Genomic DNA, 72,089 nt, shown 5'->3' on the forward strand with positions numbered 1-72,089 from the left:
ACCAGATTCGGTTGTGGTAAAAGAACTTGATGATGATGCCTTGGTAGCAGTGGGACAAGTCAATGACAACTCAAGGCTTTACTCATTTTCCCACTTTGTGCCATGTTCACCTTCTAGGGCCTTGCTTACTCATTCAAATTCAGAAAGTAAGCTATGGCATGAGCGGTTTGGTCACCTCAACTACCGCTATCTACAGCAGCTCAGTACTAAAGACATGGTCACAGGTCTTCCTCGAATCAGCTTTTCAGAGGGTGTATGTTCAGGATGTTCCATGGGCAAGCATCCCGAAGAGAAATTTGATAAAGAGAAAACTTGGAGAGCTTTGGAAGTTCTTCAACTTGTTCACAGTGATGTAGCGGGTCCATTTCCAGCACCTTCATTTAGTAAGGCCCGCTATGTTCTTACCTTCATTGATGACTACTCCCGCTTCACTTGGGTCTACTTTCTCATTCATAAGAGTGAAGTATTTGACAGATTTCAGGACTTCAAGGCTCGTGTGGAAAAGCAATCAGGGAAAGTGATCAAGATTCTTCGTACAGATAATGGCAGGGAATATGTGAACAAGAGACTTGAGGACTTTTGTACATTTGAGGGGATTGATCTTCAGCATTCTGTTGCATACACTCCACAGCAGAATGGGGTTGCAGAACGCAAGAATCGAACTCTCAAAGAAATGGCTAGCTGTATGATTCATGCACGTTCTCTTGATCCCGCCTTTTGGGCAGAGGCTATCAGTTGTGCCACACACATCCAGAATCGGGTTCCTCACAAAGCTTTACAAGGTATTACTCCTTTTGAAGCTTGGGTTGGTAGAAAACCGATTGTGAGACATTTCAGAGTCTTTGGGTGTCCAGCATGGGCTCGCATTCCGCCACAGAAACGCAAGGCATTGGAACCACAGAGTCGGCCTTGCATATTTGTTGGATATCCTGAGGGTGTTAAGGCATACAGATTGATGGATCCAGAGACACATGAGGTATTCATTGAGAGGAGTGTTCACTTTGAGGAAAGCTCTCCTAGCTTAGCCTCTCTTCCTCCTCCACCTTCCTCCATTGTGGATGGAGATGTTAGTGATTCAGATGATGAGACTCCCTCAACTCCGACTCGCAGGGTTACACCTCCGCAGGGTCCATTTGTAGTTGAGGTGCCTCATTCTCCACCTCCACCTAGACCTCGTTGGGCTCGACAGACACTTGAGTCCGCGGGTTCTCTTGTTGGGGATCCTTTGGATACACGGAGAACACGATCACAACATCAGGAACATCCACATGCATTTATTGCTACCGCTTCCGATCCACAGACATTCAGGGAAGCATCAGGGGTTCCTGAGTGGGACCAAGCTATGGAGGAAGAGTATAGTTCCTTGATGAGGAACAACACATGGGATCTAGTACATCTCCCTAAGGGGAGAAAGATGGTTCGATGTAAGTGGATCTATCGAACTAAGTTTGCAGCGGATGGTAGTGTGGATAAGTATAAGGCACGGCTTGTTGCCAAAGGTTTCTCGCAGGTTGCAGGTGTTGACTATACTGAGACCTTTGCACCCGTAGCTAAGATGAACTCCATTCGTTTGACACTTGCTATAGCTGCAGCTCATGGTTGGGCTGTACATCAGATGGATGTGAAGAGTGCCTTTCTTCATGGTGATCTAGATGAGGAGATTTATATGGAGCAGCCACAGGGTTTCATCCAGGATACTTCTTTGGTTTGCAGATTGAGGAAATCTATCTATGGCCTTAAGCAGGCCCCCAGGGCTTGGTATGCCAAGATGGACTCCTTTCTACTCTCTGCAGGTTTCACCAGGTGTCATTCCGATCCGAATGTCTACATTTTGCGACAGGATGACTCTCACTTGATACTAGTACTCTATGTTGATGACTTGATCATTACAGGGAGTACTGCATCCATCATTAGCAGGGTCAAATCTGCTTTGCATGACAGATTTTCTATGACTGACTTGGGTCTTTTGCACTACTTTCTCGGGATTGAGATTTCACAGTCATCTTCCGGGATTACTCTATCGCAGCCCAAGTATGCTCTTGATCTACTTGCACGCTTTCATATGGCTGATTGTAAGCCTGCCCCGACTCCCTTTCTTTCAGGAGTCAAGCTTGAGGCTCAGTGTTCTTCTCCACTAGTTGATGCCACTTTGTATCGTCAGCTTGTGGGTAGTCTCATCTACTTGACTCATACACGCCCTGATATTTCATTTGCAGTTGGCATGGTTTCCCGCTTCATGCAGGAACCACATGAGCTTCATTGGAAAGCCGCCAAACGCATTCTACATTACATCCAGGGTACACATCACTATGGGATTCACTATGCAGCAGGCATAGGACTTCGCTTGGTTGGTTACACAGACTCCGATTGGGCTGGCGATCTAGTTGATCGTAAGTCTACTTCTGGTTACAGTTTTCACCTTGGTTCAGGCCCCATTTGTTGGCAGAGCAAGAAGCAACATGCTATTGCTCTCTCTTCGACTGAGGCTGAGTATCGAGGCGCTGTTAACGCAGCGACTGAGACCATTTGGCTCCAGCAGATTCTCACAGAGTTTGGGTTTACTACTCCACGGCCGACAGTCCTATATTGCGACAATCAGAGTGCCATTGCCATCTCGAAGAACCCGGTCCAGCACCAGCGGACCAAACACATCGAGATTCATATGCACTATATCCGAGAGCTCATCCAGGAGCAGGTCATTGATTTGCAGTATTGTTCTACAGCAGAGCAGGTTGCTGACATATTCACCAAACCTTTCACCGAGAGTAAGTTCCAGCAGTTGCGAGCTCTCTTGGGGGTGCGGGATGTGTCATTAGGGGGGGTCAGCTGACCTCTCCTTCCTATCTTCTGGGGGGGACTTTTTCCTCTTTGAGGTTTTGTCCTTCCTCCTTGAGATTCTTTTGTACATTCATCTCTCTTTTGGGGGGGAGTTTTTTCCCACTGGGTTTTCTCCTTTTCTCCGGTTGTGAGAGATTGCATTGCATTGTTTTGCTTGCATTTGCATGTTGTACATGGGTACCTATCATGGCCTTGTAGCCGGGACCCATCCTGCTTAGTTGCATTGTAGACTTAAGTGCATTCCCCTAAGTTGCACTTAAGGGGGGGTGTTGGTGTAAATAATTATTCATCATGGATATTATTACACTTACTTAAGTTTACTTAGGATAATGCATTTCATAGTAGTTTGGATATGAGACACTTGGGTGTTTGTGCCTCATTGGGATAGTGTGTGTAGGAGAAATTCCACCTCTTATGGTGTTGATCTTGTTATTACACTATCATATCCACTTATTGTGGAGTGATAATTCCACCTTCGGTGGGTGATCCACCTCATGTGGAATATTATATTATTTCTCCTACCTACCCACACCTATTTCCTACCTACCCTTGTTTCTCATTGAGCCACTTGTCATATTTGTGTGCTCATACATCCACATGGCCTTGCCTATATAAGCAGGCCTCTATTCATTGTATTGGTTAATCCAGTTGATCATTTTTATATTGATGAGAATACAGTTTGTTCTTGTCATTCTATTGTCTCTTTTATGCTTTTCATTGTGCCCTTGATCTTGGCAAAATCCAACAGTTAACACTATTGATGTTGATGCATTAGATGTTGAAGATGTCACTCCAGATGTAGAGAAGGAAAAGGTTGATAAGGAAAAAGTAGAGAAAGAGAAATGGGAAAAGGAAAAAGCAGAAAATGAGAAATTGGACAAGGAAAAGGCTGATAAGGAGAAAGTAGAGAAAGAGGAAGGGAAAAAGAAAGAGGAGAAAAAGAAAGTGAAAGATAAGAGGAAACAAGAAAAAGAGAAGAGAAAAGAAGGGGAGAAGAGGAAAGAAGAAGAGAAGAGGAAAGAAGAGGAGAAGAGAAAAGAAGAGGAGAAGAGGAAGAAAAGAAGAGAAAAGAAGAGGAGAAGAGGAAAGAAGATGAGAAAAAGGAGGAAGAAGATAAGAAGAAGGAAGAACTGAAGAAGAAGCAAGAAGAGGAATAAAAGAAGAAAGAAGAAGAAAAGAAAAGAGTAGCAGAGGAGAAGGAAGCAGAAAGAACCAAACAAGCAGAAACTCCCAAGGCAATCGGCGGTCAAGCCAAACTGGTTGACATCACCAGTCCTATTGATCTCCAATCTGCAGATGAATTAGAGATGCTCCAAAGCATAAAGCTTGCACAAGAATGATTGGAAGCATTAAGGAGGAAAAATGAACAAGATGTTATTCAAACTACAGTTGATACTCTTACCAGCTTGATTCCCCGTACTAACCTCCCCAGTACCAATTCCTCTATGTCAAAGCTTAAACTTCTATGTACCATTGTAGAGGACCAGGTCCAATGCGTGGAAGAAGTTGTTGAAGCAAATGCAAAGAAGAAGCATGAAAAGGAACTCAACACTGCCTTGGTCAAGAAACTAAATGAGCTCCGGTCTCAACTTCAGAAACAACAAAAGGATGTAAGTGTTGCTATGGATGAGGGCAAACTCCTATTGAGCAAAATCAGCCAACCCGATCCATTTTGTGATGATGTTCTCACACAAAAAGAGAAAATCCAATCATATTTGTAGGCATACATAAGCAACTTCAAGATGCCATATGATTCCTTCACTACATACGAGCAAACAGTTAACCATTTTTAGCTTCAGTCTGCTAGGATAGAGTTAGAGATTAGCAGTCAGTCAAGAGATTTACAGGAGCTCCAACTAGTCTTATTACCCAAACTGCAAATTTTTCAAAAGTGCTTTCTCAATCTGGAAGCCTTAACAGTAACTCAAGAGATGAGTACCATTGATGCCATGGAAGAACAAGTATCTCAGATGTAGACTGAAAGTGAGGTTACTACCTCATTACTTGAGTCATGGTCATTAGCCATGAAGACTTTTTTGTAGGATTTTAAATCTGTAATTTGACAAGTTTCATTCCTTATTGTCATAAACATTTACTCCATTTTAATGATAATGAGAAATAGGGGTTATTTTGTAGTACTTTGTCATTGTTGGCAAAGGGGGAGTAGTATTTAAAATTTTGGTGAATGTTACCATTTTATGTATACTTTCATGTTACCTCTTTAAGGGAGTAGTATACATTGTAATTTCTACAAAAGGGATAGTGGATATGCTTAGGGGGAGTAATTTTTCATATGGAAAATTTTTGTTGTAAAAACACTTAGATGTCAAAAATTTTGTAAGTGTTTCCATCAATGCCAAAGGGGGAGATTGTTGGCATTTTGATGATGTTGTGATTGTCATTGATGGACACACACTTGCTTTGTGTGGACTTTCTTGGTGTATGAGTTATGCTCAATTGACATTCGTTCCAACCGGTATTATGTATTATAGTCTTTAGACTATCAGTGTTTTGCAGAAGATGTTTACCAGTCCCAAATTGACTGAAGAACTCAAGTGGTATGAAGAACTCAAGCAGTTCGAGGATCTCAAATAGTATGAAAGAACAAAGCAATAGTTAACATTCTTCCAGTCTTCATTTTTGACATCCGGTAATCGGTAAAATTGTATGAACTGGTATTAGTCTATGATGAGTTACCAACTAGTATTTCTATGATGAGTTATCATCCACCGACACTTTGGCAGTGACTTTGTATCATGTTACCAAATGTGTCTAGATGCACTGAATGTAGGAACTTGTAATTTAATCCTATTGGACTGACATGAAATCGGACTCCTTTATAAAGACATCATGTCTAGGGTTTTAAATGATGATGAGGTTTTTGTATGTGCGATCATAGAGGAGAAGATTAGGTCTATGTGAAGAATAGGAGTGTGGAGATATTGAAGACTGAAGTAATGCTAAAATGCATTGACAGTGAGCTATCAAGGATCTAACCAATCATACTGTGCTAGTATCTAGATCACTCACTTGTTAATTACTCACATCTTCGACAAGTCTGAAACCCTTAACTGGGTAGGTTGAGAAAAGCCTTTGTAAATCCTCTAACAAAGTGGTTCACAACTGTGAATCTAAAATCCTCTCACAAGGTAGTCTTTAACAATACTTATCTCCTAACAAAGATCTAGATTCCTAACATGATCTATTCTAGTAAAGAACATTGTATGACCTTAACCGGTTTGGTTTCTATTCTGCAGATAGTTACTTGTGAGTTTCTACTCATTGTGGTTTTTCCTATTTGGGTTTCCACGTCAAAACATATTGTGTTATGGTGATTGTGCTTATGTGGGTGAATGCTTTGTTTTCTATTTGGTTTGCATTTATCTTAACCTGTTTATTAGTAAATCTGTTATACTAGTTATCTTCTAAACTATTTAGAAGTTTGAGTTCAGTTTTTTTTGGTATACTAATTGACCCCCCATCTTAGTATTCATCAGTGTTGTGCTCCTTTGTCCTAAAACTCACTTTAGTTTGCTTACCTTTTACAGATTCATCATAAAATCTTTTTATCGGATTGATGATGGGTGGAATATTCCTCACACACCCCTTCTTGCTTACTGCAACTAAGTTATCAAAATTTATATGGCCTAATATTTTGTGCCATAGCCAACTTTCATCAATTTGTCCTAACATACATTGGGAATCATAGCATTCCTTCAGATTATAAATGTTTCCATCTATTCTCTTTTCTTTTGCAACAACTTTATTGGTATTGTCTTTCTTTATCTAGCAATCCATTGAGTCAAAGGTGAATTTGTAACCTTTGTCACACATTTCTGACTCACACTCAGTAGATTATGCTTTAGGCCTTCCACATAATATACATCACATGCCTTCAGTTTTCCATCAATGCTTGGAGTTCCTTTCCCATTTATTTTTATGGAGGAATTATCTCCAAATCTTACTAATCCACTATTCCAATCTTCAAGTTTAATGAATTTCTTTTTGTCATCAGTCATATGGTTTGAACAACCACTATCTACCACCCATAGACTTTTCCTTTTAGCATGCAAGGCAGTTTGTACTATGAGACTTGATTCTGCCTTTTCTTTTTCTTTCTCAACCCAAACAGGTTTGATTTCCTTCTTCTTGTCAGCTGTTATATTGAGCTCAGGTTTAGTTACTAGCTCTTGATCCGGATTTACCTTCATCTACTTGATCTTCCTGTTTGTGTGAAAAAGTGAAAGGAAGTTTGATAAATTTAGCCACATCACTTCAATTAAGTCATTAGATGCATGGTTAGACAGATATAAGCATGAATAATAAAACCATAACAAAGCGACTAATTGCCTTCTAAAAGATGCAAGTATAAGATTGCTCTGAAATTTTTATAAGCAATACCAGTGACTAGACTACACCAAGACGAATGATTTAATCTATATGAGCATGAGATTAATCTATATGGATGCAATATGGATGAATAATTCAAGCAATAACAAATTCAAGCAATAATGAATAAACTAAATATGCAAAAAGCTAAACTAAGATGCAATAAATCTCCAAAAAGCAAGCACAATATCTTCAATGAATCCAGAGCAAAATCAACATAATAATAATAATCTCCAAGGTGTTTCTCAAGTATCTCTAGGGTGATTTGAATGAGAGTTGAAAGCTGAATTTATAAAAATTCACAAGAGGGATCAAGAAAAAGAACAACTTAGAATTAATTGAAATAATTGAGAAATCAGGTTTCGTTAACCTTGAGATAGATTCCAATTATAGTTTAACTGAAATGCATTCATATAAGAAGTTCAAGTTGCATTAGAAATAAGAATTAATTAATTCCATGCACTTTGTGATAAAAATAGGTAATTCCATGATTTATTCAAGAAAAGAGTCTTTTCAATGCAACTGAACTTCTTTTCTCAAAAGCTTTGAGTTCTAATTTTAGAGAATGATTAATAATTCAATTAATTGTTTTTCTGATTTCAAGTTAATCTTAATTTAGAAGAAGAAATAACATCTCAAGTTTGGTTTCTCTCTCAATTTAATTCTTTTATTTTATTTTCAATTTAACTCTTGCTTTGTGATTAATTCCACTTTTGTAATAAATTAATTCCTTTTTTTTCAGGGTTAAATGACAAATTTATTAATTAATTAAATATGCTAGGATATTTAATAAATTAAACAGGATAATTGATCAAAATTATATTCTTGGAATGATTCAATTAATTAAATAAATATTTAATTAATATAAAATAATTCACTTGCCATGTGACATTTGATGATTAAAGAATAGATTAATGTGCTTAAGATTGATTTAATTGCCTTTGGTTAGGACCTTGGTGATGTTGTTGAGATTAGGGGCCCATGGTTTAGATGACCAATTTTGGGGTATTACATTTGCCCCTCTTTGAATTAATGTGTGAGCAATGCGTTGGATCAAAGAATAGTTGATGTCTAGGAGATGCCAGTTCTGAACTTGATTGATCACGAACCAGATGAAGAACAAGGTGTTTAGCTTGATTTGAAGCGATGAAGCTGAACAAAGTTGATTAAAGTGATACTGATCCTGAACTTGATTGAACTAGGAATGATAGAGAGAAAAGATACCAAACTTGAACTTGATTGATCAAGAAGCGAATCTTACTGGTCTAGAACTTGATTGAACTAGACACAATGGGCGAAGATAAAATCGATCTTCAACTTGATAGATAAAGATACGATGAGCGAAGATAAACTATCCAGCTTGATTTGATGCGATAAAACTGAACACCTTCTTAGATTGAGCATGTGAGAAAATAAACTCTTTAAACTTTTGATTGAGTTTAAACGAATAATCATCTCGATGAAAAGCGATGAAACTAATTAACGTTAAGAGACTGATTCAGATGAAAATAATATTAGCTTGATTTGAAGCAATGAAACTAATATACCCCTAGTAATTGATTCGATTTGGATGATCGAGAGATCTCATCTTGATGTGAAGCGAAGAAGCTAAGATGCCCTTAGCAATAAGAATTTAATTTTCTTTAGTTGAAAAAGATTTTTTGCTCGACTTTGAAAATTTTCTCGACTTTGAAGATGTGAGGTCATGAGGTCATGAGTATGCCCCCTCAGGAGCAAAATTGAAAGATAGCAACGGTATATGATGATTGAGAAATTGTTTATCAATGATAATTATTTGACCACAAATTGATTCAAATGAATTTTTGAAAATTCAGCGTTGATTGATGAGGGCAAATTGAAGCGAGAATGAGCATCTAATGAAAAAGTGCTAAGTGGTCCAAATTGTGAAACTGAATAGGAAAATGATCTCATATTTCAATTTCAATCTTGAAAATGGAATCAGAATGGGAAAATTAGTTAAGGGTACAATTTTCATGTCCATCAGAGCAAGTTAAAAAATTAGGGTTTTGGCTATATATGGGGTAAAAGTGTCATTTTCAAATCATTTTAACCCTCCCAAGTTTGAAAATTCAAAAAGCCTTCTGTGAAGAAAATGGTGGTTCCCATCTAGGATCATCGATTCAAGTGCTAAAGATGACATAATCAACCTTGAAACTATGAGCCATCGGTAAGTGATCGATCTTAAGCCTGTTAATCATTTCAATTTTGAATTTTTTTGTTGAATTTTTTAATTTTTGGCACGTTGAAGTCAAACATTTTCATTTTGTCGTGCGAGATAGGATCTTGTCTCATATGACAAAATGATTAAGTTTGTTTTATCATTTAAGTCCACTAGTTTTGTCATACTATGCCTACCCTTATGTCCTACGAGAACCTTCAAAATAGCCCATTTTGTCATCCTAGAGCTAATCTTGTGTCGTATCAGAGTCTTTTGTCATATTAAGCCTATTCCTGACTCGTACGAGTTTCTTTTTACTCTGTGTTATGTCGTTTGAAAAATAATGAGCATTTTTAAAGGTGTAAACTTGAAATTTTGATTGTGCAGTTGGATTTGCGTGATGTTTTGCTTCTTTTATAGGCTAATTTGAAATGTTTCCTGATGGTCATTTGTTTGATTTTTTTGCAAGTTCAATTGCCCCATGTGTTATTCTGATGTGTAAATCCACTGACCATGACATTAGTTCAAGAGTTATCTGATATTGACCGGGCACATATTGATTTGTGTGGATTGAATCACCTTTTACAATTGCTTAATATCCGTGTGAATAATCGTATGCTCACGACATTAGTTGAGAGGTTTCATTCAGAGCATAACATGTTCCATTTTCCAGTTGGGGAGATGATGATCACTCCCGAGGATGTATACAGGATTCTTCATATCCCTTTTGCTAGAGGGAAGGTTGATTATGATGCATTGCATCTTCCTGGGTTACTAGCTATTAGACAGGTTTTTAGGGATCCTGATATTCTGACACATTCTATCAGTTGGGACATGATGATGACCAGGTATAGTGAGGACTTTCTGCTAGCTTGCGTCTTGATAGGTTTCATTGGCTACTTTTTGATGGCAGACAGGGGACAACATGGGTTTTTGTGTGGATGGGGCAAGATGTTGGACAAACTTATTGAGCACCCCCAGAGATTAGGATGGGGTTCATGTATTTTGGTACACATGTATCATGAGATGCATGAGATTGTATATTGAGAGGGGAAGAGTATGGTTGCAGGAGTTTTGATTTTATAGGTATGGGCTTGGGAGCATCTCCCAGTTTGTAGGCCAACTGTCGATGAGGGTAGGGATCCACAACAGCCCATTATTTATAGATATTCAAGTTATGTTACTCAGCCCCATCTAGGCAAGACAAATTATTGGAGACGATAGCTAGATGACTTGATAGTCATGATATGGAGACCTTATAGGGGTCTGGAGCCTTGGGATGATTGGAGAGTTGTACGCAAATACCTCTTCATTACACGGCCTCTCATAGGAAGATCACAGCTAGTTGTCAAACAGTTTGTTGTTACTCGAGTGATGAGGCAGTATGGTAGACCTCAGGGGATCTCATAGGAGTTTACTACATATGCGCATTATGCAAATGAAGAGAGGCAGGGATGGGGGCCTAGGCTATCATACACCTTATGCATGCAGGAGCTGACTAGGTTACAACAACTCAGATGAGACTATATGGATGATGTTGTTGATGTGGGGGTATTGCCCCAGTACAAGGATTGGTTTAAGTAGCATCCATTCCCAAGATTTACAGATCCAGCAGAGAAGACACCTTGCATAGAGGAGGTTGAGAATGATGCCCCTGTGCAGGGACAGGGATAGGGATAGAGACAAGGACAAAAAGCTGAGGATATGAGGTAGGTAGGTGGTGATCCTAGTGCTAGTAGTAGGAGGGTGCCAGTTGGTGGTAGGCAGCAGCAGAGAGGAGAGGGTGGATCCCTAGTGGCTATTGACATTAGACTAAGTGGAGCTCAGGTACCTGAGGGTGGAGGTGAGGAGGAGCGAGTAGCTCTGAGACAGGTTAGGTAGAGATGGGAGGAGTGGGGTGGAGTTGGGGGTGGAGATGGAAGTGAAGATCCTATGAGAGATGAGGGGGCCGACATAGCATGGTCGATGAGAGCACGCCTAGAGAGTTTATAGTCATAGCTAATAGTGGCACAGACATAGCTAGTGGAGTGAGACTGACAACTAGAAGAGCTTAGAGCAGAGAGAGATCGTCAGGTCTCAAAGATGAGAGTAGAGAAGAGGGCAAAGATAGACACTTTGCGACAGGAGGTACTTCATCAGACAAGTTAGGTAGCCTATCACATTGTGGTTTACAGTGTAGCAGTTCTAGTAGCGCAATAGGTTGTACCTTATTCTCAGTATATGGCTCGATCTAAGGAAGCTCAGGCACCTCATCAAGATCCAGGCCAGCAAGCTCCACCTCCTCCACCAGGCAATGAGGGAGAGGCCGAGAGCTAGATATTCTTTTTGTAGCTTTGAGATTTTTTGTAGACATGCCCATTTTTTGTAGCCCTTATGATTCTTTCTCCGACGGGAGTTTGTACATGTCAGCTGACATTATTTGTACCCTGAGACATTAATGATTTATATATAAGAGATCTGATTGGACTTCATAGTACTTGTGTCGATCGATTATGAGATTTCTTCTATATGATTTATTCTATATGTATGCATTTTTTTTTCAGTATGGATGTATGTAAATGCAAATGAATATGAATGTTTGTTTTTGTTTCTTTCATGTGCAAATAAATGATGAAAATGAGTAATGAGTAATGCAATTTTTTATATTTTCTTTTTTCTATGCAATAAGATGAATGCAAATGAGTGATAATGAAATGTATGAATCTATATAAGATACTTATGTATGCAGCTAACATCTCAATACACAAGTACTCTATCAGAGAAATGATGAAAAAGATGTTGGGAAAAATGGTGTCTCAACCTTGCATTTATGTGAGGTTACTATTTATAGTAAGTTTTCATTTGAGCACGAAATGGTGCGAAACTCTCCCTGAAGCTTCTGGTTGGCTAGATAAGCATTCCGGTAAAGTTTCGTCGCAAGATCACAGCTAGTTTTGAAGATATTAAAGTTTTCATCTTGGAGGGGTGCAATAAAATGTTTAAACTTAATTTTGGGGACTTTAGAGGCTCCGAAATGCCCTGAAAAGTGGCCGTAACCGGCGAAGCGGGTTACGAGGTGATAGAGCACTTTGCGAGCTTTCCGGCGCTTCAAACGGTTCGTCAATCGGACACCCGGTTCTCAAGTTATGGCCTCCGGAAGTTTGTACTCCTGAAATAGGAAAAATAATTTGTATCGAATACATAAATGAGCTGTAAAAGGGAGCGACACGTGTTGATGTGTGCTTTAACATGTCATAGAAGGGAGATAAGGTCGGCTACACCTTATTGGGTGGTTTTAGCCCATGGTTTTGTAATACCGTTTGACGGTTTCTTGTATTGTATCTCCTATTTATGAGGTGTGTGAGATAGAGGTTGTGTGTAAGAGTCTTATGGCTATTGAGTTGCCTCTGAATCTCTGATTAGTGCTACTCCTGCGAAGAGCTTGCTCTGCAAGTATTTTGTAATCTGTTTTGATTGCTGAATAAAATATTGAGCTGCTTTTGGAGGGTGGGGTTTTTCTCCCGAAAGGGTTTTCCCCACGTAAATCATTGTGTTGTGGTATGAATGCTATTATATCTATTTCTATTTTCTGTAACTGTTGTAATGATCTGAAAAAGTTTTGCATTACCCTCCTCTCAAGGTTAGTGTAGGAAGTTGTTTCCGCTACTTAACTTCCTTACAAGTGGTATCAGAGCCTGATCACCTTTGGTTTCAATTGTGGGCAGTTGGGTTTTCTGAACTAATCCAGATTTGAGTGGGAGCTTGTGCAGAAGACACTTTTTGATCCTGTTGCAGGAATATTCAGATGGCGAGTTCGTCAGGGAGAATAGAGGTGGAGAAATTTAATGGAAGTAATTTTGAGATGTGGAAGCTGAAGATGGAAGATCTGCTAATAGATCGAGATCTTTGGGATGCTGTTGATGCGAATGTCCAAAGGCCCTCAGATCCTACTGCGGCAGCTCAGTATGATGTTATGGACCGAAAAGCCAAGGGTCTAATCAGACTGTGCCTGGCAGACTCTGTTCTAATCAATGTCCATGAAGAGAACTCTGCAAAGAAGCTATGGACTAAGCTTGGTGAGATGTATCAAGTGAAATCTTTATTAAATCAAATTTTCTTAAGAAAGAAATTGTATTCCTTGAAGATGGAAGAGGGTGGACGAATTGCAGACCACCTAGAAGCATTCAATATGATTGTGGCTCAATTAGTATCCGTCGGTGTTAAGATGGACGAGGAGGAGAAATGTCAGATCTTGCTTTGTTCTTTGCCTGATTCGTGGGATTCTCTTGTTATGGCTATCGGTAGTACTTCTGTTGTTTTGAAATCTGAAGACGTGGTGGGTGCCCTACTCGGTGAAGAAATGCGAAGGAAGGTATCCATCAGTTCAAAGGAAGCCCTAACCGTTCGTGGAAGACCTAAGGAGAAAGGCAAGAAGAATGAGAAGCGCGGCAAGTCCAAATCCAAAGGGAGATCGAAATCTCCTGGAAAGTCCAAAGTCATTTGCTGGAATTGCGGTAAACCGGGTCACATCCCTAAGGACTGCAAAGAAGAAAAGAAGAAGAAAAAGAAAAAGTTCGATTCTGATTCTGAGTCCGACAAGGAAGATGGCGATGCATTTATTGCGGCTTTGGCGACTCATGCAGGTAATGATGCCTGGCTAATTGACTCAGGTGCATCTTTTCATATGACTTCCAATAGAGATTGGTTTTCTGAATATGAAGGATTTAATGGAGGTAAGGTGTACTTGGGTGATGATTCACAACTAGACATTGTTGGTCGAGGTAAAGTTAGAATCAGGTTTTCTGATGGTAGAATAAAAAGGATTAATGGTGTGCTGCATATCCCTGGATTAAAACGAAACCTGTTATCTGTGAGCAAACTGATAGATGCAGGTGTGCAGGTAGTCTTTTCTGAAGCAGGATGTAAGATGATTAAGGGTGCTATGGTAGTTGCTAGAGGTGTCAGGTTTGGCACTTTGTATAAGCTTGAAGCATACACTGTTGAGTGTAATAGCACTTCTGTAAAAAGTAAATCTGCGGATACTTCACTGGAAGATTTGAAGGTTTCACCTTCAGCAGATGGAAATGGTTTTTGGGTACCTAAGGGTGCACTTTCATCTGAAGCAAAGTTACCTGCAGAGAAGACTATGTTATGGCACCAGAGACTTGGCCACATTGGAGAAAAGGGTCTAAGGACCTTGAGAAATAAAAACCTTGTTGAAGGTTTGAATGATTGTAATCTTGACTTTGATTTCTGTGAGCATTGCATTTATGGAAAACAAAACCGCGTTCAGTTTTACTCGAGTTCTCATAAAACTTGTGGTGTTTTGGACCTTATCCATTCTGATGTGTTTGGTCCAGTAGATGTCTCTTCGATTGGAAAATCCACATATTATGTTTCATTTATTGATGATTTTAGTAGAAGGACATGGGTATATTTTCTAAAGAGTAAATCTGAAGTTTTTAGTCGTTTTAAAGAATTTAAAGCAATGGTTGAGTTGCAGACTGGAAAGAAAATAAAATGTTTGAGAACTGATAATGGCGGTGAGTTTTGCTCTAATGATTTTGATAGATTCTGTAAAGACTGTGGAATTAACAGGCAGAAGACAATTCCGTATTCTCCACAGCAGAATGGAGTTGCAGAAAGAATGAACAGGACACTGATGGAAAAGGCTAGGAGTATGTTGAGTGGTGCTGGTCTTGAACAAAAGTTTTGGGCTGAAGCTGTTGCCACTGCTTGCTACCTGATTAACAGGTCTCCTACATCAGCTCTTGTTGATAAAACGCCTATGGAAGCATGGTCAGGTCACAAGCCTTCATTGAGACATCTTAGAGTTTTTGGTTGCGAGGCATATGCACATGTGCCAAAGGAGAAGCGAACAAAGTTGGAGAACAAGGCTGTGAAATGTATCTTCATCGGGTATAGTTATGGTGTGAAAGGATACAAGCTTTGGGACCCTGTTGCACAAAAGGTAATTCACAGTAGAAGTGTTATTTTTAGAGAAATTAAGTCTCCTTTTGTTACATTGCAGCCAGAACAGACTAAAAAAGAAGATGTGATTCAACTTCCTTCTACACCTGAAAGAGTTGAATCGAGACCCCTAGATAGGCAAGAATTTGAGGAGAGCTCGTCTAGCTCTGAATCTTCAGAAGAAGAGGAAGAACCTCCAACTCATCTTGTTCGAAGGTCTACAAGACATAGACAACCACCTGAAAGGTATTCACCTGATGATTGGAGATGTATTTTTTGCTTTGAATACTAGTGTGGATGAACCGAAATCTGTAGAAGAGGCATTAGGTATGAATGATGCAGAATCCTGGAAGATTGCTATGGAGGAAGAAATGGCAGCTTTGAAAAAGAATGATACATGGGATCTTGTACCATTGCCTGAAGGACGAAAACCTGTTGGTTGTAAATGGGTGTTCAAGAAAAAGATTGGTTCAGATGGAAGCATTGAGAAGTATAAAGCAAGGTTGGTTGCAAAAGGCTACTCTCAGGTTGAGGGTGTTGATTACGGTGAGATATTTTCTCCTGTTGCAAAAATGACGTCCATTAGATTTTTGCTTTCTATTGCTACTGCTTATGATTTAGAGGTTGAGCAAATGGATGTGAAAACTGCTTTCCTTCATGGTGATTTGGAGGAAGATATTTATATGACACAGCCAGAGCATTATGTGGTGAAAGGCAAAAGTAATTCGGTCTGTAAATTGAAGAAATCTTTGTATGGCCTCAAACAAAGTCCTAGGATGTGGTACCAGAAATTTGATACATATGTGTTGAGTTTGGGATTTGAATGTTCTAAATCAGATCACTGTGTTTATTATAAATCTTATGGTGATCATTTCTTATTCATTGCATTGTATGTTGATGATATGTTATTCATTGGTAAAGGGAAAGGTATGATTTCAGAACTGAAGTCTCAGCTCGCTGCTAAATTTGAAATGAAAGATCTTGGTGCAGCAAAGCACATTCTTGGGATGGAAATTAGAAGAGATAGGGTGAACAGAAAGCTATGGCTAGGCCAGAGTAAGTATGTGAATTCAGTGTTACAGAGGTTCAACATGCAGAATTGTAGACCATTGAGTGTTCCTTTTACAGTTGGAATGAGACTATCTATTTCAGATTGTCCTACATCCCCATTGGAGATGGAAGACATGAGCAGAGTGCCTTACCAGAGTGCGGTTGGAAGCTTGATGTATGCTATGGTCTGTACTAGACCAGACATTGCCCAAGCAGTGGGAGTACTTTCTAGATATATGTCTAATCCTGGTAGAGTTCATTGGGATGCAGTCAAAAGAGTCTTCAGATATTTGAAGGGTACTTCAGAATATTCTTTGTGTTATCATGGTAATTCAGTTGGAGACATGACTTCCCTTGATATCCATGGTTATGTGGATTCAGATTGGGCAGGTGATATTGATAGCAGAAGATCCACCAGTGCTTATGTGTTTACTTTGTTTGGTGGTGCAATTAGTTGGATGAGTAAGCGACAGGCTGTGGTTGCTTTATCCATTACTGAAGCAGAGTATATGGCAGCTACTCATGCTTGTAAAGAGGCCATTTGGCTTAAGAGACTGTGTTCAGATATTGGAATAAAACAAGGTACAGTTACAATTTACTGTGACAGTCAGAGTGCAATTAGCCTAGCTAAGAACCCGACATTTCATGCCCGGACCAAACATATTGATATTCAGTATCATTTTGTTAGAGATATGGTCGAAGATGGTAGGGTGAAGCTGGTTAAGGTGGAAACTTTGATGAATGTTGCAGATGCTTTAACTAAGGCTGTGAGCACAGAGAAGTTCAGATGGTGTTCAGAGTCTATGGGCCTTATGGCCCCTAGCAATTGATTCATTGTGTTGACATTCCCTTCCGCTCATGCAAGGTGTTCGAAAAGTGGGAGATTTGTTGGGAAAAATGGTGTCTCAACCTTGCATTTATGTGAGGTTACTATTTATAGTAAGTTTTCATTTGAGCACGAAATGGTGCGAAACTCTCCCTGAAGCTTCTGGTTGGCTAGATAAGCATTCCGGTAAAGTTTCGTCGCAAGATCACAGCTAGTTTTGAAGATATTAAAGTTTTCGTCTTGGAGGGGTGCAATAAAATGTTTAAACTTAATTTTGGGGACTTTAGAGGCTCCGAAATGCCCTGAAAAGTGGCCGTAACCGGCGAAGCGGGTTACGAGGTGATAGAGCACTTCGCGAGCTTTCCGGCGCTTCAAACGGTTCGTCAATCGGACACCCGGTTCTCAAGTTATGGCCTCCGGAAGTTTGTACTCCTGAAATAGGAAAAATAATTTGTATCGAATACATAAATGAGCTGTAAAAGGGAGCGACACGTGTTGATGTGTGCTTTAACATGTCATAGAAGGGAGATAAGGTCGGCTACACCTTATTGGGTGGTTTTAGCCCATGGTTTTGTAATACCGTTTGACGGTTTCTTGTATTGTATCTCCTATTTATGAGGTGTGTGAGATAGAGGTTGTGTGTAAGAGTCTTATGGCTATTGAGTTGCCTCTGAATCTCTGATTAGTGCTACTCCTGCGAAGAGCTTGCTCTGCAAGTATTTTGTAATCTATTTTGATTGTTGAATAAAATATTGAGCTGCTTTTGGAGGGTGGGGTTTTTCTCCCGAAAGGGTTTTCCCCACGTAAATCATTGTGTTGTGGTATGAATGCTATTATATCTATTTCTATTTTCTGTAACTGTTGTAATGATCTGAAAAAGTTTTGCATTACCCTCCTCTCAAGGTTAGTGTAGGAAGTTGTTTCCGCTACTTAACTTCCTTACAAAAGAGACCACTTAGCTAAGAAATGATGATGCATCCAACTTTCATTCATAAGATAAAGAGATTATTACCATACCAAAATCACTCTAAATTCACAAAATACACAATGAAATGCAAAATGAGATGCAACCTAAACCTAGTCACTAGATTTAAAATGCTTAAGTTTCATCACCGAGCATAACAAACATAGCAGGCAAATTAGAGTTCTTTTCTTTTCATGTGCAATATTAATTATCTTGTCTGCAATGACCCTTTTTTTGTTCATATCCTTGGGCAGATTACGCAGGGACCTAGATTGCATGATAAAAAAATTCCCTCAAAACAGACAAAGAAATGGTGGGAACCTCCTTGTAGCATACAAATAAGCAGATTCAAGGTATGTGTGGCTATTTCACCTTAATGCAAAGGCTCTTATCATAGACACCCAGCTTATTAGATGTTTCCAAATCATCGAAATCATTCCTACAAGTAGAAAACAAAGAAAATATGATGCCCCCAATCTTTGCTTCTCTTAGTCAAGATAGACTTCCTCGAGTTACTCAGAGGGATAATAATACCAAACTAGTCAAGAATACCAATGGACTTGGTTATTCCAGTCATGAGGAAGGTGAGACCTCTGGTACAAATGCTAGAAATAAAAAAAACAACTGGCATCAAAGGATAAAGGTAAGAAAAAGTTTAAACCTATTTTCTTTAACTGTCTTAAAGAAGAACATACTGCAAATGTGTGTAGGAGTAAGGCTTACAACAATTTTCCTTATTTCCTAAATGATAAGCCTAGATCCTATAGATTTGATGGTAACTGTTATGTATGCAACAAGTATGGGCATAGAGCATCTGAATGTAGGTCTATTATGAATAACACTAGAAGATATCCTCAGAGGACCCAAGGAGCTGGTCCTGAACCTTTTGTGAATCGGAATCACAACCGGTTTAATGCCTTCAATCATCAGCAAAGAAGTGGTGGCTGTCAAGCGGCAACCGGATGGAGAGAAAACTATATGGTATGTCATGGTCATGGTCACACTGCTGCAACATGCAGAAGGAAGAATGGAAACATGAACAATGGACCTTGGAGAGCACCTAGATTGGTCTGCTATCACTGCAACAAACTGGGTCACATTGCCAGATTTTGTAGATCAAGAAAGGACATATCTAATGATATACCGGTCACTCTAGAAGGAAAAATTGATGTTGACACTGTTTAAGTAGACATGAACAAAACCTGGAAGAAGAAACCAGCAGTGTTACGAGAGGAACCAGTTTCTGCACCTAGTGTGGAAATCATGGAACCGACAAACTAAGCTTTAGAAAAGCTTAGGGGAAGCAAATGATGAAATGTTTCGAACCCCTGGTTTACACTGGTAAAAGACCTTAACCGGTATGTGATACCTGTCATTTGGCAGAAGACTAGAAATGGTAAAAAAGCAAATTAGGGTTTACACCCTAATGGAGGAGCATTAATGATGGTAGGTGAGAAACATACTTAAAAGGATTTTTCAAATCATTTCTCACTATCAGTTTTCAAGCAAAGAAAAGTTTTTCAAAGAGAAGAGCAACGAAAAGGCAATTTGAGCTGAGATTTTGAGAAATTAAGAAACCGCGAAGGAGATTCAAATTCAAACTGCAAATGGTCAAGTCGAGAACACAAAGCGGTGATTTAGCAACTGACGGAGTGTGAAGTGAAGGAGATTCTGCGAGCCCTAAATTCACATGTTTCAAAAGGTATTTCTTGAGTTCTTGAAATTTATATCATGGCTTTTGCATCTCATACCAGTTCTAGTGCATCTATCAAGTCTGCAAGTTTTATTCAACAAAAGTCTAAGTATAATGCCCTATCACAAGTCCCAGTTGGTGTGATAGTAGAAGAGGGAATTTCTGACTACATAGATTGCAAGATTGAAGACCTAGGGTCTCTAGCCATCCACACCCAATTAGGTTTATTTTGTGGAAAGGATAAGAAGATCAAACTAGAGTTTGATATTTTGGAGAAGAAGAAGCTCCATAATACTGTTTACTTCCTAGAGGACTTCATAGAGGATCATATAAGGATCATTCTGAGCAGATTCCATGGTGACAAGATGTACCTAGAGAGAACACATGATATCACGCCACAGGAAATTCATGCAGTCACCAGATTATACAACATAGGGGAAGTGCAAGCCCTAAGGATGGTAAGCAAAACTGAAATGTCCAAGCTAACCGGTTTAGTGAGCGACTCATGAGGCATGACAGTCAGTTCTATCAAGGATGATCTAGTGAAGTATGCATGTATGGTGATTGGATACTAGACATTCTCAGCCAGTAGAATTAACTCTGTATCTGCTGTAGTGGTAATTGTCACTTACCAGATGATAAAGGAGAATGCATCATTTGATCTGTGCACTGGTATGCAAAGACAACTCCTGCTGAATCTGAAGTCGATCAAATAGGATAATGCACTAAGGTTCAAGTTTGGGCAACTACTAGTTAGGTTGTTCTTCTATTTCCAAGGTTGTTTTCTAGGAGTAGGAGATGTCCAATGGTATGCTTACCAACTGGTGACCAAGCAAATCAAGGAAAGCATTGAAGCAATTGGAACTGGTTACCTTGATGTTCTAAACAAGTATTTTGATGAGTTCAGATGGAAAATGAGCCAAAGAATGAGAATATCTGGTGACATTGCCAAGAAATACGAGGACGATATCTGTTTCACCATCAAGGTGGATCAATGCATAATGGAGGCTGTTGAGCCTAGACAGAAAGAAGTGGAGCCAATGGGCTATTAGGTGATGTATGATATGATGGAAGGGTATGCCTCTACCCTTATTGCCTCACCTCTTGATCCTAAGGCAAAGAGGACCATAACCTATCTGGAAAGGGTTACACCGGTTGAGGAACCCTCTGCAAAGAAAGGAAAAGAACCTGCAGTGAAGAAGGCAAAGGCAGTGCCTGCAGCATCAGCACCGGTTACTACTGCAACTCCAAAAGTGACCAAGCGGTCACTAGCCAAGAAGAAACTAGAAGCAGCATCAGCTAAAGTATTTGAGAGAAAGAGGAAGACAAGGAATACCTCTCTAGACTTAGAAGAAACTGTGTCTGAGGAAAAGCCAAAGAAAACACGTCAAGCAAAGAGAAAGACAAAGAATGAATCAGCATCATCTGCACTGGTAAATATAGATATCTCTTCCTATAAACCTTTGACACATTGTCAAAGAACAATAAAGAATATTAGGAGAAAAGTGCTACATGACTTAATTGAGTGTTTTGATGACTTTAATGATGATGAAAAGGAAGCGGTTGAAAAGGAAATAATTCAGTATTTATGTGTTAATGATCGGTCGCCCTTAGAGATTAAATCTTAGACACCATATTCTTTATATATGTCATTAGATAATAGATGGTGCATTGCCATAGAAAAGGAACAGGGAATTAGGGAGAAAGTGTTTGCACAATACTGTCCTGACCTGTCAAATTCTAAATTATTCGATGTTATTGACCAAAATAAAGGACTCTTCTTCACTAGAAGAAGAAGACTCTGGCTATTAGAAGATAGAGTTGATGATGTCGAAAAAGACACTCATCACTATATGACAACTATTGTCGAGTCTCACAAAGAGCGTCTAGCCAACCGACAAGCTAAAAAAGAACCATTTATATCCAAACCGGATGAAGTATTTGATGATGAAGGAAATTTGGTTGTTGAACCGATTGACACCATTGATGTCGATGCTCTGGACGTAGAGGATGTTATTCAAGAAATACCATCTGAGGTAATAGGATAGGAGCAATAGGCTAAATAGGTTGATAAGCAAGCCAAGGATAGATAGGAAGTGGCAAAGGAAGAGGCCAAGCAGAGGAAAAAGGATGAAGAAGAGAAGCGGAAAATGGAAGAAGAAGAGAAGAAGAAAAAGCATGAAGAAGAGAAGAAGAAAAAAGATGAAGAGGAAAAGAAGAAGAAAGATGAAGAGGAGAAGAAGAAGAAGGATGGAGAAGAGAAAAAGAAGCAAGAAGAAGAAAAGAAGAAGAAGGAAGAGGAAGATAAGAAATAAGAGAAGAAGAAGGAAGTAGAGAGGAAGAAGAAGGAAGAGGAAGATAAGGAACAGGAGAAAAAGAAGGAAGCAGAGAGGAAGAAGAAAGAAGAGGAAGATAAGGAATAGGAGAAGAAGAAGGAAGAAGAAAAGAAAAAGGCTAAGGATGACAAGGAAGTAGAGAAGCGGAGAATAAGAAAGCAGAAGAGGACAAGGCAAGAGAAGCAAAGAAGAGCACCCAGATGGAAACTTCAAAGGCAACTGAGAGTCAAGCCAAACTAGTTGATCTCACTAGTCCTATCGATCTCTAGTCTGCAAGTGAAATGGAGCTAAGCAGAGCATCAAGGTTGCTCAAGAGCACCTTGAAATTATTCAAAGGAAGAAGGAGCAGGATGTAATTGAAGCGGCTGTAGACACTCTTACTGGTTTGATACCTAGTACAAATCTTCCCAACACCGATTCATCACTAGCTAAACTTAAGCTCCTATGCACAGTAGTGGATGATTAGGTGTAGAGCCTAGAAGAGGCAAATGTCAAAAAGGAGCATCAAAAAGTTCTCAATATAGCTCTGGTAAAGAAGTTGAATGAGCTATGATCTATACTAAAGAAAGAAAAAAAGGATATAAGGTACGCTCGAGATGAGGGGAGTCTGCTACTTAGCAAGATCTACCAACCCCATCTGTTCTATGATGATGTGCTAGCTCAGAAGCAAAAGCTTCAAACAGATTTGCAATCCTACATGAGAACATTCAAGCCACCTTATGATTCCTTTACAACTTATGGGAAAACCGTTCACCAGTTTCACATCTAGTCAACAAAAATGAAGCAAGAAATCAACACCTGATCTAGAGATTTGCAGGAGCTACAACTGGTTCTAATCCCAAAATTGCAAATTCTTTAGAAGTGCTATCTGAACCTAGATGCCTTAATAGTTACACAGGAGATGAGCACAATTGATGCCATGGAAGAACATGTCTCCTAGATGCAAACAAAAAAAGAAGTAGCCACCTCCCTACTTGAGTCCTGGTCTTTATCGATGAAACAATTCTTCCAGGATTTTAAATCTGTTTTTGACAAGTATTATTCCTTATTGTCATAAACTTTTATTATTTTGAAAATAGGATTGTTCAGCTGTACTTTGTCATTGTTGGCAAAGGGGGAGAAGAATTCTATTTAAGAAAAGTATCTGGTTATCAAAATTTTGATATATGCTCTGAATATCTCAATGTTTATGCTCTATATGTAGCAGTGTTATACATTGTATTGTTAAAGGGATAGTGTATATGCTTAGGGGGAGCAATTTTGCTAATGGCATGATTTTGTTGTAAAACACTTAGATGTCACAATTTTATTTTCGTAAGTGTTGCCATCAATGCCAAAGGGGGAGATTCTTGGCATTTTTTATGTTTATGTTGTGATTGTCATTGATGGACACACACTAGCATTGAGATCTCCTTTATATGTATGAGTTTGAGCACAACTGGTATTTATTCCAACCGGTATGTTGTATTATAGTCTTTAGACTACTGGTGTTTTGCAGAATGTGTTTCCTAGTCTGAAGCGGCATGTTGACCCCAAGCAGTTCATGGATACAAAGCGGTACAAGGGTTTAAAGCAGCATAACACATTTTTACCAGTCTTCATTTTTCTCAAACCGACAACCGACATTTTGTATGAACCGGTAATACTCTATGATAAGTTACCATCCACCAATTGTTTGATGGTTCCAACACATAAATGGTGCCTTTTTGTGTCATGGTACCAAGTATGTCTAGGTTCATTGAACCTAGGAAATTGTAATGTAATCCTATTGGACCAACATGAAATCAGATTCCTTTATAAGGACATCATGTCTAGGGTTTTAGGTTGTTAATGTGGAAATAGTGAAAGTTTATGTTGTTGCTAGGGTTTAAGGTGATTGAGGAGTTGGAGGGAATATGAATGTGTAGAAGATTGAAGTAATTCTAGAGTGCATTAGGAATGAGCTACCAAGGATCTAACCAAGCAGTCTATGCTACTAGCTAGATCAAACACTTGTTGATTACTCACATCTTTGACAAGTCTATAGCCCTTAACTGGGTAGGCCCAAAAGCCTTTTGTAAATCCTCTAACAAGGTGGTTCACATTTGTGCATCTAAAATATTCTAGCAAGGTAGTCTTTAATCGGACTTATCTCGTAACAGAGATTGAGATTCTTAATAGGATCTATTCTAGTAAACAACATTGTAAGACCTTAATCGGTCTGGTTCCTATTCTGCAGATAGTTACTTGTGAGTTCCATCTCATCGTGGTTTTTCCCATTTGGGTTTCCACGTCAAAATCTCATGTGTTATGGTTTTTGTGCTTTTGTGGGTGAATGCATTATTTGCTATTTGGTTTGCATGTGTGCTAACCGGTTTGTTTGCTAAACTGTTTTACCGGTTTACTATTAGTCTTGTCAAGTGTTTAAGTGCAAATATTTTTGGCATACTAATTCACCCCCCCTCTTAGTATTCATCATTAACCCTTTCAGAGTAGGTACCAATGCTCTTCTTCTTTAGATCAAGTGGCGAAGCAAGTAGGGTGGAGGCAGACCCAATGAGTATATTGTTCACCAATTCATAGCCCATAGGCTCAACTTCCTCTTTACTTGGCTCAACCTCTTTCATTATACAATGATCCACTTGGATCGTGAAACAAATATCATCTTCATAATTCTTAACCAGGTCACCTGATAGCCTTGTTCTCTGGTTCATCTTCAATCTGAACTCATCAAAATACCTATTTAGAGTCTCCGGATAAGTATATCCCACTACTTGAAGACTCTCCTTGATTTGTCTTGTAACCGATAGGTCACTTGACCATTGAACATCACCAGCTCCTAGAAAATAACCTTGAAAGTAGAAAAACAACCCAACAAGTAGTTGAACGAACTTGAACCTTAGTGCCTTGTCCTCTTTGATGGATTTCAAATTCTCCATGAGTTGTTTTTGCATGCAGGTACACAAGTCATACTCTACATCTTCCTTGATCATTCGATAAGCGGCATGCACCACAACTGTAGGAACAAAATTTATCCAGCTAGCATAGAATACTCTATACCCGATCACCATACACACATACTTCACCAAGTCATCTCTTATGGTGTTGATAGTCATTGCCCACTTGTCGCTCATAGAACTGGTGAGCTCTTTCACTTTGTCTTTTGTGATCTTACAAAGAACACAGAATTCTCCAATATTGCAAAAAATGGTCATGATATGGATTGCCTCCAGTGTGATATCATGGGTTCACTCAAGATACATCTTGTCACCATGAACCCTACTAAGAATAATTCTTATATAATTTTTTGTGAATTCCTTGAGAAAATATGCTGCATGGTGGAAATTCTTCTTCTTGATCACACTGTAGTCCAGTTTAATCTTCTTATCTTCTCCATAGAACAAACTCAACTAGGAGTGAATCACTAGAGACCCTAGGTCTTTCAGTCTGCAATCAATGTAACCAGAAACATCCCCCTCAACAATGACTCTAGCGGGAATTTGATATAGGGCATTTTAATTCAACTTCTTCCTAAGAGATTTGGATGACTCCTCAGGTGTGGAAGAGCTAGAAGAGACTTTGGATGAAGAAGCCATGTCTAAATAATTTTGAATGATAAGAGTGATATGATGAAAAATACCTTTTCACTTAAAACTAGGGTTCATCGATGTTGAGCACAACATAGTTCTCCAAAATATTGCTTTACCACTCTGACCTCCACTCTGGATAGCTTGAAATGATTGTTGGGTCTTGCACAAGATTTCTTTTTGGATTTCTTCGAATGCAAGATTGATCGCTTTTGTTGCGCTGCTCAAGTTAGAAAAATGCTTCTTCAAAAATAGGTAAGTAAAAATGACTATAAGAGTCACCTTTATACATACTCCTACCTACCATAATAAATGCATCACTGTTAGGGTACAAACCCTAATTTTACCTTTTACCACTTCATTTCTTCTATTGGTCAACAGGTAACCAATACTAATAAAAGCACTTTACTGATATACTCCACGGGTCCAAAACATTGTTACCAATATGTTCCCCCTTAAGCTTTTTGGAGCTTAATATGTCAATTTAGGGGTCTCCACACTTGGTGCGAGTACATCTTGTGGCTTCTCTTTAGATTTATTTTTCCAAATTTTATTCATATCTACCCAAGCGGTTTCAACATCAACCTTTCCTTTACCTTCTGGGTCAACCAGTCTATCTTCCGATGGATTCTATCTCAGTCTGCATGATCTGGCAAGATGTCCTAGTTTGTGACAATGATAGCATGCCATACCAGGTTCTCTCCATGGTCCAGTGTGTTATCACTATTTAAGAAATGGGTTTTTTCCTTTTCCATAATTGGCTACATTTTTGAAATTTTGAGTCAAGTGTACTTTTGGTTGCTTCGAATCTATTCTAAGTCTTTAAAGGTTAAGGGTTTAGGTCTTTAAAATCGCTTAAATGATTGATAAAACCCTCTGGCATCTATTTCTACATTACTTTATTCACTTAAGTAATGGCTCTTAAGTCATGCAAAGTGTGCCCCCCTTTGTCTTTTACCTAGGCGGTCCCTTCAAATGTTTTAAATTTCTTCTTTTAAATCTACCCATTTTCTAAGTGTCCATCGGGCCTTGTAAGAATCACGTAGCTTTCTATTGATCTAATGATCCGCGTAGTTTCGTAACCAAAAGGTGCTCACAATTTATCTATCTCGAAGTAGCGAAAGGCAAAAAGGTGGACCTGACACATAGGTTTGAACTAAAGCTAAATACCGATCAAGTCCCATTTGATTGGACAGACGATGTGACTTCGTGAGGTCAAACTGAACGTGCTTTATCCTTTGTGAAGTGGCAAAAAGGTTTGGTGGGACCTAGCAATGAATATTTTTCCTTTGATTAAAAGGTGATCAAGTCAGGTAAAGATCGACAGTCCACGTAGCTTCGCAACAATGAGATGCCTATGGTTTACTCTTTGCAAAGTAGCGAATGGTTAATGGGCCCGGGCAAGGAGTTTTATAAGAAGCTTAACAAATACGCAAGTTCCTAAGATCTAATGGCTAGCATAGTTTCATTGATTAAAGGTGCTCGAAAGTTATCTTTCGTGAAGTAGCGAAATGTCATGGCATTCTAGGTAAGTAGTCTAGCTGGTTTAAAGTAGCAAGTAAGAAGGTGACACGTCATGGACCAAATGCTAGATGGATAAAGGTGAGTCAGAGGATCCACGTTTGTCAATTTTAAACAAGATTAAGCAATGAGAAAGTTCCTGAGATCTGACGGTTTGCGTAGTTTTGCGAAAATAAGATGCAAGTGAGATATTCATCGCAAAGTTGCGAAAAGGGCCGGTGGGCCCAAAGGGTAGGCTAAGCACGAAGTTAAAGGCCGATTGACTCTGTCTTAATCCAATGGTTCTCGTGATTTTGTGGCCACAAGATGAATGATGATTAGTGTTCATGAACTCACAAAAGATAGGTGGAAGTCACATGTAGATGTGACGTGGCAAAAAGGCTGCTACATTTGTGAAGCTCGATAGAGATATGTCAAGTGACACGTGTTTCTAAAAGGATTGTTAAGGGCCTACCCAGGTGCAACTAGCAGTTATGTGGAAGTAATGAAAGATGGCATGTGGCAGATCCAAAGTGGAACCCAAGCAAGTTGCCATGGCTAATGGCTGATTGCCATGTGGTTTTTATTAACAAGCAAAAAGGTGGGGTAAGTGGTTCTCAGATGTAGGGCCCCCCTTAAAAGGCATTCATCTCAGCATTGATCCAACGATTCTCATTGTTTCATGGCCTGAAGATGCCCATAGATTAACCTCAGTGAAATGGAAAAAACCACTAGCCATCAAGGTCAGGCGCGGTTAGTAAAAGAGATCAATGGTCCTGGTTGTAATTAAAGGCCAGGTGACTTGAGTTAGATCTAACGCTTGGCATTGCTTCGCAAAGGAGAAGTGCTTGATTGTTAAGGATTGTGTAGTGGCGAAAAGAAGGTAGGGCCCAGAACTTAGGTAGAGATAATGACAATGCAGGTTCCTATGATCCAATGGCCAGCGTTGCTTTGCGAAAGAAAAGAGCACAGGTTTTATGTTCTGCAAAATAGCGAAAGAGCGAAACAGAGGAATCATGACCCATTGAAGCCAGTTTTGAATTCAATTTGGTGAATTCAATTTTGAAAAGAAAGCCGAAGCTTGCGGAGTTAATTCTTAAAACTTAAATGCCAACTTATCTTCTTGAGTCCGCATCAACTTAATTGCTATTATTGTTCCATCAAAGTTTGTTGCAGAGCGATTTTCTTCAAGTGGATAATCAGGTTTTTTGTGCTTTTCTTGATAATTCTGGTTTGTTCTCGAATATTGCCATGTGAATTACTTTGTTAGAGGTCTGTGCTAGTTGCTAGTGGTGTAGTTGCTTGTCCAAAATGGCACCAAGAAGAGAATTAACCAGGAGGGTGAACTACCAAGAATGAAACATATGTGATAATTTTTTAGAACAACTAACTATATCCACCAGTGCTAGGGCTAAGATCAAAGAGCTAGTACCCAAACACCCTCATCTAAAAATTGGAGATGGCATGTATGATAAGGGTAATTGGTTGAGAGACCCTGAAATAGGAATGTCAGGCTTAGGACTTTTCAAAGTCAGATTTGGGTAGAGAAATTCCCCAGCTCCTATGAATGGCATATGGGAATAGGATGTGGGAAAGCTTGTGGTCCTAGGTGTTTTTATTGATATAGACCTATTAACCTTGATTGTATAGAATTATGACTCTGTGTCAAGATGCATCAAGAACATAAAGGGATCAATACTGATTGAAATCAATGAAGATGAATTCAGAAAAGTTTTTAAACTCAATGAATCCTCCAATTTGTTAGAGCCTATTGACTTTGAATTATTAGCCCAAGTTTATAACACATAGAGGGATCATCTTAGGAGTGGCCCATTGAGAGAGTTCTTTGTAAAGATAGGGGGGTTAACAGTTGTAGGCCCCAACACAATGGAACCATTCTCCCTCAATCTATTCACCCTGAGAGCTAAGGGTATGTATTGGGCTTTATGCCAGATCTTTGGGGAAGATGCTGAAAAGAATATGCCAACCCATTATATGCTGATGATTGCCCAAATTTTGAATCCATCCTTGGCCATTACATTTGATTATGCTTCATACCTCACTGATGTCATTCATAAAGGGCTAGTAGGAATCAAGAGTGGTAAGGTTGACAAGCCATTTGGATGGTATTCTATGTTAATGCATATGTTCCTATAAAGTCGAAAATTGTACGCACTTGCTAAAGTGGTACAATTTCACACTTGGTTTAGCTCCTTCCTTGGCGCATCTTGCACTTTGCATCGCATTTTCCTTTAGCACTTAATTAATCAAATTAATTAGGTATAAGGTCCTATTTCATCATCTTCCAGTTGGGCCCTTTCATTAAAGTGTGCCCCTTTCATTTTATTCCTCCTGTCGTGCCCAAACTTTAGGGCACAAAAACGGAACAACAAATTTTTTGACGTCATGAACTCGCAACATATTCTTTAATATAATATATTTATTAGAGTTTTGCCTTATCTAGGATGTAAATAAACTTACTTCTAAGGTTAAGTTAATTAACCAACTCGAACGAGCAACTAGTTTAGTGAAGATTAAATTAGGATCACGGATTATTGGCTAGCTCAATTACCTAACTCAAGTTGTCGCTAATTATAAACAAAGGTTTATTGGTTATCTCCGTGAATTTAATCATTCCCATTCATATAATGAAAATACCACTAATTGATTGATGCTCATGCAAAATTTATTATTTAAATCCTACCGATGAGGGTTCGAATTTCTATAAGGTCATTTGCCCACTAAGACCGACAATAAGCTAAAGCCAATTCTAATTTTTTTTTTTTTTTTCTAACCCCTTAATTTTGATGATTTAATTTCGATCCAACCAAAAATCGATCTCAAGGGGCTTAAGGTTCATAAATTTACAAATTCCTCCTTTTTAAATTTTCCTAACATCCAAATATATGGGGAAAATCTATTGATTATTTAAATAAATAAATCGATTTAATGTATGGTGTATCCAACTATAATAACCCCTCCATTTTTAAACCCCTTTAATTTTACTATATTAAAATTTTAATCCCCTAAAGAATAAAAGGACATATAATAATTCAATTATTAAATTAACCCCAAGTATAAAATAAAATCAAAGTTTAAAATTCCAATTTAAATTTCCCATATATATATATATATATATATATATATATATATATATATATATATATATATATATATATATATATATATATATATTCTTAAAATGCCAACCCTAAACCGAAATTGGGTTAGGGTTGCATTTCTATATATTACACTTTGTTTTATTTTCTTATCATTTTATACCCTAACCCGAAATGGGTTAGGGTTTATTGAACCCCTTGTTTTTATTGTTTTTTTTTTTTTTTTTTGAGTGAGGGAGATTGCAGGTACGGCGGAGGGATTGCGAAGAGGGTTTCAAAGTGGGAAGAGGCAGAGGAAGTGGCGGGGGTTTTCGGGCGCCGCTGTGCGTAGCACAGTGGCAGCCGCGACCGCTCCACTGTGTTACACACAGTGCGGTGCCCTTCGGCGCTGCCCACTGTGTGTAGCATAGTGGCTCGGCCATGGCCGTCCACTGTGTTACATACAGTGGCCCACGGCTCGTGCCCGCGTTTTCCCACATTTTTTTTAAAAAATATTTTAATATTTCATGGTTTTTAAATATTATATGATGTGTTTTTTTTGAATATCATATATATATATATATATATATATATATATATATATATATATATATATATATATACGGTGCACAATACCTTATATGAATATGTAAATATATATATATATTTGTATATATATATTTATATATACATATAAACATTGCTATGATCAGAACATAACATATATGTCTATATATTTTTTTTTCTACAAGCATCCACAGAGTATGTTTTCAGATGCAGAAATATATATATATATATATATAGGATTAAGAAGTTTATTCTACAATATATTCTTTTTTTTTACACAGCAGCATGCAATACTTTTATATATTTTGTAACAGGGATACACAAGTTCAAAATATGTCTCTTCTCTTGTTGTTGCAGGGGTATGCACATACAGGAATTTATATATATATATTTATATATATATAGGTATATATTTTTCAATATATATACTTATATACCTATAGATATATATAATTTAAATGTTAAAATAATAGGGCTGAAAACCCTTATATTGGTTTGGGATTTTAACCATTAAACATTCTGTTCTTAGTCTTCTAACAGCATTAAGAATAGGTCTTATTTATCTTCTTATTTAGCAGTCATACATCCTACTTTCTACAGCAATGTAAAAATACTGGTTCTCTTTTTTTTTTTTTTAACAGTCATAAAATAACAGTAATCTAAACTATGCAAGTAAATAATGAAACCTAATGCATTTTTTTTTTCTTTTCTTTAATATTGCAGTAAATAAACAAGTGAACAGACCAGATTTAGATGTAGTCTACGGCAACACAATAGACATCAAAATATAAATAAAAATTACATTGTTTTCTAGAACGATAAGTTACAATAGCCCATATATAAAAAAATGGGTGAATAATCTAAACAGTCTTCTCTTTCTGAATCTTTACACAGTGAATAAAAGAATACATTTATTTAAACAGAAAAAGAATCAATTTAAGCCCTATATTTACATATACATTTTCTTTTTTTTTTTGCTACAAATCATAAGGTTACATTTCCTTTCTTTGCTTTTCTGCATTTAAATAAAAATCTGAGTCTGAAACATCTGCAACCAAACAAACTGCAACTCTTAATCTTTTTCCCAAGCCACCTGCATGTAAGATTTAGGACTGTGACCATGGGATGCTCACCTCCCAGCCTAGGCTTACCAGAAGCCACCCCTGAGCTAGGAGAATCAAGACCTAGACGGCATTACAACCAAGCAATACAACACAACAATAGGGCAAATACTCAAACATACACCTTCCCATCCCAAGCTACACTTTCACCACATTTTATGAAGATCAATCTACGAGTGGAAGTGGATCAAGTACCATTGGGGAGACTGCAGCCAAAATACAACCCAAGCCACCTCATGGCAACACAAAATACACAACAGATTCATCCCACACACCTTATGCCCCCCCAAAGGCTCAAAGCCATATTCTCTCCCCTTATGACCCCCAAATGCATACACAAGGCTATGTAGCAAGGGTCACAAAGGACACCCTTGAGATCACTCTCCTTAAGGAGAGCCTCTCACCCAAGGCTGTCATGCTTCTTCCACCCCAAGATCATCCTACTCCCCCAAGAGTATGAGATCTTGGACACTCCCAAAGCAAGAACACATAAACAAAAAAAAAACATAAAAATGAAACTTACATTTCTCCTTTTTTTTTTTCTACAACAATCTACATATACACAACTCTTTTCACATGCATTTCTTTCAAAAGAAGGAACAACTTAAACAACATAAACAAGGAGAATACAACCAACCTTAATCTGCCAATAGGTATGTTAGACTTAGTTGGAGATGAGCTGCCCAATCCACACAACTTTCTGCAATTCCTTGACCCCCAAATTCCTCTATTCCTAAAACTGATTTTTTTTTTCCTCCAAAGTTTTTCCAAAAATCTCCAAGGATGGAGAGTGGGTGATTAGCTCACTAAGCTTCCATTCTTAGCGTAAGAAGGCCTCTCTCACTCCTTCCAACCTCTTGGATAGAGTGAGGGATCCCCCATTGGATTGGTCTTCCCTAGGTCTTACATCCTCCCTAACCTAGGTACCTAGAGAAGGGAAATGGAAATGGGGAAGAGGGATTACTATCTCCAAGAAGGTTATCCTACCAAGGATAGCACTCCTATAGATGGAATTCGTCCATCTTGGGAAAACCACTTTTTTGGGTGGTTAAACAAGTCCTAAGGGAAAGACACATGGCCAATTTTGGCATTCACCCATAGGTACCCCATGAGGCCTAATAGAAAAGCTCTAAAATTGACTCTAGGAGTTGATTTGACCTTCAGAAAGTCCACCTGAAGTTAACCTACGGGTCAACTCTGAGTTGACCTTCCTTGTGGCTCTCTAACCTAGATTTCTTGGTTCCTTCAAGGATAATTAGGAGATATAACAATTAACAAAAATAAAACTCTCAAAAAGGTGACATGACAAATTGCCAACACAACATACTACATAGGTGTCAAGTGACACTACAAAATAATTCCACATCACAATACACACATGGCAATTGTCCCTTAAACAATTAAACAATCCAATAAATACAATTTACACTCATGCAACATTTTACATTTACAAATAAAATACAGTACATACGGGGTGTTGTCTCTCCAAATAGACAACCCCTGGTTTTACTAACGCACATTGGCCTAGGCTTGATTCTCCATAATATTTCCATGGTCACATGGATAATTTCCTGCACATCTCAATTAAAGCATTAGTACTTCCCAAATAACCTCATGTAATATATAACACATAATCAGAATACAATACATTCATTCTGCAAAGGCTCGTCATTATAAAATACGATTTATCACAAATCAAAGCAATTTATTATAATCCTCAAAATTTGATCCATCTACAAGATATGCAAACATTTTTCTAACATTATAACAAATTCTGAAATTCAGATAATAACCTGCATCATCACAATATTACCCTAATCTAGAATCATATAATATTCGATAATCCACAAGGCATAGAAATGAAGCATCCATATATATCAATGTTACCAAAATCATGGGACCATGTAAAGTTCCCTATCCATAGTGTGTCAAAACTAGCATCTAAAATAGTTCCAAAATAAAAATAGCTGAAGAGATAGGATGGATCGGGGTAGGGCCTCACACCTCCAATACATCATTTAATTAAAAACCCTAATTAGGTCCTATTTTGAACTTGGGGGCTTGATTTTGGGGGTCAAAACATCTCAAAATCACCTGTAACTTTAGGATTCTCTCTAAAATTATCATATCCGACGACCTTGAAAATTTGGTGAAAAGTTGTCGGGACCATGGCGCCCGGAGTGCACATGGTCCCCGACATTTTTCCTGAAATTTTAGGAGCTCAATCCAATCATAAAATAAAGCTTAACCCCAAGAATTTGGCAGGAGATTCAATCTCTAGGTCGGCCAAAAGTTGAAATTAAGACCTAGGGTTTCATATATAAGAGCTCTCTTTCTTCATTTGAAAGGATCAGAATTTTGGTTTAAGGGACCTTCTATGCAGCGAAAGAGCAGATCTTTGAAGACTTTAACAACATTCAACATCTGACCATCAAAAATTCTTCAATTTCATTCATCCATTTAGGGCTTTGAAGACATTGAAGAGAAATAGGGGATCACCGACTGAAGATTGGCTTGTACCCCTCCCTTGGGGTTGGGTATGATTTCATGTCTTTGCATAAGCCTCATTATATCATTTGTATTCATGCTTTAGATCACTTTGCATCTTGATTTGGAGCATTTACATTATCATTTACAAGCAATTAGGGCTTACTTTCTAGGTTTCTCTAGTTTGCTTACTTGCATTTTAGGATCTTGCACACACACTACTTTTACAATACAACTTGGCTATTCATGGAGGTGGAAATCACCAAAGCGGGGGTTTGACTAAGGCAAAACCCTATATAGCTACCCACCATACCTTTTCAGATATAAGTGCAGATTTTGGGATTCGGACGACGTTACAAGTTGCAGATCCGGCAGAAGCAGATAGAAACTAAGCTACACACCAAATTTCAGGGCAAAAGACCAGGATAGGGGCGTGGGGCAAGTTGGTCCTGCCAAGATAGGGGTGCTGGGTGCCCTGGTCCCTGGGATAGGGGCTCTAGGCACCTTGGTCCTTCTGTCAAACAACAAGTTTCAGCATTTCTGATAGCTTTTCAGGTTGCAAAATAGCAGTTTCAGGAGCAGAATCAGGACAGTGGCGCCTGCAACCCCGTCCCAAACATTTTCACTCAGATTTTAACCCCGGGTATGCATCTGCATTCTTGCCTTGTCCTTGTGTTTACAACTTTCCATTGTTTAATCTCAATTTTGCAATCTTGTTATTAGTTCATACTTGCACTTTAGGGTTAGGAATTGAACTTGCATCATTTTATCTTTCAATTACAACAAAGGAATAGAAACCCTAATAGGTAGCTCGTGGCTCTCTCTTCCACAAAAAGAAGTAGCCAATTGTGTGATACCTCTAGGCTCTTTCATATTCCACAATGTGTGTCAAAAGGTAGGATTAGGGCATGTTATCCTAGTCTCGCTTTTTCCCCTACACAGTTCCTGTTCAAGGGTGTTGATTACTTTGCAAAGGAGATGGACCTGGTTAAGGTCAAGGATAAAGAGGAGATGCCAGTACAATTATGGAGTACTACTTTATCATGGGATAGGGAGGATGCAAGTTACTTGAAGTTTGATAGATACTTTGCATCTAAAATTAGAATCCTCTTGTGCAGAGAAAACCCTAAAATCTCTAAGGCTCTTTTGGAGTTTATCAGACCTAAGGAGTTTGCAGAGGATATCAAGATTGCTCACAATTGGGGAAACATCTATTTGTACCCTGTGTCTACTATTTTTAGAGTGTTTGGATTTAGAGGCACCCCCTATTTATTACCCTATCAGGTCCCATTCAAAATAGGGATTGTAGAAGTATTAAGACAGATTGGAGGGGTATAGGAAGTTGAATTGACTAATAGAGGTAAAGGGACAATTTTCCCAACTGTTACCATGGCCCACCACTTTGTAATCACTAAGGGTGGATGGAGATTTTTGGAAGAATTCTTTAAGCCATATAGGCTATCAATTGCAGTTTTAAGATGTGCAGACCCTGAGGACTTCTTCAATGACATGTTCAAGAAAAGAGTAGTATGCAGATGTAGGCCTCATCAATTTCAGTTTCCAGAGGATTTGATTAGGAATGAGTTCAGCTTAGATGAGCAAGAACTGAGGAAGGAGAAGTGGGTGGCATATAAGAAAGCCCTTGATTTTATTCATCAATTTGACACTAGTTATGACCCTTTGTCTAGCTTCACCCCATTTGAGGAGAAAATAAAGTTCCTGATTCTTTATTTTGATGGCCTCATGCAAACCCTAAAAGAAAAGAGGGAGGCCATAATGCAAAATGATCTTGATAAGGTTAAGATGGTCTTGGCCAAGCCTTATTTTGCTAAAGCAATCCCACCAGGTGACTATGTAATGCATAAGAGGCCAAGGTACACTATAATGATGCCAGTGACAGGTGAGCCTTCCACCTCAAAATGAAAAAGGAAAATTGAAGATGTTGTAAACATTCAGTATTCCCTAAGAGGCAAAGAGTGGGAAAAGAAGTTGAAACTGATGAGCCTCGATATTCCCCATCTTAGTCTCCTATCCACATTAAAGATGAGCAAGTTGTGGCTGAACAACTATTGCAATTAGGGAGTCTCGATGAGATTGCCTATACCTATGAGGAGACCCAAGAGGGGATGCCCGAAGAGCCACCAAATGCTGAAATGGATTTAACTGATGGTGAGTTAAAAGGCGAAGAATTGGACCCTACTATTAAGAAAGCTAGTGAAGATTTTCTAGCTGACAGCAACTTCATCACATCAGGAGCTTTTCTACAGTTTCTTTGGAAACAAAACATTGATCAATTCAAGATCAGATGTGAGAAAAGGGTAAATGAGTAGCCTCTCAAAGATGTAGCCCAAGTAGAAGAAGAGGTTAAGAAAGAAATGATGGAGGAGTTCAAAGCAATCATCCCTGAGAAAGGGAGAGATATGTTGGATAAAGCTGGTGTGTTAATTCTCCCTGAATGGGACATAGCTGATTCATTGATCCTTGATGCAGTAAGGAAGGAAACAAAGCCAATGGAAGGTGTGACCTTTAACAAGGATAATGCTACTCTTGTCTTATGGTCATTAAATAAAGATGAGAGTAGGAGGAAAAAATATGCCTCAGATTCTAGCCTCTTTGGAGGAATGATTGTTAAGAGGGTTCAAGACACAGGAGTGGTGGAAGCAGCTAGTACTGTTCTATAAACTACAAAGTTTAATGTGGCCATATCAGAGAAAGAAGCCCAAGAAAAGGCTACTCTTCAATTGAAGTTAGAAACTATTTTAAAAGCATATAATGAGGCTAAGGAAGGAATAGTGAATAGGGACAACATCATCACTAAGCTCCAGAGCCAATTGGTAGGTCAACATCATCAAGGTGAGTCTTCAACATTGATGATCGCTTCTTCTCCAGCAAGACCCCCACCTACTAGTCCAATTATAGAATTCCCTCCTTCTCCTATGCCTTCTAGTTTCCAACTAGTTGAGACTTATCAACATGAAATGGAAAAGTTGCAATAGGCCCAAGCCTTATTTGCAAACAAGTATGAGGAGAAGATAAAGGCAACAATTTCAAGTTTTACTCACACTGTTGATGCTCCTATAGTACATATCAACATGAAAAGAATTTTGGACACTCTTAGTGAGTTGAATGAAGATAAGGCTATTTTAGAGCCTATTATGAATAAATGGTTGCCTCGGGAAGTGGACTTAGAACTGATGTGTGCATCATATGATGAGGCAAGAGCTGATGTCATTATCAAGTCTACATGTAAGTTGGCAAAAGGATTAACAAAGTTGGCTGAAGGTAGAGCTAATGTGGAAAGAAAAGCTAATTTGTATAGGAAAGAATATACTAAGCATAAATTTGCATTGTTTCTTGGAGGGTTTCTCAACCAGAATCAGTTAAAGGATAAATAGGCATGGTTAGATGAGTTAAAGGCTAATTTATCCTTTAGGGTAAATGAGATAATAAATAAAGATGACACCTCTTTGTTTGTTAAAACAATTGAGGAAATAGTGAAGATCAAAACTCATTATAGGTTTTTGGATTCAGAGGTAAGGAAAGTGAGGAATGCCTAGAAAAAGTTGTTAAAATTGAATAAAACAATTATTGGCCACTCATGGCCTACTGATGATGTTTTCCAAGGATGGTCCCAAAAGTATGTGGTGGCTGACATGGAGATTAAAGAAGAAGATGCTCCACAATAGTTGGAACATGTTCCAGAACAGTTAGAAGGCACTCCTGAATGGTCATAGGATATTGCAGAAGAGCCACCAATTGAAGAAGTCGTTGAAGCAAAAAAGGACATGTAACTGCTTCTTGAGTGAAGGAGTTTTTTGTAACAAACTTTTTTGAAAAGAAAGTTCGAAGCTTTGTATGCATCATTGTTATTATAAATGGATACCAGGACTAGTAAATGGGAGATCGCAAGGAATTGTAAGAAAATGCTATAGAAATTTATTCGAGCTTTTTTCTAAGTTAATGGAGAATATTCAAAAGTTTTTGTAATACTTTCTAAAATAATATCAATATACAGATCATTGGTTTTGAGCTCCAACTTTGTGTTGTCTTCAAGTATTTTTTGCAAATATTTATTGTTTCATTCTGAGTAATCTAGGGTTATTCCTTTTGAGTATGGGTTGTAAGGTAACTCCAACTAATGTGCTTCTTAGCTTTTCTCTTCAGGAGGGGAATTAAATATGCAGGAATCATTTCTATCCGTAAATTCTTTGTGGGATACCTTGAATTTGATAAATGTAGTTTAGTTTGGTATGACTAAATTCTTATGTATGTCAGGCATATGTAGGGATCTATAGAAGCCAAGCTGATAGGATGTGTGAAGATGTTTGATTGTGGGAGTATTGTTTGAACTTAGATGACTCTATGGCTTGGATAAGGCACTGGTATCTATTATGGTTGTCTTTCTACATATCTTGTAGGTCAATACTGAACATGAGTACAAGTTTTATTTCTTTGTTTCAGTAGGTTTTAAGGTGATAAGATCCACTAGTTTTTGGATTGGTTTACTATGGATTTGTCTTTTAAAAGTGTGAATTCAGTTCACAAAAGGTATACCCACCTGAACTTTGGACAAGTTTGAAGTGTAGAAGGTTAACTGAACCTTGTCATATGTTGTTCTGAAAGTTTCCTTCTCTGTGATCTCTCTTTTGCAAATTGAGTTTATCATATTATAATAAGGATCTTAAGGGGAATCAGATTTTGAGAACAACATGGTGTTCACATTTGCATTATTTCTCCTACATGTTGCAGCAGTGTGACTGCTACCACAACAGATCACACAGGTTGCACTCCAATCGTTTGTTGCTCCATAACCATTTGACCGTTGGTCATAGGTTCTTTTGGGACCCATTAAATTTGAGTCAAGTTTTGAGGCCCATTTCAAAATTTTGCTCTGCATTTCTGAATGATTATAAAATGAGTAAGTTTGAATGGCCTAATAGAGAGAGGGTAAAATGGAGCTAGTTGATTTTCAAAGGGTAAGGCTTGGGGAATGTGTCCTACACCTTTCATTTGTCCTATTAAGTGTGTTGCAACTTTGAAAATTCAGTCTAGATCAATTTATTAGGTACCCATTTCAAGGGGTGAGCTGAAAGTGCATTTTAGGCACATATGCAGATTTTACCAAGTAGCCTACTTTGAGTGCTTATATCTTTTGCCTCATTGATCACCATGAATAATTTTAAAGAGAACTGAATTCTATACATAAATATGAGTCAACGAGCAAAATTTAAAGTCTCTAGCAATTCATTTGCTCAGTTTAGCATGCTTAATCTATTTGTAGTTTGTATGGTTTGACAAGTCCCTGTTTCAGCTGCTAGTCAGAGCCCTATTTTGCATAAGTGTAAAAGTTGCCTCAATGAGTGTCATGTTAGAATGTTTGGTCTGGGCTATTTTTGGTATAAATGAAAATCTATGTTTCCAATTTCAAGCTTCTCTAAATCCGTTTGATCAGTTTTCAAAAGGGTTTCTTGAGTCATCCTTTTCAGTGTTCCGTACTTTCATTGCCATATCAGTTACAGTAGCCATTTTCATGAGTGCACCATTCGCACCCAGTTAGCTTCTTGGTCAAACTGAGCATTCTAAGTTTTGATATCTACTTCAAGGTACCTATGCCTCATATTTGAGGGTCTGCGGAGGTCATTTGATATTTTTAAGAAAGGCATCATGAGTTGCCTACGCATTGACTTCATCAAGTCTGCAGTGCCGACAAAGGCAGTTGGTCATCTTTGACCATTAATATATCTTCACTCAGGATTCGTCTTGAAAAATCACTTGGTAGAGTTCATGTTTGTATATCAGAGTATAGGCGTATCAGTTTGCAAGGCCTAGAAAGATGTTTTGACTGGTTTGAAAATTACCTCTTTGCGATTAAATGTGAAAATGTGGCGCAAGTGCTTGAAAGTTGCAAAACTCAATTTGATGATCTGAAAAATGGTGTCGATTGATCCCAGAGGTATGTATAAGGTTCATGAGGTACTTCGAAAGTCAATGGCATGAAAATGATTTTTTTTTTAGCCGGACCCACTTTGGGGCCCGACTTGGATAAATGACTACGCATTAATTTTATGGCAAACTGTTCTTATTTCACAACAATGCAACTTCCCATGCCTTGGTCTTCACATCACCATCATCATTCTTCAAATGCTTTGACTTCTTTCAGCATGGGCAATTGGATTTGACATGAATCTTCTCATTACAGTTTACTCTGGACTAGTAGGTTTAGGAATTGTATATTATGTTCAGGAAGTATGTATAAGGATAAAAAAGTTTTTATTTTCTGATGCATTCATTCCATTGACAATGATAATTTCAGCAAACTGGATTCCATTATTCTTCATCAAAATATCTACTTGGGCAGCATGGTTGGAGGAGTGGTGATTTGTAATAAGGATTGAATGGTTTTTGGAAGACAATTAAAACTTTCAGCATGTGCAATTGGCAAGTTTAATGTCAATGCTCCTGTATACGGTGGCGTCTGGAAGTGTATTAAAACTTTTTAAACCAATGCTCCCTCCCTGCCTGTCGCATAGAAGCCACTATTGAAGTCTTCAATCAAGTGGCAGATGGCGTGTCTGTTGGGTGTATAACCAAATTCCACAGCATGTTGAAAACAAGAGGAAATGTTCAACAGTTAAAAGCACTTCCAAGCAAATGCAATGTGGAAGGTGCATAAGTCAAACTCCAATTAACCTTGCCAACAATCCTCCCTGCATGGTGGGTGAGATGGAGATTAGTGTTGAGGAAAGATATTGTAAACTCTAGCAAAATGTTTGGCAGCCATTGAAACTTTCAATAAAATGCAAGTGGTAGGTGTGTTGTCAACATCCTCTCTATTGTGCAAAAATTTAACAAATGCAAATGTGGTGTGCTGGCTGGAGGAGAAGTAGAAGCTAACAACCAAATGCAATTGGTAGATTTGAAGCCAATTCCCCCTACATGATATGGCCAAGGAGAGCACATGAGATTTTTGATGCAAACCAAATGTAAATCAATTTAGTTTTCTCCTTGCGTTGAAAAGGTGTTAGATAATTTCCATTGCAAAATAATAAGAAAGACTTGAAATGCCATTTTCCCTTCCTCCTATGCAGTGTTTGGTGGGAGCCAATTGGACTATTAAAAAAATTGCAATGATGGCAGGTGTGACCCAAATTCCATGACCCTGCCAATGTCTTCCTTTGCCATGAACTGTGGCTGGGTGAAGGGTTTTCAAGAAGTTTGCAAACAAGGGTTTTAAAAAAAAACTATCAGGAAAATGCAATGGTTGGTGTAAATCCCACACTCCATTTCCTTTGCTATCATCCTCTCTATGGCATTGGAAAGAACCATTGAAACTTTCAATCGAATGCAAATGAGCAAAGGCAGCCATTAAAACTCAGGTAAAACTTGAAGCAAATGTAGTCCTAGGCTAAAACGTATTATCCCACATTTGTTGGGAAATGGAAGTTTGTGATGTTTAAATGTAAGGATTCACACATTCATAGTCTCAAAGCCTCAAGGGATTTTGACACAAGGTGTCAGTTGGGCGCCAAGGCGGACCCCACGTGCGTGGGTGTGCATCCTGAGGTGACCAAGGAGGCTGACAAGTGGTGACTAAGGTGACCCCACGCAGGCATGGATCTTGAGGTGAGTTTTGTAGAGAGAGACACTTAACCAGTGAGCAAGTTGTAGGAGATCTGACAGCGCACGTTGATTTGCGAAGGGAAGATGATCAAAATTTAAGCTTTTTGAAATGGCGAAAAGCATGTGCAAAAAAGAAAAGGTTAAAGAGTGAGCAAGTTCCATGAAGATCGATGGTCGGCGTGATTTTGTGAGATGAAGATGCAAGCCCATTACCCTTCATGAAATGGTGAAAGGTGATGTGGTAGGTCTAGGTGGATGTCCAGCTCGTGGGTCCCATCCGGTGGCCCTGAGGTGGCTATGATGTAGCCCTGAGGTGCCGATGATATGGCAATGAACAAGTAGTCCAGTGGCGGTGATGAGGCAAACAAGTGGTGGAAAGATGATGTGTCATCCCAGGTGGCACCCAGTGGATCCCATTAGTGAATCACAAGCTGCCACATGGCAAGACGTCAAGGCAAAAATCAGGGTGAAAAATCAAAATTAAATATATAGTGCAGACTATATAAAAAATTTAAAAATTTAAATGATGGTGCACCTAAAAGGGATTAATTCACTCAGAGGTAAATGTTTACCCACAATATCAAGTATTATATATCATCAAAAAGCTCTTAGAATAAGGAATCCAGTCATATAGTTTGTTTCAACAAATGTGGGATATTTCGAGAGTAGTTCCCATGGGAAGGAATGGAAATATTTTTTAGTTAGGAAAGAAGTGACACTTGGCAGTGTGTTATGCAGACCTATTTTTTCTCCCTCCTCTTTTTATTATATTTTCTTCTATTAGGAATCCCACAGATACTGAGAGGGGGGGGGGGTGAATCAATATCTAACCGATTAATGGAATTTCTTAACTTAAAACATGCAAAACATAATATAACAGTGTACCGGTATGCAAGAAAAATATGCAATAAACAGAATCAAGAACATCCACATGAAAAGCACACCATAACACAAGATTTTAACAAGGAAACCTAGTGTGGGAAAAACCTCAGTGGGATTTGTGACCCACAATATTCACTCACTAGCCAATAACAAAATATTACTTACAATAGGGGCCTGCACATGCAGGAAGGCCAACTACCTAGAGCTCACTGCTCAATGGGAAGTCTCACTGACTTACAATGAGGATTATACAAATCTAATAACTTGTACTGCTTTACAATAGCATCTTCAATGCCAGATTCAATACCAGTTCCTTCTCTATTCTTTACATATACCCCTTAACCTATATTTTGCACAATAGGTCTACCTAATATTTTCCTTATGCTTATGTATCCTTTCACTGATGTCTACAATGATCTCTTTTATATATAAGAGTCATTTTACAATTTGCCAAGTTGTCTTACAAATTTTTTCAATAATAAACAAAATATAATAAAACAAAATCCTGTCAAACTCTGTGCTGGTATACTTCCTTTCTTCTATGCCAGTGCCGGTGTCTTGAGTGCTAGTGTAGAGTGTGATCTGCTGATGTCGGTATAATGCCTTTTCTAGTGCCATAGGATTGCAAGGTTGTCATCAATGAAAAAACCTTCAATCACATACAATGTCTCATTGGAGTGTGCATATGCCAACAATCTCCCCCTTTGGCATTGATGGCAACACTCATGAGAAATTTCAAAAATGATCCAAAAATATGTGTGCTCCCTCAGAGCATATGATTCCTATGATATTAAATTTTCTAATCCTACTACTCCCCTTTTGGAATCAATGACAAAGGTTGTCAAGATGTCAGTAGAGTTTGTAGTTTCAACCTTGTAACTAGGTGGTTACAATTTTAAAAAGATCTCCCAAAATCAAGTTTATACTATCCATAAACTTTTTGCTATCCTTTATTGTTGTCTCTATTCTCTTCACTGTATTGGTGAGATGCTGCAAATGCTCTGCCGATGTTTTCTTTCCCTGTATTAGTGCCTTAGATACATCCTTCTGTAGACATGCTAGATAGTCCAATCTTGGACTTAGCTTTGATCTCAAATGCTTTTCCTTATTTACTATTCTTTCTTTCTGTCTTTCTAATTTAAGTAGTTCTTCCTCAAAATTTGTTATCTTCTCCTCAAAAACTGATAGTGTATCAGGTGAGTTGACAAAACTATCTCCAAGTTTATTGATCTCATCCTGTACCTTGCTCATTTTCTTATCTATATCTAAAGTCAAAAAGTTTGTTTTATAGGTATCTTTGTACAAATTTTTGTACTCTTTCAACAAATTACATAATTCTGGTAGAAGTGTGTCAAAATCTCTGTTACACTTCTTTATTTGCTCATCAAAGACTTTATGTTTTTCAATTTCTACCTTATCCTTCAATGACTCTTCCTTTATTTTCTCAATGTTTTCTGTGATATATTTACATAGTGTAACAAGTTGTCCTAAAGAATAGTGTATGAAGTTGTCCTAAAGAATCTTTGTTGTCTATATTATAGTTTGGAGCAATTACCTTCAAAATTGGTATGGTATCATCAATTGCTTTGTAAGCTTGTGAGTTGTAGTCGGTTATTTTCTTGATTGAATCTAATAGTACCTCAGTCACATTAATTGATTTGTATCCTGATGATGAGTCAACAATCTAAGTACAGGTGGAAGTAACCAAGCTTGTATTGACCTCTGGTAGGTCTCTTTGTGTCTGCAGTTCTTTAAGCAATGGGTTTTTTGCTTCACTAGTTGCCAGTGGCACTGTTTCCTTATGTAGCTATTCCTATTGCTGTTGTTGTTGTTGTTCCAGAGCCTTTTTCTTTGATTGTTCCTCTGTTTGTTGTATTGTCTCAGTCTATGTCTGAGTATCTACCTTTTACTCTTTATTTTCTATCAGTTTCTCCTATGTGTTATCAGTTTCCTTAGCTACTGGAGACTCACTAGCCATATTAGTCTTATCAGTTGTATCTTTGTCTACCACTATGTTGATCTTCTGAGTATCAACATCCACAGTATATAAGACTTTAGGATTAGGATTATTATCCTCTACATCCATACTCTCAGCTGTCGGTTGATCATCTGTAGTTGTGATTTTTACTTGTGGAGTAATCAAATGAGGTGGAGGTAAGTTGTCTCTAACCTTGATACTAGGTGGTCCACCAACTTTTCCTTTCCCCTTGTATCTATCTTTCTGATAAAATTTTATGGGTTTGGGGTTCCTGTATTCTTCTTGTTTTTCTTTCTCAACTAGGAATATGTCCCTTCCATTTTCAGTCTCTTCAGTCACCTCATTTACTCTTCCAACCATTAAAGCAATGTACCGGTGTGCAGTAGAAAATACTGTACGGTTGGCTTGAGCAATTAGGTCATCAATTTCTTTGGGAGAGTTTACCGGATATACCACAAGTAGCTTTTCAATTTTTATTTTCTTATCCAGTTCTATTACTGCTTGTCTTCTTGCTTCTAGTCTTTTGAATAGTTCATCTAGAATTTCATTGACTACTTCCATTAAAAACTTCTTATACATATCCATGTGCAATATAACACTATTTTCAACTTGCTCTTTTTCATTAGTTGTTAAGGTGTCATATATTTTCTCTATGTTCTTCAATTTTCCTTCCTCTATTATTTCATTCAATAGTATATCAAGAGGGGTCAAGTCTTTGTTTGTCCTCTTCTTCTTCTTGGGTGTCAGTTTCTTCTTTGGTGTGGCCTTTCTTACTAGAGATCTCACTGCTTGTTGTTTTTGCCTTGTCCTCTTAGGTGAGGGTGTGGTTTCCAGTGAGGGATCTCTTTTTCTTACAACTCTTTTAAAAGTTGTAGGCATGTCACCTTATGAAGAAGTACCTACCAGTGATAGGTGAGTTTTAGGTTGTGGAGCTGCTAACTCATCCTCTGTTATACTAGTTTTCTTCAATACATCTTCTTTGATGGCTTTTGCTTGTCTAGAACCTTTCCTTACAACTGCCTCAACCTTTTTCACTCTCTTCTTAGATTTTAGTTAACTTTCTATGGTTTCAGCACTACCAAATACTTCTTCCTTAGGTTCATTTGGTGCTTCCAGAAGTGCTTTAGCATATGTTTCAACTATGTGATCATCTGTTTCATAACCCATCTCAATTACCCAAACTGTCCTAGGGATGACCACTTCCATCTAGATTTCATCTTTCTTGATTACAAAGCATATTTCATCTTTGTATTTGTCAACAATCTTTTGTGATAACCTTATTCTTTTCTTCATTTTGGCCTTTAATGCTTGAAAAAAGTCATGAATATTGTTTTCCTTGTCTTTTCCCATGTTATTGAATAGTTCTATTAACTGTATGCCTACTGGTATATCATATCCAAGTTCTTTGTAGCCTATACTAGGAACCTATTTTGTTATATGTAGCATTAGACATACTAACAGATTTCCAAACCTGAAAGTTCCTTTCTTGTCCTTCTTGATCTTTCTAAGGTTATCAATTAATTCATCTTTTAACCACTCACATACATCAATTTTTGCATTATTTGTGACCATATCATAAGCACTCTTAATGCATAAACTTGAAACTAAATTGAGTCTATTTGCATGAGTAGCTTTATACCCAAATATCATGCTGATGAATCTCACATTAATGTCTGTTACATCATTAACTCTTAGGGACCTCTTATCAAATGTTGCACCAGTTAGGTTTATAACTAGGTCATTGGAAACCTTCTTTGTTTTATCTGGTCTTTTATTGGTGGTCGGTAACCCTGCAATAGCTTTAACAACTTCCTTGGTGATTTTGTGGACTACATCTAACCAGAAAAACTCACCATGTACCCTGCTTAAGACTATCCTAATCACATCCTTGGGAAATTCAAGAATGCTAAGGATCTCTGTAAATCCTAGGGTCTCAAAGATTTTGTATTCATCTTTTACATTGCCGATTTTATCACATATCACAGTTTTAAACATGGTTTTAATTTATTCATCTCCTAGTTCCTCAATGTTGCAATGGATATACATTCTGGGGTCTTCAGCATAAACAACTCCCATAGGAATTTGAGAAAAAGCACCTAAGGTATCATCTTTCTTTGCTATATCGGGAATTAACTGAAATATGGGCCTAGGTCTTTTTATAACTTCAACAATAGTAGGGTTTTCTACATATTCAATTACAGAGGTGGATGTCATGATTAAATACCTTTTACTACCTTTAGGATGGATGATTGCTTGGAGTGTTCTTGCTTCTTTCTTGAAATCGCTTAGCTCGGAATCTTTGTGCTCTTCGTAAATTTGAAATCTTGGTGAAATGAAATGGAGCCAAAACCTTAATTTTATAGTGTCTATTTTCCATCTACCACATTAATTGCATGCCAGTTAAGTATTCACTTAACATTGTTTGCCGGTAATAAGTAATTTTCAACTTCTTATCTCTAACCGAGGGAATAATAATACATGTGTCATTAGATTGCAAAACCCTCAAAGAAACTTTCTTCAATTGGATGAAGAACTTCCTACTGATGGAGCACTGCTCTGTCCTTCTAGTGAAGCATCACTTTATCCTACCAGTGAAGCATTAGTTTGTTCTACCGATGGAGGAGTATTCCCAATACTTAGATCAACTTTTCTAATCCATTGTTTTGAGAATTCTTGCTTCACCTCTTCAACTTTTTCTTTACCTTTCAAGCTAGAACTTTTGTTGTCTACCGGTGTTCCTTTACTTCTACAAAATTTAGCAATATGCCCAATCTTGTTACATGCATAACAAGTTACATTATTCTTCTGAATATCTTTTCCATAACCTATGTCGGTTTGTGTTCTACATTGATTAGATAAATGTCCAAATCTTCCACAAACATAACATCTCACATTCATTCTGCAGTTTCTAGAGTTGTGACCAACTTTGATGCATTTAGAACATTGACCAGTGGTTGTGTTGATATTCTAATAATTTCTAGATCTACATTCATTTGCTCTATGACCATACTTATTATAGTTAAAGGATTTTCCATTGAATTTATAAGCATTAGGTTGTCTTACCGATTTGCTGTGATCCTGAGTATTTGTAGTACCAGAGCTTTCACCAATTTCAAAGCCAATTCCAGAAGTGTCACCTTTAGGTTTTTGATTCTTCAGCAAGGTGCCAAGTTCCTCTGAGCTTTTCTTGAGTTTTTCTTTATGTTGATTTGTAGTTTCTAGTTCTCTTTCTAAGACTTCTTTTTGTCTCATTAGTTCATTTGAGTCATTCTGAGTATGCATTAGATCTTTCTTTAACATGTCATTTTCATAGCTAAGTCTTGTGTTCTCATTTGCTACATCACTTAGTCTACTGGTCAATTCTTCTTCATTCTTCTTCCTATCCTCAATCTCTTTGCAAAATCTCATAGTCATATCCTGCATCTCATTTTTTGTTGTCATGATCTCTTGTTTCAACTTGCTTATCACATCATTAAGTGATTCCTTTTCATCATTCTCATTTTGCAATTTTTTACAAAGTTCTCTTCTCTTATTTCTTGCAACAGTAAAATTTTCTTGAAGTGCCTAAATGATATCCTGAGCTGCCCTTAAATCATCTTCTAGTTTGATATTTTTCAATTTCTCTGCATCATAGTCTGTAAGAGCTCCTTCAAGTTGCTTCATTAGATTTTCCATCTTTACGGTGTCAAGATCTTCCTCAAGCTATTAGGCTTCTGAAAATAGAGGACCAGGCTCTGATACCAATTGTTAGGAATCCCACAGATACTGAGAAGGGGGGGTGAATTAGTATCTAACCAATTAATGGAATTTCTTAACTTAAAACATGCAGAACATAATATAACAGTGTACCGATATGCAAGAAATAATGCAATAAAGAGAATCAAGAACATCCACATGAAAAGCACACCATAACACAAGATTTTAACGAGGAAACCCAGTGTGGGAAAAACCTTGGTGGGATTTGTAACCCACAATATTCACTCACTAGCCAATAACAGAATATTACTTACAATAGAGGCCTGCACATGCAGGAAGGCCAACTGCCTAGAGCTCACTGCTCAGTGGGAACTCTCACTAACTTACAATGAGGATTATACAAATCCAATAACTTGTACTGCTTTACAATAGCATCTTCAATGCTAGATTCAGTACTGGTTCTTGCTTTGTTCTTTACATATACCCCTTAACCTATATTTTTCATAATAGGTCTACCTAATATTTTCCTTATGCTTATGTATCCTTTCACTGATGTCTACAATGATCTCTTTTATATATAAGAGTCATTTTATAATTTGCCAAGTGGGCTTACAAAGTTTTTCAATAATAAACAAAATATAATTAAACAAAATCGTGTTAGCCTCTATGCCGGTGCCGGTGTCCTGAGTGCCAATGTAGAGTGTGATCTGCTGATGCCGGTATAATGCCTTTGCCGGTGCCATAGGATTGCAAGGTTGCCATCAATGACAAAACCTTCAATCACATACAATGTCTCATTGGAGTGTGCATATGCCAACACTTCTCAATTGTAATGGCTCTAGTTTTTTTAGAGATTTTTTCCAAGGGAGAATCCCAAAATTGTAGGTTCCAAATTTGCAATGGATTTTCCAGTTCAATAATGTGTTTAGAGTTTTAGTTCTGTATGTGGGTATTTTGCATAAGATTATAATTGGTTTAGTTGCAAGTCATACATGTGCAAGGCAGGTGTAAAGTGCCATAGAATTGTCTTCAGGCATTTGTTGTCTATCTCAATATAATTCAATTTGCAAGAGATTTTGAGTTTATCCTCTCCAAGGGGGAGTGAAATTCCTGCTCTTAGGAATCTTTTATAGAAAGGATTTAAATTCTTGGAGTAGAAATTGTGGAACTGAATCATTGTTTGGATATGTATGGTTCTATGAATGAATATAGAATGTATTGATGTCAAGCATTAATGCATGGATATTTTGGTAAGCCATATTTGCAACTAGGTTCTCTTATAATGTTATGTATTTGACTCCATGCCCAAGTTAAGGCATTGGTCCATTACAACTAGAGGTCATTTGCATCATTTTAAAAATCCAAAATCATAATATCTTTTGTTTTTTGCTCTATGGTAGTGTCCATCCATCTCATGATTCAAAATATTTTTGAGTTGTCAATGTAGATTTAGCCTATCTACAGTACCCTCCTTATTGTTGAACCTTTCATGAGATCGATCTTCTTTTATTGATGCTATCATAGGTGTGTAATAGGTTTAATTTTAAGCATCAAAGGTATACCCACCTAGGTTTTGTAGAGCTTGAAGAGTAGAAGGATTCATATCCTTGTCATGTTGTCCAAGCCCTGAGGTTCTTCATAGATTGAATTGGTTACTTCATAGATCAATTGTAGGTGTACTTGGGTTAATCATTTTTGATGAACAACAAAAATGGTGACTCTATTGGGGACATGTTGTAATAATTCATGTTGAATCGAATCCCATAGTTGTGCCAAAATTCATTTGGGGAAGAGTTTTAGAAGTGTACAAATCTGAAAGTTATTTTTAGATTTGAAAGCATGTCCTGGAAAATTTGTTGCTAAGAAATTTGAAAATATTATGTGACTCTATTGTATGTGGTATGACCCATAAATCTGAAAGTGTTTCAAAGTGAAGATTAGTATTTGTAAAATTTATTCCTCTTTAGGGAGGTGGCGACTCTGTAAGAATGAACTTGAGAATTGGAGGAGTTCTTCAAATTTTAAGTCAGAGGTGAAGTGAACAACAACAACAAATTTACCAAGTATTCCTCAAGGTATTCATGAAATTTTTTTGTTCCTTATAAGGTGAAACAGTCACTATAGAAAGGAAAATAAATTTGCAGTATGCATGCTACATGTTTTGGAATAAATTTCAGTTAAGTGATGGGAGAAGTGTGTATGATTCTAAAAATTAGTGACTGCATATGTTTTGAAAAGAATTTATGAAACAGTAAGATGCATGGTCAAGATAATGGTTCAGTAGATGTTTTAAAATTGATGGATCTAGATGTGGTTCCTAGATCTCCAAATCCTTTGTCAAATTTGAAAGAGATTGATAAAGAGATTGCAGTATGTCTTCAAAAGATCCAAGAGAAATTCATCTGGTTTTTAAGAAAGAAAGTAGGGAAAAGAAAAGAGGAAGAGTCATCATATATTTTTTATGAAAGATTCATAGTTGCATTAAATGAGTTTCCAATTGATGCTAGACCCCATGAGTCTATTTTGATTGGGTTATTTTTAGAGCTTGATGAGCCTGACTCAATTAATTGGTCTACTACCTTGAGAGAAGAAAGTGTTGCATGCATTAAAGAATGGATAGATAAGATTGAAGTAATTAAATCTGAAAATGTACACAAGATTGAGTATAGTGAAGAAGATGAATCCGTGAGTGGATATGCCTCCTATGATGCTGAAGGTGATTCTTATTTTCAGCATGACAGTTTAGATGTGTATTCAGAGAAAGAAGAAACTTGTGAGAACATAAGTAATTGTTCAAATAATCATGAGCCCATTGAGGTTTCAGATTTTAATGATATGGATCACCTTGTTGTTAATTTCAATCCACAAAATGTTTGCAACCAAAGTTATGAAACTATGTTGCAACATATAGCAACACTTTATGAGCAGCATGATAAAGGCTAAGATGCGGATGCAAGTTGTTGTAATGATGAAATAAATGTGCATAGAGACATGAGCACTGCTAATTAAATACCTTTATCAGATTGGGACAATGTTTATAGCACAGAGGATGAAGCCAAGGAAAATGAAAATGAAGAAGAAGGTTCACTAAGTAGTGAACAAATTTCAAAACTCTTAGATGCTGATTTTCAGAGGTATGCATCCAAAAATGTGCCCAATCTCTCACACCCAATCAGTACATGTTATGATATTGATGATGTTTTTGAGGGTGTGAAGTATGATACATATGTTATTGATTCTTTCCCTATTTTTGATTTGAGTGATGGACAAGATGAGAATGCATATACGGTTGATAGGTGCGAAGATGTAGATTCATATGTTGATATGAACTCAGATTTTGATATGCATTGTGTGGATATTGCTTTTAAAAGGCATGACAAATCTGAAATAATTTTCCTTGATTTGCAAGTGGGAAATGAACCATTGATAAGTGATGATCATGTGTTTTTACTTGTGCAAGAGGCTAATAGAAATTGTGATCAGCGTGAAGATGAATTGCAGTCATGTTATGAGGAAGTTTTCCTCTCTAGTTTGCAAGACATCATTGTGGAAGAGTGTTCATCATTTGAGAAAACTAGCAATAGAGATGTGCCTGATGTTCTCACCTTTCATAATGAGTTGGATTACTTTTCTTTTTAGCTGGGAAGTAATGGTAAAGAGTATGGCACTCTTATGTCACCTAGTGACCAACCCTTTTAGCATTCATTTGTTTTTCAAAGATTGATTGATTATGAACATGTTGTTGATTATGTTTTATGTGATCAGCTGATTAGAAATGGAAGTGTGATTGATTAGGTAGATGTGAATGAAACTTACAGTTTACCTCCAGTTTGTGGAAATGAAAGTCATGTGTTTGACAGAGGTAAGAATTGATTTCAATTTTGATGGCTTGGGGCCATTTATAAGTTGTATATCTTGTACAGTTGCTTTGCTTCAGTTGTGTAGTTTTCAACAAAGTGCCCTGCTATTTGGGTAGAATAAGGAGCCCTTTGCTTTTGAGAAGAGAAGTGATCCATTTTTGGGTGGTCTGCTTAACCATAGATTCTAGATTCTTGTGATGATCTTGCAATCAACCATCTCTAGTTAGAGCCACTATTGGGACTCATTAAATTTGAGTCAAGTTTTGAGGCCCATTTCAAAATTTTGCTCTACATTTCTAAATGATTATAAAATGAGTCAGTTTGAATGGCCTAGTAGAGAGAGGGTAAAATGGAGCCAGTTCATTTTCAAAGGGTAAGGCTTGGAGAATGTGTCCTACACCTTTCATTTGGCCTATGAAGTGTGTTGCAACTTTCAAAATTCAGTATGGATCAATTTATCAGGTACCCATTTCAAGGGGTGAGTTGAAAGTGCATTTTAGGCACATATGCAGATTTTACCAAGTAGCCTATTTTGAGTGATTATATATTTTTCCCCATTGATCATCATGAATAATTTCAAAGTGCCCTAAATTCTATGCATAAATATGAGTCAACATGCAAAATTTCAAGTCTTTAGCAATTCATTTGCTCAATTTAGCATGCTTAATCTATTTGTAGTTTGTATGGTTTGACAAGTACCTATTTCAGCTACTAGTCAGACCCCTATTTTGTTAGGAATCCCACAGATACTAAGAGGGGGGGGGGTGAATCAATATCTAACCGGTATATAGAATTTCTTGACTTAAAACATGCAGAATATAATATAACAGTGTACCAGTATGCAAGAAATAATGCAATAAACAGAATCAAGAACATCCACATAAAAAGCACACCATAACACAAGGTTTTAACGAGGAAACTCGGTGTGGGAAAAACCTCAGTGGGATTTGTGACTCACAATATTCACTCACTGGCCAATAAGAGAATATTACTTACAATAGGGGCCTGCACATGCAGGAAGGCCAATTGCCTAGAGCTCACTGCTCAATGGGAAGTCTCACTGACTTACAATGAAGATTATACAAATCCAATATCTTGTACTGCTTTACAATATCATCTTCAATACCTGATCTAGTACCGATTGCTGCTCTACTTCTTACATAAACCCCTTAACCTATATTTCACATAATAGGTCTGCCTAATATTTTTCCTTACTACTTACATCTCATCTCTCAAATGTCTACAATGATCTCTTTTATATATAAGAGTCATTTTACAATTTTCCAAGTTGTCTTACAAAGTTTTACAATAATAAACAAAATATAATATAACAAAATCCTATCGGCCTCTGTGCTGGTATCCTTCCTTTCTTTTGTGCCGGTGCTAGTGTCTTGAGTGCCAGTGTGGAGTGTGATCTGCTGATGTTGGTATAATACCTTTGTCGGTGCCATAGGATTTCAAGGTTGCCATCAATGAAAAAACCTTCAATCACATACAATGTCTCATTGGAGTGTGCATATGCCAACAATCTCCCCCTTTGGAATTGATGGCAACACTCATGAGAAATTTTAAAAGATGTATCCAAAAAATGTGAAGTCCAAAAATGTTACCAAAAATGTCTGAGCTCCCCCTAAGCATATGATTCCTGTGATTTGAATTTTCTCATTCCACTACTCCCCTTTGGCATCAATGACAAAGGTTGTCAAGATGTCAGTAGAGTTTGTAGTTTCAACCTTGTAACTGGGTGGTTACAATTTGAAAAAGATCTCCCAAAATCAAGTTTATACTATCCATAAACTTTTTGCTATCCTTTATTGTTGTCTCTGTTCTCTTCACTATATCGGTGAGATGCTGCAAATGCTCTGTCGATGTTTTCTTTCCCTGTATTAGTGCCTTAGATACTTACTTTCATAGTGATGCTAGATAGTCCAATCTTGGACTTAGTTTTGATCTCAAATGCTTTTCCTTATTCACTATTCTTTCTTTCTCTCTTTTCAATTTAAGTAATTCTTCTTCAAAATTTGTTATCTTTTTCTCAAAAACTGATAGTGTATCAGGTGAGTTGACAAAACTATCTACAAGGTTATTGATCTCATCCTATACCTTGCTCATCTTCTTGTCTATATCTAAAGTCAAAAAGTTTTTTTTATAGGTATCTTTGTACTGATTTTTGTACTCTTTCAATAAATTACATAATTCCGGTAGAAGTGTGTCAAAATCTTTGTTACACTTCTTTATTTGCTCATCAAAGAATTTTTGTTTTTCAACTTCTACTTTATCCTTCAATGACTCTTCCTTTATTTTCTTAATGTTTTTTGTGATATATTTACATAGTGTATCAAGTTGTCCTAAAGAATCTTTATTGTCTATAATATAGTTAGTAGCCATTACCTTCAAAATTGGTATCCTATCATCAATTGCCTTGTAAGCTTGTGAGCTACAATCGGTTATCTTCTTGATTGAATCTAATAGTACCTCAATCACATTAGTTGATTTGTAGCTTGATGATGAATCAACAAGCAAAGTACTGGTGGAAGTAACCAAGCTTGTATTGACCTCTGGTAGGTCTGTTTGTCTCTACATTTCTTTAAGGAATGGTTTTTCTACTTCACTAGTTGCCGGTGGTACTATTTCTTTATGTACGTATTCTGGTTGTTGTTGTTCTAGTTCCAAAGCCCTTTTCTCTGTTTGTTTCTTTGTTTGTTGTATTGCCTCAGTCTGAGTCTCAGTCTCTACCTTTTTCTCTTTCTCTTCTATCAGTTTCTCTTGTGTGTTATTAGTTTCCTTAGCTACCAGAGGCTCACTAGCCATATCAGTCTTATCAGTTGTATCTTTGTCTACCACAATGTTGATCTTTTGAGTATCAACATCCATAGTATATAAGACTTTAGGATTAGGATTATCATCCTCTACATCCATACTCTTAGCTGTCGGTTGATCTTCTATAGTTGTTATTTTTACTGGTGGAGTAATTAGAGGAGGTGGGGGTAAGTTGTCTCTAACCTTGATACTAGGTGGTCCACCAACTTTACCTTTACCCTTGTCTCTATCTTTCTGATAAACTTTTATGCATTTGGGGTTCCTGTACTCTTCTTGTTTTTCTTTCTCAACTAGGAATATATCCCATCCATTTTCTATCTCCTCAGTCACCTCATTAATTCTTCCGACCATTAAAGAAACATGCTGGTGTGCAGTAGAAACTACTATCCTGTTTGCCTGAGCAATTAGGTCATCAATTTCTTTGGGTGAGTTTACCGGATATATAGCAAGTAGCTTTTCAATCTTTATTTTCTTGTCCAGTTCTATTACTGCTTGTCTTCTTGCTTCTAGTCTTTTAAATAGTTCATCTAGAATTTCATTGACTACTTCCGTCAAAAACTTCTTATACATATCCATATGCAATATAACACTATTTTCAACTTGTTCTTTTTCATCAGCTGTTAAGGTGTCATATATTTTCTCTATGTTCTTCAATTTACCTTCCTCTATAATTTCATTCAGCAGTATATCAAGAGGGGCCAAGTCTTTGTTTGTCCTCTTCTTCTTATTGGGTGTCAGTTTCTTCTTCTTTGGTGTAGCCTTTCTTACTAGAGATCTCACTGCTTGTTGTTTTTGTCTTGTCCTCCTAGGTGAGGGTGTGGTTGCCAGTGAGGGATCTCTTTTTATTACAACTCTTTTGAAAGTTGTAGGCATGCCACCCTCTAAAGAAGTACCTACTGGTGATAGGTGAGTTTCAGGTTGTGGAGCTGCTAATTCATCCTCTGTTATACCAGTTTTCTTCAACACATCTTCTTTGATGGCTTTTGCTTGTCTGGAACCTTTCCTTACAACTACCTCAACCTTTTGCACTCTTTTCTTTGATTGTATCTGGCTTTCAATAGTTTTTGCACTACCAAATACTTCTTCCTTATGTTCTTTGGGGGCTTCTAGAAGTGCCTTAGCATATGTTTCAATTATATGATCATTTGTTTCATAGCCCATCTCAGTTACCCAAACTATCCTAGGGATGACTGCTTCCATCAAGATTTCATCTTTCTTGATTACAAAGCATATTTCATCTTTGTATTTGTCAACAATCTTTTGTGATAACCTGATTCTTTTCTTCATTTTGGCCTTTAATGCTTGAAAGAAGTTATGAATATTGTTTTCCTTGTCTTCTCCCATGTTATTGAATAGTTTTGTTAACTATTTGCCTACCAGTAAATCATATCCAAGTTCTTTGTAGCCTATACCAGGAACTTGTTTTGTTATATTTAGCATTAGACATACTAATAGATTTCCAAACCTGAAAGTTCCTTTCTTGTCCTTCTTAATATTTCCAAGGTTGTCAATTAATTCATCCTTTAACCACTCACATATATCAATCTTTGCATTATCTGTGACCATATCATAAGAACTCTTAATGCATAAACTTGAAACTGAATTGAGTCTATTTGCATGAGTATTTTTATACCCTAATATCATGTTGATAAATCTCACATTAATGTCTGTTACATCATTAACTCTTAGGGACCTCTTGTCGAATGTTGCATTAGTTAGGTTTGTAACTAGGTCATTGGATACCTTCTTCGTTTTATTTGGCCTTTTGCCAGTGATTGGTAACCTTGTGATAGCTTTCACAACTTCCTTAGTGATTTTATGGATTGCATCTAACTAGAAAAATTCACCATGTACCCTGCTTAAGACTATCCAAATCACATCCTTGGGGAATTCAAGAATGCTAAGGATCTTTGTAAATCCTAGGGTCTCAATGATCTTGTGTTCATCTTTTATATTGCCAGTTTTATGACGTATCATAGTTTTAAACATTGTTTTAATCTCTTCATCTCCTAGTTCCTCAATGTTGCAGTGGATGTACATTCTAGGGTCTTTAGCATAAATAACTCCCATAGGAATTTGAGAAAAAGAACCTGAGGTATCATCTTTCTTTGCTACCTCGGGAACTAACTGAAATATGGGCTAGGTCTTTTTATCACTTTAACAACAATAGGGTTTTCTATATATTCAATTGTAGAGGTGGATGCCATGATTAAATACCTTTTACTACCTTTAGGATGGATGATTGCTTGGAGTGTTCTTGCTTCTTGCTCGAAATGCCTTAGCTTGGAAACTTCGCGCTCTTCGTAGGTTTGAAATCTCGGTGAAATGAAATGGAGCCAAAACCTTGATTTTATAGTGTCTTTTCGCCATCTACCACATTAATTTCATGCCAATTAAGTATTTACTTAACATTGTTTGCTAGTAATAAGTAATTTCCAACTTCTTATCTCTAACTGAGGGAATAATAGCACGTGTCAATAGATTGCCAAACCCTCAAAGAAATTTTCTTCAATTAGATGAATAACTTCCTACTGGTGGAGCACTACTTTTTCCTTCCGGTGAAGCATCCTCTATTATGCCCGTGAAGCATTGGTTTGTTCTACTGGTGGAGGAGTATTCCTAATATTTAGATCAGCTTTTCTAATCCATTGTTTTGAGAATTCTTGCTTAACCTCTTCAAATTTTTCTTTACCTTTCAAGCTAGAACTTTTGTTGTCTACCAGTGTTCCTTTACTTCTACAGAATTTAGCAATATGCCCAATCTTGTTACATGCACAATTTACATTATTCTTCTGAATAGCTTTCCCATAACCTATGCTGGTTTGTGTTTTGCATTGATTAGATAAATGTCCAAATCTTCCACAAACATAACTGTAGCTAGGAATCTAGAAATCATCAAAGCGACATAAACATTAGCCTAGCTCAATCATGAAAGCTCAATTGCAATGACCAATCCTAATTACATTCAATGAAAACATGAAAACAAGACATTCAAAATGAAAACTAAGCAAACCAAATACAAATGTCTCCTTCATGTGGCTCCATTGTCCTTCTTTCTCCTTCAAATTGCTTTTGTTTGTGGATCTCACCTACTAGTGCATAAGCATAATGTGAAAGCAAGATTGTTAAGATGAGAAGACAGCATAAGGGTACTAGAAGCATGGTTGATTCGACCAGGGACTTTGATTGAAGAAATTCATCCAATTTATAGACAAATTGGAGAAAAGACAAGATTAGCATGAATTTGATTCAAATGGAAATTTCAAATCAAGAATGACAATTATGACAAATTATGACAAATTGACACTTTCTATGCAAAATTGATTGATTGATAATTTTGGCAAAATTATGAAAAATTTCTATGTCAAAATTGATTGATTGACAATTATGACAAATTATGACAAATTTGCTATGTCATTCCCATGGAATTAGGAGAAATATAGGAGAAAATTGAAATTAGATGAATTAGAAACTAGGAAATTAGAAAATTGAGGAAATTAGGAATTAAGAAATTTAGAAAATGAGGAAATTAGGAATTAAGTGAATTAATTAACAATTTTTCATTTATTAATTAATTCACAAAGAGGGAGGAATTAGTTAGCCAATTAAATAAACATTTAATTGTGACAAGAAGACTTAGGATAAATAAATAAATTATTTAACCTAGAGGGAGAAATGACAAACAAGGTTAAATGAATAAATCATGAAACCCTAGAAGATGAATTAGAAAATGCAAGAATGACAATTAGGTCTTGACAAAGGATAATTGATATCAATTCGATTTGATCATGATTCTGACTGACAAAGGACCAATGCTGACAAATGATTTGATTGATAAATGCACCAATTGACAAGGAACAATGACTAATTGATCCAAATTGACATGATTGAGAAAGATGATGATCGATGACAAATCAATCGCAAAATGACAAAATTGACAAGAGGACAAGGATCGATGACAAAATAGATTGCAAAACGACAAGATTGAAAATGACCACGATCGATGACAAATTGATCGCAAGATGACAAGATTGAAAATGACAACGATTGATGACAAATCAATCGCAAGATGAAAAGATTGACAAGAGGACAAAACCCTAATTCCATCATCAATTAGGATTGACGATGTCCAAAATGAAATCGAATTGACAATGTCAAAATATGCCAAATGAGCACACACATTGATGCGATAGGATGAGATTGACCAAAATCATGACTGAAGATTTTTATCAACAAGACCAAATTCGAAAGTGAGACAAATGAAGAATGCAGAAGGACTCAATGATTGCAAATGATAAAGACCAAGTGTGAATCATAGGAGAAATGTTAATGCGATGCAAAAACCCTAAAATAAGGCAATGCATCAATGTTAAAGTATGACTCTGCAAGCATTGACCATTTTTAGACATCTACAATAACATCTCACATTCATCCTACAATTTTCAGAGTTGTGACCTACTTTGTTGCATTTAGAACATTGATCGGTGGGTGTGTTGATATTCTAATAATTTCTAGATCTACATTCATTTTCTCTATGACCATACTTATTATAGTTAAAGCATTTTCCATTAAATTTATAAGCATTGGGTTGTCTTACCGGTTTGCTGTGATCCTGAGTATTTGTAGTATCGAAGCTTTCATCAACTTCAAAGCCAATTCTAGAAGTGTCACCTTTAGGTTTTTGATTCTTTAGCAAGGTGCCAAGTTCCTTTGACCTTTTCTTGAATTTTTCTTTATGTTGATTTGTAGTTTCTAGTTCTCTTTCTAAGACTTCTTTTTGTCTCATCAATTCATTTGAGTCATTCTGAGTATGCATCAGATCTGTCTTCAACATGTTATTTTCATAGCTAAGTCTTGTGTTCTCATTTGCTACATCACTTATTCTTCTGGTCAATTCTTCTTCATTCTTCTTCCTATCCTCAATCTCTTTGCAAAATCTCATAGTCATATCCTGCATCTCATTCTTTGTTGTCATGTTCTCTTGTTTCAACTTGCTTATCATATCATTAAGTGATTCCTTTTCATCATTCTCATTTTGTAATTTTTCACAAAGTTCTCTTCTCTTATTTCTTGCAACAGTAAAATTTTCTTGAAGTGCCTGAATGATATCTTGAGCTGCCCTTAAATCATCTTCTAGTTTGATATTTTTCAATTTCTCTGCATCATAGTCTGGAAGAGCTCCTTCTAGTTGCTTCATCAGATTTTCCATCTTTACTAGTGTCAAGATCTTCCTCAAGCTATTAAGCTTCTAAAAATAGAGGACCAAGCTATGATACCAATTGTTAGAAATCCCACAGATACTAAGAGGGGGGGGGGGTGAATCAGTATCTAACCGGTATATAGAATTTCTTGACTTAAAACATGGAGAACAAAATATAACAGTGTACCAGTATGCAAGAAATAATGCAATAAACAAAATCAAGAACATCCACATAAAAAGCACACCATAACACAAGGTTTTAATGAGGAAACCCGGTGTAGGAAAAACCTCGGTGGGATTTGTGACCCACAATATTCACTCACTAGCCAATAAGAGAATATTACTTACAATAGGGGCCTACACATGCAGGAAGGCCAACTACCTAGAGCTCACTGCTCAATGGGAAGTCTCACTGACTTACAATGAGGATTATACAAATCCAATATCTTGTACTGCTTTACAATAGCATCTTCAATGCCTGATCTAGTACTGGTTGCTGCTCTACTGCTTACATAAACCCCTTAACCTATATTTCGCATAATAGGTCTGCCTAATATTTTTCCTTACTACTTACATCTCATCTCTCAAATGTCTACAATGATCTCTTTTATATATAAGAGTCATTTTACAATTTGCCAAGTCAGCTTACAAAGTTTTTCAATAATAAACAAAATATAATATAACAAAATCCTGTCAGCCTTTGTGCCGGTATACTTCCTTTCTTCTGTTCCGGTGCTGGTGTCATGAGTGCCAATGTGGAGTGTGATCTGCTAATGTTGGTATAATACCTTTGCCACTGCCATAGGATTGCAAGGTTGCCATAAATGACAAAACCTTCAATCACATACAATGTCTCATTGGAGTGTGCATATGCCAACATGTTTTGCATAAGTGTAAAAGTTGCCTCATTGAGTGTCATGTAAGAATCTTTGTTTTGGCCTATATTTGGTATAAATGACAAGCTATGTTTCCAATTTAAATCTCCCACCAATCCGTTTGATCAGTTTTCAAGAGGGATTCTTGAGTCATCCTTTTCAGTGTTCCGTACTTTCATTGTCGTATCAGTTAAAGTAGCCATTTTCATGTGTGCACCATTCCCACCCAGTTAGCTTCTTGGTCAAAGTGAGCATTCTAAGCTTTGATATGTAATTCAAGGTAGCTATGCCTCAGATTTGAGGGTCTACATAGATCGTTTGATATTTTTAAGAAAGGCATCATGTGTTGCCTATGCATTGACTTCATTAGGCCCATAGTGCCGACAAAGCCAATTGGTCATCTTTGACCATTAATATCTCTTCACATGAGTTTCATCTTGAAAAACTGCTTGGTAGAGTTCATGTTTGTATATTAGAGTACACACCTGTTAGTTTGCAAGGCCCAAAAAGGTGTTTTGAGCAGTTTAAAAACTACGTCTTTGCAATTAAATGCGAAAATGTGGTGCAAGTGCCTGAAAGTTGCAAAACTTAGTTTGATGATCCGAAAATGGTGTTGATCAATTCTAGAGGTATTTTTAAGGTTTGTGAGGTATTTTGAAATTCAGTGGCATGAAAATGAATTTTTTTATAGTTGGACCCACTTTGGGGTCCGACCTAGATAAATGTCTGTGCATTAATTTTGTGGCAAACTATTCTTATTTCATGGCAATGCAACTTCCCATGCCTTGGACTTTACATCACCATCATCATTCTTCAAATGCTTTGACTTCTTGTAGCATGGGCAATTGGATTTGACATGAATCTTCTCATTACAATTTACTCTAGAGTAGTAGGTTTAGGAATTACATATTATGTTCAGGAAGTATATATAAGGATAAAGAAGTTTTTATTTGCTGTTGCATTCATTCCATTGACAATGATAATTTCAGCAAACTGGATTTCATTATTCTTCATCAAAATATCTACTTGGGCAGCATGGTTGGAGGAGTGGTGATTTGTAATAAGGATTGCATGGTTTTTGGAAGGCAATTAAAACTTTCAGCATGTGCAATTGGCAAGTTTAATGTCAATGCTCCTGTATACGGTGGTGTCTGGATGTGTATTAATTTTTTTTAAACCAATGCTCCCTCCCTACCTGTCGCATAGAAGCCACTATTGAAGTCTTCAATCAAGTGGCAGATGGCACGTCTATTGGGTGTATAACAAAATTCCATAGCAAGTTAAAAACAATAGGAGATGTTCAGCAGTTAAAAGCACTTCCAAGCAAATGCAATGTGGAAGGTGCATAAGTCAAACTCCAACGAACCTTGCCAGCAATCCTCCTTGCATGGTGGGTGAGATAGAGTGTAGTTTTGAGGAAAGGCATTATAAACTCCAACAAAATGGTTGGCAGCCATTGAAACTTTCAATAAAATGCAAGTGGTAGGTGTGTTGTCAACATCCTCTTTGCTGTGCAAAAATTTAACAAATGCAAATGTGGTGTGCGGCTGGAGGAGAAGCAGAAGCTAACAACCAAATGAAATTGGCAGATTTGAAGCCAATTCCCCCTATGTGGTATGGCCAAGGAGAGCACATGAGATTTTTGATGCAAACCAGATGTAAATCAGTTTAGTTTTCTCCTTGCTTTGAAAAGGTGTTAGATAATTTCCATTGCAAAATACAAAGAAAGACTTGAAATGCCATTTTCCCTTCCTCTTGTGCAATGTTTGGTGGGAGCCAATTCAACTATTAAAACAAATGCAATGATGGTAGGTGTGACCCAATTTCCACAACCCTGCCGATGTCTTCTTCTGCCGTGAAGTGTGGTTGGGTGAAGGGTTTTCAAGAAGTCTGCAAACAAGGGTTTTAAAAAAAAAACTTTCAAGAAAATGCAATGGTTGGTGTAAAGCCCACACTCCATCATCTTTTCTAGCATCCTCTCTGTGGTGTTGAAAAGAACCATTGAAACTTTCAATCGAATACAAATGAGAAAGGGCAGCCATTAAAACTCAGGTAAAACTTGAAGCAAATGTAGTCCTAGGCTAAAACGCATTATCCCACATTCACTGGGAAATGGAAGTTTGTGATGTTTAAATTTAAGGCTTCACACATTCATAGTGTCAAAGCCTCAATGTATTTTGACACAAGGTGCTGGTTGGGCACCAAGGAGGCCAACAAGTGGCGACCAGGTAGACCCCACATGAGCATGAATCTCGGGTGAGTTTTGAAGAGAAAGAGTGACTTAACCGGTGAGCAGGTTCTAGGAGATCTGACAGTACGCATTGATTCATGAAGGGAAGATGATCGAAAGTTAAGCTTCACAAAATGGTGAAAAGCATGTGTGAAAAAGAAGAGGTTAAAGAGTGAGCAAGTTCCATGAAGATTGATGATCGACGTGATTTCATGATATAAAGTTGCATGCTCATTACCCTTTGTGAAATGGCGAAACGTGACATGGCAGGTCCATCTCGTGGGTCCCATCTGGTGGCGCTGAGGTGGTGATGATTTGGCACTATGGTGGCAATGATGTGGTGACGAACAAGCAATCCAGTGGTGGTGATGAGGTGGACAAGTGGCGGAAAGATGATATGTCATCCCAGGTGGTGCCTAGTGGATCCCATTATCGAATCACAAGTTGCCATGTGGCAGGACATCAGGGCAAAAATCAGGGTGAAAAATCAAAATTAAATATATATTGCAGACTAGATACAAAATTCAAATATTTAAATGATGGTGCACCTAATAGGGATTAATTTGCTCAGAGGCTAATTTTTGCCCAAAATATCAAGCATTATATATCACTGAAAAGCTCTCAGAACAAGGAATCCATTCATTAAGTTTGTTTCAACAAATGTGGGATATTTTGAGAGTTGTTCCCATAGGAAGGAAAGGAAATATTTTTCAGTTAGGAAAGAAGGGACACTTGGCAATGTGTTATGCAGACCTATTTTTTCTCCCTCCTCTTTTTATTCTATTTTCTTCTCAATTGTAATGGCTCCAGTTTTTTTAGAGATTTTCTCCAAGGGAGAAATCCAAAATTGTAGGTTCCAAATTTGCAATGAATTTTCTAGTTCAATAATGTTTTCAGAGTTTTAGTTCTGTATGTGGGTATTTTGCATAAGATTATAATTGGTTTAGTTGTAGGTCATACATGTGCAAGACAGGTGTAAAGTGTCATAGAATTGTCTTCAGGCATTTGTTGTGAGTCTCAATATAATTCAATTTTCAAGGGATTTTTAGTTTATCCTCTCCAAGGGGGAGTGGAATTCATGTTCTTAGGAATCTTTTATAGAAAGGATTTAGATTCTTGGAGCAGAAATTATAGAACTGAATCATTGTTTGGATATGTATGGTTCTATGAATGAATATAGAATATATTAATGTCAAGCATTAATGCAGGGATATTTTGGTAAGTCATATTTGCAACTAGGTTCTCTTATAATGTTATGTATTTGACTCCATGCCCAAGTTAAGGCACTTGTCCATTACAACTAGAGGTCATTTGCATCATTTTAAAAATCCAAAATCAGAATATCTTTTGTTTTCTGTTCTATGGTAGTGTCCATCCATCTCATGATTTAAAATATTTTTGAGTTGTCAATGTAGATTTAGCCTATCTATAGTACCCTCCTTGTTGTTGAACCTTTCATGAGATCTATCTTCTTTTATTGATGTTGTCATTGGTGTGTAATATGTTTAATTTTAAGCATCAAAGGTATACCCACCTAGGTTTTGCAGAGCTTGAAGAGTAGAAGGATTCATATCATTGTTATGTTGTCCAAGCTCTGAGGTTCTTCATAGATTGAACTGGATACTTCATAGATCAATTGCAAGTCTACTTGGGTTAATCAATTTTGATGAACAACATGCTTTATACTGGTTTGGGTTCCAGTTCATAAGAGGTTCTTGGACAACTCCTTTTGATCTTGGTGCATAACCTCCAGGGTTGAACATAACCGATCTGCAATCAAAAGATATATGCCCAAACTTGTTGCATGCATAACAATGACCATTAAATCTAATGTTCTAGCCTTGTGGTCATACACATTGTTTTGCATGTAAGGGAAATTATTGTATGTCTTTCTCCTACATACATTGGCAGTATGTCCTTCCTTATTATAGTTAAAGCAATTAGGTTTGAACTTTGACTTACCTTTTCTTTTGTTGTTGTTCTCAGGTACCGGTTGCTCTTTTGGTGCATCAATCTTGGTTCCAGAGGATTCATCTTCCTCATATGCAGAGAAACCAAGTCTAGTGGTATCCCTTGATGGCTTCATTGATTCTAGTTATTGGTCCAATTTTGCAGAGCTCTGGTTGAACTTTGCAAGTATCTCCTTTGTCTCAACAAGTTCTTTTAAAAGAGCTTCATTAGTATTCATTAGGGTTTCATTATGAGAAATGGTTTCATTGAGTTCTTCTTGCATTTATTCTTTCTCTTTCTTACCCTCTTGCAGATAAGAGGTAATTGTAAGAATTTCTTGATTCAACTTAAAGATCTTGTGCTCCTTGTCCTTCACTAGATCCTTGGCTTTTCTTCAGTTTTCCAGTTCTTGACTCATCCTAATGGTCAGTGCTTCCAGCCCCCTCCTTAGGTTAGGTTAGTTTTTGACTCATTCAGTTTCTCCACTTCTTCGACTAGGGCATCTATGTATGTTTCATTAGAAGAGCCATTTTCAGCAATTTCCTGCATTTTCTTAGTAAGTTCTCTTCTTTTGGATAAAGAGGCTTTATACTTGACCTTAAGTTCATCATAGGCTCTCTCAAGTTCAGCCAGATGGTGAATAAGTTCCCTCATGTTGTATTCCCCCATATCTCCTTTCAAGCAGTTAGACTTAAAGAAAGGTTGGCTCTGATACCAATTGATGAATACTAAGAGGGGGGGTGAATTAGTATACCCAAAAACCTTACCAAACACTTAATCAATTTTCCTACAAACCAGTATAGCCCTTTAAACAAAAAACCGGTTAATACACAAGCAAGCCAAATAGAAAAAAAGGCATTCATCAACAATAACACAATCACCATAACACAAGATATTTTGACGTGGAAACTCAAACTAGAAAGACCACGGTGAGTAAAACTCACAAGTCTACTATCTACAAAATAGCAACTAGACTGGTTAAGGTTACACTGGTTAATGTTAGACTAGTTAAGGCCTTACAATGTTCTTCACCAAAATAGATCCTAGTAGGAATCCTGATCTCTGTTAGGAGATAAGTCTTGTTAAAGACTACCTTATTAAAGGATTTCAAATCCACAACTGTGAACCGCCTTGTTAGAGGATTTAGAACAAGCTTAACTGAGCCTACCTGGTTAAGGGTTTCTGACTTGTCGAAGAGATTAGGAATCAACAAGTAAGTGATCTACAAAGTAGCACAAAATGCTTAGTTAGATCCTTGATTTCTCTCTGTTAATGCATTGTAGCATTACTTTAGTCTTCTTTCCATCGTATGTTCAATCTCTTTTGCAAGATACTTTTTGCAAAGACCTAATCTTCTTTAAAAAAGGCTTCAACAACAACTTTTTAAAAACAAAAACAAATGAAACCCTAGACATGATGTCCTTATATAGGAATCTGATTTCATGTCGGTCCAATGAGATTAGATTACAATTTCTTAGGTACAATGAATCTAGACACAATTGTAACACGACACAGAATCACCAGATTGGTGTCGGCAGATGATAACTCATCACACTTTACAAGTTTGTCGGTTAACAAAACAAAGTATACCAATTACTGGTTTACAAACAAAGAGTGGTAAACTAGAACATAGTGTTCCAATCTTAAAAATATTGGCTATTGCTTGGGGTCCTCATACCGCTTGAGGTCCTCGTACTGCTTGAGGTCCTCGGTCATGCTTTGACCGGTAAGCTCCTTCTGCAAACACCAATATTCTTCTACAAACAAAGACTATGCATACATTGGCATATAACACTGATTTGAACAATACATCACATGCTACCAATTGAGAATAACTTATACAACAAATAAGTGTGTGTCCATCAATGACAATCACAACTAAGTATAAGCATCATCAAAATGCAAACATATTGAAATAATATTTGAATAAAATTAAGGCTTCTTGTTGCAATTGAATTCTGCAACTCTTTAATCAAATAACTCTCTATCAGTTGATAGTCTTTTCTCCTTCACTGAATCTCACACTGTCGGTTGTGAGATTACTCTCTCTAATTCTTGACCTTTATTATATTTCTCTCCCTCTCACACATAGTCTCTCAACATACTGTGTCACACTTGGATGCTGTATGATCTATGACACCTTGTCAGTTAGGCTCAACTGCAAGATTATAGTTATGCCAGTAGAATCCTCTCACTGTACGCTTACTCACACACACTACAACTTTCTTAGAACTCTCTCTATGGCTTGAAATCCTTATACTTGCTCACTCTCTCTTCTCTTCACCTTCTTTGGAGCATCAACATGTTCTGTCTTGAGCTCTTATTTCTTATACCATGATTTCCCGCCAGAACGCAATTCAAAAACCTGAGTGGTAAGGGTTTCCTCTTTCCAACACAATCTTCATGAGATCCAATACCACCTATCTTGGATCGATCACCTTTCCTTCAAGGATGCACCTATACATGGTTTCCATTATGCAACACACATTTTCTGGAAATGGCAATCTTGAGTCAGATCTTCTATCATGAAATCAATCGACACATAAAGTGTTTCACTAGTTTCCTTTTCGAGGACTTCCTAAATTGGATTTACTTTACATTGATTCAAGTGCTAACTACTCCCTGATCTTCCTCTATCATTCCTTCTTCCTCAAGCTGCAATTAGTTAGATACAATGTCATGATTTGTGGCTCCTTCATTAATGGTGATTATTTGTTTCATCAACCCTATCGATGAGGCTTTACTAACCACAACACGTTTTCCACCTCTACTCCAGATTGGATTACAATGATCAAGACATGGCCCACCAACATAGAGTTGTTCTGACAAACACATCCCTTTGTCAGTAGATATTTCTTCTTTTGTTTAGCCGGTAGAGAACACTATACTGGTAGCACAACTTCCCCTCAGTGGTTTGTGACAACTTTCACATTCTTCCTTTTCATAATAAACAAGCAGCCAACCTTTAGACCAGTTTATACTTTACCAGTAGGCCTTCAATCTTTATGCTTACCCTTATGTGAATATCCATCATGCCAGTTGACATCAATGACAACTTAGTGTCAAAATGCCAACAACATTTGTATCCATAAGGTGAAGTAAAAGTTGCAAAGAATTGAAACTTGTACTATTGACCAAAGTTATCTCGATGAAAACACTCAGAAAAAATGAGTAACGCATGGTCAAGATATCATATAATAATGTATAGACATGATAAGCCAAATTCAGATGCATTGGTGGAAGTCGTATCGATCATTTCCAAGGAGCCAAGGAAGTCAAGAGATTGGGGAAACATATACCGATTATGGTCATTGAAGAAACATACACTGGCGGCAAAGGAAAAATATTATCTTGCCGATAGCTGATGAGGCTATCTATAAGACTTATCCCGATGAACACAACCAAGGATAGAAGTGCATTGACAAAGGTTATAATGAAGAAATATCACCAACGTAGCCAAAGGAGTTGGGATGTGTCATATTGAGTCTCCCCGATGCCCAATGAAGTGATTGGTCAGAAGATCATCAAGAAAGATTATGCTGATGGAACATGATGTAGCAAGAAAATTTATGCCGAAGGAAAAGGTCATTGGGAAAAATATGCTTTTCACCATGATACATTTGAAGTTACCCTGATGCCTGATGATAGTATTAGGTTGACATATACCGATAAAGCAGATAAAGTTTCTAAAAGGAAAAGGGATTTTGCTGATGGCACCAAAGATGAAGTTTCATCAGAGAGACATATGCCTATGAGCCATTGTCATGTTAGAATTTAAAACTGAAACAATGAATCTTTATTAAATGCTTGCATCAAGTAGATTTATGAGAGGATCATCATTACAAAGTTGTATGCAGATGTATTGGGCATATAATTGTTGGAAAATGCACGCTCCAATGAGAAATTGTAGGTGATTGAAGGTATTGTCATTGATGGAAACCTTACAATCATGTGATACCAATAGGAAAGCACAGGCACCAACACCGGCAGACTCTACATTGGCACCAAAAAAGAAGATTACCGGCACCATGGCCAATAGGAATTTTGTATAAATGTATTTGGTAATTAATTGTAAAATTTTTTGTAAGTCAACATGGTGGATTGTAATATGACTCATATATGTATGAGATCATTGTAGATCATTTATAAAGCAAAGTATGACAAATAATATAGCAAACCTAATGTGCAAATTATTAGGATAAGGGTTTATGTATATTGCATAGCTTAAACCGGTACTGAATCTAGCATAGAAGATGTTGATCTAAAGTAGTACAAGACATTAGATTTGTATAATCCAATTTTGTAAGTCAGTGTGACTTCTTTTGTAACTGATAAGTGAGCTCTAGGCACTTGGCCTTCCTGCATGTGCAGGCCCCTGTTGTAGATAGTAATATTCCCTTATTGGCCAGTAAGCGAATATTGTGGGTCACAAATCCCACCGAGGTTTTTCCCACACCGAGTTTCCTTGTTAAAATATTGTGTTATGGTGTGATTTTTATGTTGTGGTTGTTGTTCTTATTTGCTACATTATTTCTAGTTTACCGATACACAGTTTTAATATGCTTTTCATATTATAAGTTAAGAAAATTATCTAGTCGGTCAAATACTGATTCACCACCCCCTCTTAGTATCTTTGGGAATCCTAACAATTGGTATCAAAGCGTGGTCCTCTATTTTCAAAAGCCTAATAGCTTGAGGAAGATCTTGTCACTAGTAGAGATGGAAAAGCAATTGGAAACAACTCTTTCAGACTATGATGCAGAAAAGGTGAAGATTATCAAACTTGAAGATGATCTGAAGGATTCTTAGGATATCATTCAAGGGCTTCAAGAAAATTTCACCATTGCAAGGAACAAGAGAAGAGAACTTTGTGAAATGATGCAGAATGATGAAGATGAAAAGAAAACTCTTAATGATTTGGTAAACAAGTTGAGACAAGAAATCAGTACAATGAAGAATGAGATGCAGGATATGACTATGAGGTTTTGTAAAGAAATTGAAGATAAAAAGAAGAATGAAGATGATTTGGCTAGAAGACTAAATGATGTTGCAAATGAAAATCTAAGACTCAATCATGAGAATGATATTCTAAAGATAGATCTAATTCACTTAGAACATGATAAAACTAAACTCATGAGATAGAAGGACTTCTTGGAAAATGAATTGGCTACTACAAATCAACACAAGGATAAATTCAATAAAAGTTCAGAGGAACTTGATGACATGCTGAAGAATCATAAACCTAATGGTGATACAAATGGCCTTGGCTTTGAAGTTGGTGAAAGCTCTGGTACTACAAACAAACATGATCATAGCAAACCAGTAAGACAACCTAATGCTTACAAATTTAATGGGAAAAACTTTAACTATAACAAGTATGGTCATAGAGAAAATCAGTGTAGATCTATAAATTATCAAAACACTAATACACCCACCGGTCAATGTTCTAAATGCAACAAAGTTGGTCATAATTTAGAAAATTGCAGAATGAATGTAAGGTGTTATGTTTGTGGAAGATTCAGACACCTATCTAATCAATGCAGAACACATACTGGCATAGGATATGGGAAATCTATTAAGGAAAACAATGTGACTTGTTATGCTTGTAACAAGATTGGACATATTGCTAAATTTTGTAGAAGTAAGGCATCACCTACAAATAATAAAGGTCCTAGTTTGAAAGGTAAAGAAAACATTGAAGAGGTAAAGCAATAATTCTCAAAACAATGGATCAGAAAGTAAGATCAGAATGTTGATGGGAATACTCCTCCACCATGTTGTTCTCAAATTTTGATTCCCCTCTTATCCCTTATAAGAAATATAATAACTTTGTTTGCAAATAAAGAGAACAAAGAGAAATAACCTCAGAGCAACATACGACAAGGTTTCAAGAACCTTCTACACTTTGAACTTATCCAAAGTTCAGGTAGGTATACCCTTTGTGAATAATTTCACACTTTTGAAATAGATCCATAGTAAACTAGTCCAAAACCAGTGAATCTTATCGCCTCAAACACAAATAGAAATAATAAAAGAAAGCTTATGCTCATGTTCAGTGTTGATCTTCAAGAAATGTAGAAAGAGAGCTACAACTGATACCAGTGCCTTATCCAGGCTACAAAGTCATCTAAGTTAAACAAGGATTTCACAATCAAATATCTCCATTCATATCATCACTTAGGCTTCTATCAACCCCATACATCCCTAACATATATAAGAGTATTTCCTTATTATACTAGACAATGTTCATTAGATTCATAGTCTCCAACAAAATAACATACTGACAGAGATATTCCTTGCGTATTTAATTCCTCTCCTAGAGAAGAAAGCTAAGAAACATATCTATAAAAGATTGCATTACAATCCATGTTCAATTGAATAACCCTAGATTACCCAAATGAAACCAGTAAATTAT

The sequence above is a fragment of the Cryptomeria japonica genome, chromosome 6 (genome assembly GCF_030272615.1).
Source record: "Cryptomeria japonica chromosome 6, Sugi_1.0, whole genome shotgun sequence".
Taxonomy (NCBI): domain Eukaryota; kingdom Viridiplantae; phylum Streptophyta; class Pinopsida; order Cupressales; family Cupressaceae; genus Cryptomeria; species Cryptomeria japonica.